General features: G+C 44.4%; 2 protein-coding genes across 5 annotated transcripts in view; one reads left to right on the forward strand and one right to left on the reverse strand.

Moving 5' to 3' along the window:
• Window positions 1-18,134: 18,134 nt before the first annotated feature.
• LOC143817926 (uncharacterized) lies at window positions 18,135-48,286 on the forward strand. 3 transcript variants are annotated; one of them, XM_077299396.1, is made up of 4 exons: window positions 18,135-18,226; window positions 21,293-21,434; window positions 40,420-40,536; window positions 47,416-48,286. In XM_077299396.1, the coding sequence occupies exons 2-4, from the start codon at window positions 21,357-21,359 to the stop codon at window positions 47,521-47,523; spliced, it is 303 nt and encodes a 100-aa protein (XP_077155511.1). In that variant the 5' UTR covers window positions 18,135-18,226; window positions 21,293-21,356; the 3' UTR covers window positions 47,524-48,286. The 3 variants fall into 3 exon arrangements, 2 of the variants coding, with proteins under 2 accessions (XP_077155511.1, XP_077155510.1); XR_013224210.1 differs by lacking the exon at window positions 40,420-40,536; XM_077299395.1 differs by lacking the exon at window positions 18,135-18,226 and having other exon boundaries at window positions 21,220-21,434.
• A 15,538-nt stretch (window positions 48,287-63,824) lies between these two features.
• CFAP298 (cilia and flagella associated protein 298) overlaps window positions 63,825-72,089 on the reverse strand; it is a 14,466-nt gene continuing 6,201 nt past the window's right edge. The window contains exons 3-8 of one of the 2 annotated variants that reach the window (XM_077293978.1): window positions 71,724-71,891; window positions 69,069-69,136; window positions 67,717-67,875; window positions 67,220-67,351; window positions 65,595-65,690; window positions 63,825-64,002 (exon numbers count right to left, since the gene is read on the reverse strand). In XM_077293978.1, coding sequence (XP_077150093.1) covers window positions 63,892-64,002; window positions 65,595-65,690; window positions 67,220-67,351; window positions 67,717-67,875; window positions 69,069-69,136; window positions 71,724-71,891 — 734 coding nt within the window. In that variant the 3' untranslated portion in view covers window positions 63,825-63,891. The remainder of the gene's footprint in view (window positions 64,003-65,594; window positions 65,691-67,219; window positions 67,352-67,716; window positions 67,876-69,068; window positions 69,137-71,723; window positions 71,892-72,089) is intronic. The other variant, XM_077293979.1, reaches the window with a different exon arrangement.

The raw sequence follows: 72,089 nt of genomic DNA on the forward strand, positions 1-72,089 counted from the left end.
AGCCACTACTAATAATGTTTTGTGGTATTCGCTTGTACATACTTTTGTTTTGTTTTTTCCTGTTTTTCCCTATGCTTTTTTATTTATGTTGGTTGTGACATTGTATATATCTGTATGCAATCTTTCAGTTACTGATGAAGGCCCCGTGTAGGGACCGAAACGTCTTAATCACGCATTGGGATCAATAAATTCTATAGTTTCTCACCGCAAAGTTGAGTGCTGGGTTTTGTTGCATTGATTACTACGGTTTGGGAACCTACCCATGCACCTTTTAGTTGCTGTGCACACGCTTTTCTGTTACTTCTCCAAAAATTAGCATATAGTGTTAAATTTCATTATTTACCATAATGTAATGATTACAATTAAACTTTCATATATTATAGATTCATTATCCACCAACTGAAATTTGTCAGGTCTTTTATTGTTTTAATACTGATGATTTTGGCATACAACTCCTGAAAACCCAAAAAACCTGTCTCAATAAATTAGCATATCAAGAAAAGGTTCTCTAAACGACCTATTACCCTAATCTTCTGAATCAACTAATTAACTCTAAACACATGCAAAAGATACCTGAGGCTTTTAAAAACTCCCTGCCTGGTTCATTACTCAAAACCCCCATCATGGGTAAGACTAGCGACCTGACAGATGTCAAGAAGGCCATCATTGACACCCTCAAGCAAGAGGGTAAGACCCAGAAAGAAATTTCTCAACAAATAGGCTGTTCCCAGAGTGCTGTATCAAGGCACCTCAATGGTAAGTCTGTTGGAAGGAAACAATGTGGCAGAAAACGCTGTACAACGAGAAGAGGTGACCGGACCCTGAGGAAGATTGTGGACTGAGTCTGGTGTGGAAACATCCAGAGCCACCGTGCACAGGCGTGTGCAGGAAATGGGCTACAGGTGCCGCATTCCCCAGGTAAAGCCACTTTTGAACCATAAACAGCGGCAGAAGCGCCTGACCTGGGCTACAGAGAAGCAGCACTGGACTGTTGCTAAGTGGTCTCAAGTACTTTTTTCTGATGAAAGCAAATTTTGCATGTCATTCGGAAATCAAGGTGCCAGAGTCTGGAGGAAGACTGGGGAGAAGGAAATGCCAAAATGCCTGAAGTCCAGTGTCAAGTACCCACAGTCAGTGATGGTGTGGGGTGCCATGTCAGCTGCTGGTGTTGGTCCACTGTGTTTCATCAAGGGCAGGGTCAATGCAGCTAGCTATCAGGAGATTTTGGAGCACTTCATGCTTCCATCGGCTGAAATGCTTTATGGAGATGAAGATTTCATTTTCCAGCACGACCTGGCACCTGCTCACAGTGCCAAAACCACTGGTAAATGGTTTACTGACCATGGTATTACTGTGCTCAATTGGCCTGCCAACTCTCCTGACCTGAACCCCATAGAGAATCTGTGGGATATTGTGAAGAGAAAGTTGAGAGACGCAAGACCCAACACTCTGGATGAGCTTAAGGCCGCTATTGAAGCATCCTGGGCCTCCATAACATCTCAGCAGTGTCACAGGCTGATTGCCTCCACGCCACGCCGCATTGAAGCAGTCATTTCTGCCAAAGGATTCCCGACCAAGTATTGAGTGCATAACTGAACATTATTATTTGATGGGTTTTTTGTTTGTTATTAAAAAACACTTTTATTTGATTGGACGGGTGAAATATGCTAATTTATTGAGACAGGTTTTTTGGGTTTTCAGGAGTTGTATGCCAAAATCATCAGTATTAAAACAAGAAAAGACCTGACAAATTTCAGTTGGTGGATAATGAATCTATAATATATGAAAGTTTAATTGTAATCATTACATTATGGTAAATAATGAAATTTAACACTATATGCTAATTTTTTGAGAAGGACCTGTATGCTCTGGTCTATATTTGTCTCTTATTCGTCGCAGTTATTTCTTCTCTGATTGCTGACGTTCTTGGTGACATTTTAAATGAAAGAAAAAAAAATCTGATATTGGAACCCAAGGCAATAAACAGGATTTAACGAGGATTTCTGCGTACCAAGGTCAGCGTAGCTAGTACAGCCTGTAATGTGCTGAGATGCACCTGCTCTGGAGCAAACTGTCCCCAGAACACATCTGCCTGGCAGACGTCAGAGACCACCTAGGTGCATCTAGTCTGTGAATTATGTCTTCTGATATTTATTTCCTTTTTTAAGATGGATAAAAACTGTAAATGAGGTTCGTTTTTTTAACTCTTAGAGTGAAAAAAAAACACACAAAAAACCAGTTACACTTTTGACCACAACCTAGGTTTGGCTCGGCCGCATCCAAGTTAATAAAAGAGATTTCCCATTTCATAAAACCCCGATACCCAGGTACAGTTCATCTGGAAAAAAACAAAAACAAACTGAGCTTCACTCGCCCTCCCTGGGTCCATGCAGGGTCTCCGCCGCTGCTTTCTGTGTGTGATATAGTTTGCAGCGCTGATGTCATGTCTACAGCCTATAACTAAGATCAACTGCTCAGAACAACTTATTTGTTTTTTGTTTCTGCCCTTGGCAATGGGGATTTTCCGAAGAAGGAAAACCCCTTTAAGGCTGCGGTACCAAACACAGCCTGACTAGGTGGATAGATCATTTGATTTGAGTTTTGATAGATTTTTTTGATTCGTTGTTTTTATCTACCCTGGTTTTTAGAGGGCACAAGGCTTTTTTTTAACAATTTCTCTAATGCACCACCTTCTTTGTAGCATGACTTACTCTATTAAAGAGAATCTGTCAGCGGGTTTTTGCTATGCAATCTGAGCACAGCATGAGGTAGGGGTTAAAACACAGATTTCAATGATGTGTCACATGTCAGGCTGCGTGCTGCTGTTTACTTACACTGAAGGTATTATCACCTGGTGATTATCATGGTCTGGACTACAGAATCTGTGCATGCTAGTCCAACTCTGGCCCCTCCTATGATAAACAATTGTCAAGACAATGTACTTACAGACCCTGGCGTGGGTGGTTGCAGCTTTCTCAGCTCTGCTGCAGGCTAACTCTAAGAACTGATTGTGTCAGAACTAGAGGCGGACATATGGCCTGTGCAGCCAGTGCAGCTGCACTTGGACCCGGAGGTAGAGGTGAGGTACCACCTCACCTTGTTTAATAATTTTATAAAGGGCAATCTTGCCAGTCATATTATGACCTTTCACAATTGTCATATAGCACTATTACTTGTTTTAGATTTATCGTCTGATTGTCCATAGGAAAACATTTAGAGGCAATTGTGTCCCAATGATGTCCTAAGTCACAGACAGGGCTCTGTAAGCAGAAGGCAGGGTGCACGGCAAAGATGGCGAGTACATTCAGCCTCCAAGAAGATGGGGTCCTTCTAAGAGGGGCTTCCTGCAGACTGATGAAGATCATTGAGATTAAACATTTTCTTTCTGTAGTGGCACGACCAACCCTTTTAGAATTCTTCAGTGGAGTAGGGGGCTTCACAGTACATCTGAGGTGTCACCAAAGTTGGATTGTAGCAAAACGGCTTCCTCCTGTGCTGCAGTGGGTCTGTGAAAAGGCAGCAATTCTGTGCAGCAACTTGCCCGGCCTGCTCAGATAATGTGGTGAAGTGTCAGAGACTAGTATAGATTTTGACTTATGCTTCCCAGCCACTATGCCACAGAAATGCCACCACCCATAGCTGCAAATGTTCATCATGCAATCCTCTGAGCAACCAAAAAGTGTCCAACACAGTTCTTTCCAGAAACGGGTACATACAGGTCCTTCTCAAAAAATTAGCATATAGTGTTAAATTTCATTATTTACCATAATGTAATGATTACAATTAAACTTTCATATATTATAGATTCATTATCCACCAACTGAAATTTGTCAGGTCTTTTATTGTTTTAATACTGATGATTTTGGCATACAACTCCTGATAACCCAAAAAACCTGTCTCAATAAATTAGCATATTTCACCCGTCCAATCAAATAAAAGTGTTTTTTAATAACAAACAAAAAACCCATCAAATAATAATGTTCAGTTATGCACTCAATACTTGGTCGGGAATCCTTTGGCAGAAATGACTGCTTCAATGCGGCGTGGCATGGAGGCAATCAGCCTGTGACACTGCTGAGATGTTATGGAGGCCCAGGATGCTTCAATAGCGGCCTTAAGCTCATCCAGAGTGTTGGGTCTTGCGTCTCTCAACTTTCTCTTTACAATATCCCACAGATTCTCTATGGGGTTCAGGTCAGGAGAGTTGGCAGGCCAATTGAGCACAGTAATACCATGGTCAGTAAACCATTTACCAGTGGTTTTGGCACTGTGAGCAGGTGCCAGGTCGTGCTGAAAAATGAAATCTTCATCTCCATAAAGCATTTCAGCCGATGGAAGCATGAAGTGCTCCAAAATCTCCTGATAGCTAGCTGCATTGACCCTGCCCTTGATGAAACACAGTGGACCAACACCAGCAGCTGACATGGCACCCCACACCATCACTGACTGTGGGTACTTGACACTGGACTTCAGGCATTTTGGCATTTCCTTCTCCCCAGTCTTCCTCCAGACTCTGGCACCTTGATTTCCGAATGACATGCAAAATTTGCTTTCATCAGAAAAAAGTACTTGGGACCACTTAGCAACAGTCCAGTGCTGCTTCTCTGTAGCCCAGGTCAGGCGCTTCTGCCGCTGTTTATGGTTCAAAAGTGGCTTTACCTGGGGAATGCGGCACCTGTAGCCCATTTCCTGCACACGCCTGTGCACGGTGGCTCTGGATGTTTCCACACCAGACTCAGTCCACTGCTTCCTCAGGTTCCCCAAGGTCTGGAATCGGTCCTTCTCCACAATCTTCCTCAGGGTCCGGTCACCTCTTCTCGTTGTACAGCGTTTTCTGCCACATTGTTTCCTTCCAACAGACTTACCATTGAGGTGCCTTGATACAGCACTCTGGGAACAGCCTATTTGTTGAGAAATTTCTTTCTGGGTCTTACCCTCTTGCTTGAGGGTGTCAATGATGGCCTTCTTGACATCTGTCAGGTCGCTAGTCTTACCCATGATGGGGGTTTTGAGTAATGAACCAGGCAGGGAGTTTTTAAAAGCCTCAGGTATCTTTTGCATGTGTTTAGAGTTAATTAGTTGATTCAGAAGATTAGGGTAATAGGTCATTTAGAGAACCTTTTCTTGATATGCTAATTTATTGAGACAGGTTTTTTGGGTTATCAGGAGTTGTAGGCCAAAATCATCAATATTAAAACAATAAAAGACCTGACAAATTTCAGTTGGTGGATAATGAATCTATAATATATGAAAGTTTAATTGTAATCATTACATTATGGTAAATAATGAAATTTAACACTATATGCTAATTTTTTGAGAAGGACCTGTATATGTCTGACCTTGCTCCTAGTGAGACCTGCATTGCGGATGGCACTGGGTATTGCAAGCACGGTCCTGTTAAACATTAGGATAGCGGTGACTTGGTTCTACTGTTTTTTTCCAGTTTTGACTTCCCATCTCCCTTATGTTTTTGTCTCTGACCTTGTCCTTCTGGAATTCATCTTGACTTACTTCTACCTATGTGCCTGATTTCACATTCTGTCCTGACTGATCCCTCTCCCGGTTCTGACCCCTCTCCCGGTTCTGACCCCTCTCCCGGTTCTGATCCCTCTCCCGGTTCTGACCCAGCAGATCAACATCCTCTGTCAACTACAGGTGCTTCTCACAAAATTAGAATATAATCAAGAAGTTAATTTATTTCAGTTCTTCAATACAATAAGTGAAACTCATATATTATATAGAGTCATTACAAACAGAGTGATCTATTTCAAGTGTTTATTTCTGTTAATGTTGATGATTATGGCTTACAGTGAATGAAAACCCAAAAGTCATTATCTCAGTAAATTAGAATACTTTATAACATCAGCTTGAAAAATAATTTTAAAATCCGAAATGTTGGCCTACTGAAATGTATGTTCAGTTAATGCACTCAATACTTGATCGGGGCTCCTTTTGCATCAATTACTGCATCAATGCGGCGTGGCATGGAGGTGATCAGCCTGTGGCACTGCTGAGGGGTTATGGAAGCCCAGGTTGCTTTGATAGCAGCCTTCAGCTCGTCTGCATTGTTGGGTCTGGTGTCTCATCTTCCTCTTGACAATACCCCTTTGATTCTCTATGGGATTAAGGTCAGGTGAGTTTGCTGCCAATCAAGCACAGTGATACTGCTGTTTTTAAACCAGGTATTGGTACTTTTGGCAGTGTGGACAGGGGCCAAGTCCTGCTGGAGAATTAAATTTCCATCTCCAAAAAGCTTGTGGGCAGAGGGAAGCATGAAGTGCTCCAAAATTTCCTGGTAGACAGCTGTGCTGACTTTGGTCTTGATAAATCATAGTGGACCTACACCAGCAGTTGACATGGATCCCCAAACCATCACTGATTGTGGAAACTTCACACTGGACCTCCAGCAGCTTGGATTGTGGCCTCTCCACTCTTCCTCCAGACTCTGGGACCTTGATTTCCAAATGAAATACAAAATTTACTTTAATCTGAAAACAACAAATTGGACCACTGACAACAGTCCAGTTCTTTTTCTCCTTGGCCCAGGTAAGACGCTTCTGGTGTTGTCTATTGGTCATGGGTGGCTTGACACAAGGAAAGCGACACTTGTAGCCATGTCCTCAATACGTCTGTGTGTGGTGGCTCTTGAAGCAATGACTCCAGCAGCAGTCCACTCCTTGTGGCTTACCCTCCTTGTGGAGTGTGTCAATGACTGACTTTTGAACATCAGTCAAGTCAGCAGTCTTCCCCATGATTGTGGAGCCTACTGAAACAGACTAAGGGACTAGAAAGAGCAAACACACACCAAACTGAGCAGAGCTACAACTGGCAGAAATAAGAGGCAGACAGCTGGCTAAATAGCCTGAGAATCATTCTGAACAGGAGACGACTGTAGGAAACCCAACATGCCCCCGGCCCTGATTGGGTGACTGGACTGTCACTTGCCATACTGACAGCTCAACATGCCCAAGCCTCAGATTGGATGGCTGAGCTGTTTATTATGATGCTGCCAGCTCAGCGCGCCCCTGCCCCAGAATGGACAGCTGAGCCGCCACTCATCTTGCTGAGAAGAGGAATCACAACAGTTCGGGCTTTACCATACAGCTTTATCTTACAGGTACTCCTTTAAAGAACCACTCAACTTAAAGGGGTTAGCTGCCATATATGTAACCACTAGAGGAGAATGTGTATTGTGGAAACGGGCAACTTACTAATATATATTTTTCAGAAGTTCGGTACCATTATCTTTCCTACTAACTGAGGGTAGTATTTCTTTATTGTACAATGATCACTTAATGGAATGGGTAATGTCTCTCTGTCAATCACTACCCCCCATCTGCGGGTGAAACAGCATGCCTATTATTCTGATATTATCTTTCTTTTCAAATGTGGAGAAATATCTTATACCGGACAGTGTAATATTTCCTTATAGACGACTAACAAAGAAACATAATACAATTCTATTCACTGAATTTTTTGCTTTGTTTGCAACAACAAAAGATCTAACACACGATCCGCCGCTGCCAACAATTCCACCTGGTGACACCGTGTGCCCACGCCTGGAGTCTCGCTTATTTCCATCATCAAGACCTTATTATTATCCATGTGCTGGCGGTCCTGTTGGGGCAGGAGCCTTCCACTGAAATATGTTGTGCACGGTGATTGCTTGTACAGGTCTTATTTTCTATGGGAATAAAGAACTACAAAGCAAATTACAAAATATATAAATTACTGGATCAAGGAAATTGTTCAATATCTTCCCTGCCCGAGGCCTGCATACCTTATAACAATTAGGAGCTGTGAGATGGGATTAAATATTCACTTACTGGTGCCTGGTAATTGTCTGTAAATTGCATAAAGTTGTATTGTAGGCTCTTTTCATGTGGGCTGAGGATAAAAATTCTGCACGAAATAGTAAAACGCTGGGTAAAACTGACATTGAAAAAGGGCATATTGCTGGACTGCAAGCTTAACTTTAGTGACCAGTGCCAGGCAGCTGCTGCCAAGGCCAATAAAGTCATAGGTTGTAGCAAGACTTAGAGGCAAAGTTGCTCATAACAAGAACATAGTTTTGCCTTTGTAAAAATCACAATTCCAACCTCACTAGTGTGTACAATTTTGGGCACCTGTGTATAATATGGACAAACTAAGGCAGCACTACTGCATAAAATTACCTTTCTAAGCTGCAGTGCTAATTTTAATGCGGGTGTGTGTGGACCCACTGCACCATGGGCCCGGCTTACCCTGGAGGGGAGCGACTAGGTATCTACATGGTCTTCAATAAAGCCTCTGTTGGTTAAGATAGGCAGGTCAGCTGGTAGACATCCGGAACAACTCCAGGGCAGTCCTCGGGAGTGCAGCAGCTGGCCTGAGGGACGGAAGCGCAGGTATGGGATACCAGAGGGCAAAGACGAAGATGTGGTCAGACAATCTGAGCTCAGGGCAGGCAGCACAGGATCTGAATGCATAGCCGAGGTCAGCAGTGGAGAGATTAGACAGGACAGGTATACAAGCCAGGTCAATAACGGGAGAAACAAAAGCACACATGCACAAAAAAGGTCATTAGCAGGCAAACTGACTAAGAACCAATGTTCAGGCCAGGAGTGGTAGGAGAAGCTGCCTAATAAAGAGTCTGCTGGCTCAGCATAGGCTGTGGAACCTAATCTGTGCAGGACATCCACTCCCTCCCCCGAGAAGGATGCCGACTTATCATCAACCCCATCCACCCATCTTTGTCTCCTGCCTCTGCTCCTCTCCCCTTACAGAGACAGTGCACATTATTGTAAAGTGTCCTCAGCCAATAGCTTGGATACACTTACTACTTAAGGCACTTCCACCTGTTGGGAGGTGCCTGAGCAACATTTGGGCAACGTTAGTTAATACTTTCCTGCCTGCTATTAGGTCCCCTTGTTCGCTTTGTCTGATCCTGATCCTGTTCTGTCTAACCAATGTCCCGCCTTCATACCTGACCTGTGTTCTATTCAGAAGATGCACAGTCTGTACACATACCAGCGGCCATCCTGTCTGCTATAGAGAAGGCACATAGTCTGTACCAGTACTAGTGGCCGTAACGTCTTTTATCCTGAGGCCGCACAGTCTGAATCCTTACTGATGGCTGACCTGTCTACTATCCAGAAGCCGCACAGTCCGAACCCATACCGGTGACCATCCTGAACTACCTGGAACACACTATGGGAGCCAGAGTCTCTGACTCTTGGGGTCAGCTGCTACTTCACCGGACATTGCTCTGGAATGGTACCTGGTAGTTACCTGCCACTCAAGCCTAACCTCACAATCAGACGATCCAGTGAATACCAGGAAGCTGCTTAGTTATGTCTCTCCAGGGAACGTCTGAGCCATAGCGCAGTGGGTCCACGATGCACAGGCGCTTCAGTTACATTCCTTCAGAGACTGTCCACGCTTCCCTAAAGCCACATGAAAACACATTCAGATGCAGCAGTGCTGTGAAATGCTGCCAGGGGCAAAACTCAGCAAGCCGGCCTGCCATGAGGAGAAACCACAAGGTGACAATGGTGAGTAGGGTGGCGCTGAGGAGGCATGCAAATTACCGCTGTGACACTAATCTTCTGCTAAGCATCGCTGCTTTGGTCCCTCTAATGGCAGTGGCAGAGATGCGGGGCAGATCATGGCCAATACTCAGCTTACTCCCTGAGCATTTATCTAGATTAACCCCTAGATGCCCTTTCTATTTTGACTGTGTCCAGTTTCACTATTACTGCCCGTCCACCTGGATCTTGATCTGGGTATCCCTAGCTGCGTTTACGGTTCTTGAAACTGTGGTTCAGGCCATGGCTACTTCATAGGTGCAACCTAGGGGTCCCAGCAGTAAACATTAGATTCCAGTTTTGGGATTAAGGTGGTAGTACTCTGGCATAAAATAACCTTTCTGAGCTGCAATGCTAAATTTCTGCTAATCATCGGTGGGCAGCTCATGGGCAATACCCGGCTTACTCCCTGACCATTCATCTGAATTAACCCCTGGATGCCCACTCTAGTTTGACTTTGGCCACTGCAACCAGGACACCCCTCCAGCAAAGACCAGATTCCTGTATAGAGGAGGTTAAGTGTAATAGTTAGGAAATTCAATAGATTATGCAAAATGGAGCAGACAGGGTAAAACGTGGAAGTGGTTGCCTAAGGGCAGAGTCAGACTGCCATATTTCTCCTGCGAGAATCGCATCGCACTGCACGGACTGGCCCGGCACCTCTCCTGACCTGAGCATGACATTATGATGTATTTCTATGCAGTTGTCAAGCTCAGGTCAGGAGAGCCGACAGCCAGTACGAGGTTTACGATGCGATTCTCGCATGAGAAATACGGCAGTCAGTCTCTGCCCCAAGACCAGTTTCTAAAATCTAACATTCATTGTACAAGGATGTACCATAATGTCCAGATCAGCATCAGGTCTCCTAACCTGAACTCCTCAACAGTCTCTTAGGCACGGGCCGCTCTCAGATCGTGAATGTTGGATGTGTAGATGAGAAGGTGACCAGTGTAATTAAAGGAATGGGTGGATTTAAGGAACCAGACATATTGTCAAATTTGGGATTATTCAGTTTCTTCTAATTACAGTGTAGAAATATGGCCAGAACAGAGATCTTTCTAATGACCTATGGCTGTATAGATGACAATGGAGCATCATCTTCATCTAGAGCAGGGATGTGCAACCCCATATGGGTTTAGGGCCACGTTGTCATATTGTATCACTCTCAAGGACCCGAATAAATTTATGAGGGGGTTTTACCATTTGAGACATTTATGGCTTAAAAAGAAGAGGAGACCATGCATGTATGTGGCCCTCTCCACTATAGAATATAGGCGTTATCAAATGCTAGACCGTTACCCCAACTCCCATAGACCACAATGAAGAATGTCACATTCATAGAAGGTCTCACCTAACTCATAAAGGTCTATCTGGAGCTACAAAAACGGGTCAAAGGGACTCCATTCTCTCGATATATATGGGGGGTCCAGAAATAGCTACACAGTGCATAATAAATACTTTGTCAGCTGTGAAGCATTACACTTCTCACTGACATGGAAACAACTTGTGAGCGGCCACAGACAGACAAGCACTTCTGTGTCCAAGTGACTGATGGATGCACAACATGGCATTATAGGCCACATGTGGTTGTGAAGCCTTGATCTAAAAAACGAGGAAGGTTTAATCATCATCACAGACAGCAATCGGTGACATATTGTACGAGCAGTGAGACTTCTGATTCTTTACTGTACAAACAGTGAGACTATGAATTCTTTACTGTACAAGCAGTGAGACTATGGATTCTTTACTGTACAAGCAGTGAGACTATGGATTCTTTACTGTACAAGCAGTGAGACTATGGATTCTTTACTGTACAAACAGTGAGACTATGGATTCTTTACTGTACAAGCAGTGAGACTATGGATTCTTTACTGTACAAGCAGTGAGACTACTGATTCTTTACTGTACAAGCAGTGAGACTTCTGATTCTTTACTGTACAAACAGTGAGACTATGGATTCTTTACTGTACAAGCAGTGAGACTATGGATTCTTTACTGTACAAGCAGTGAGACTATGGATTCTTTACTCTACAAGCAGTGAGACTATGGATTCTTTACTGTACAAGCAGTGAGACTATGGATTCTTTACTGTACAAACAGTGAGACTATGGATTCTTTACTGTACAAGCAGTGAGACTATGGATTCTTTACTGTACAAGCAGTGAGACTATGGATTCTTTACTGTACAAACAGTGAGACTATGAATTCTTTACTGTACAAGCATTGAGACTATGGATTCTTTACTGTACAAACAGTGAGACTATGGATTCTTTACTGTACAAGCAGTGAGACTATGGATTCTTTACTGTACAAGCAGTGAGACTATGGATTCTTTACTGTACAAACAGTGAGACTATGGATTCTTTACTGTACAAGCAGTGAGACTATGGATTCTTTACTGTACAAACAGTGAGACTATGGATTCTTTACTGTACAAGCAGTGAGACTATGGATTCTTTACTGTACAAGCAGTGAGACTATGGATTCTTTACTGTACAGGCAGTGAGACTATGAATTCTTTACTGTACAAGCAGTGAGACTATGGATTCTTTACTGTACAAACAGTGAGACTATGGATTCTTTACTGTACAAGCAGTGAGACTATGGATTCTTTACTGTACAAGCAGTGAGACTATGGATTCTTTACTGTACAAACAGTGAGACTATGGATTCTTTACTGTACAAGCAGTGAGACTATGGATTCTTTACTGTACAAACAGTGAGACTATGGATTCTTTACTGTACAAGCAGTGAGACTATGGATTCTTTACTGTACAAACAGTGAGACTATGAATTCTTTACTGTACAAGCAGTGAGACTATGGATTCTTTACTGTACAAACAGTGAGACTATGGATTCTTTACTGTACAAGCAGTGAGACTATGGATTATTTACTGTACAAACAGTGAGACTATGAATTCTTTACTGTACAAGCAGTGAGACTATGGATTCTTTACTGTACAAACAGTGAGACTATGGATTCTTTACTGTACAATCAGTGAGACTATGGATTCTTTACTGTACAATCAGTGAGACTATGGATTCTTTACTGTACAAGCAGTGAGACTATGGATTCTTTACTGTACAAACAGTGAGACTATGGATTCTTTACTGTACAAGCAGTGAGACTATGGATTCTTTACTGTACAAACAGTGAGACTATGAATTCTTTACTGTACAAGCAGTGAGACTATGAATTCTTTACTGTACAAGCAGTGAGACTATGGATTATTTACTGTACAAGCAGTGAGACTATGGATTCTTTACTGTACAAGCAGTGAGACTATGGATTCTTTACTGTAAGAGCAGTGAGACTATGGATTCTTTACTGTAAGGGTAGTGAGATTATGGATTCTCTACAGTGCAAGCAGTGAGATTATGAAACTCTCTGCTACAACATGTTTTAACGATCGATTCACTAAACAAGTTCAAGGAGGGCCTGAATTTCTTTCTTGAAAAATACAATATTACAGGTTATGAGTATTATACTCAGGAAATGGGACATTATTCTGGAAATGTATACAGATTTGGAGTTGGGAATTACTTTGGAATAGTTGATATCCGTGTCATTGAAATGTTTGAATTACGGTATGTGTTACTCTAAGGTTTCATCCACATCCCTATGTTTTAGTTCCGAGCTCTCATTTTCACAGATACAAGACCTAGTAGCCATTGTAGTCTATTGGGCTGTTCGTACTGTATGTCCAATTGTCTTAAAAAAAAAAAAAAAAAAAAAAAAAAAAAGAAAAAGAAAGGAGACATCCATCTTTTATCTGATTTGTGGATCCATTTAAGTGGATCTTGGAAATAGATGGATTGTGCATACTGTAGATGCCATCCGTGTATCATCTGAGTGCTGTCTGTTTTTTTTTTTTACAATTTAATAGATTGGAAAAGCTTGGAATATTTTTTTTTTTTTTTAGAAAACGGATTCCATACGGATGGTAAAATGGACATATGGAGCAAAAGTGGATGAAATTTAGACCCAGCACACTGAAGGAAAATTGTGTGATTTTTCTTGCGCACAAATAAATACCGACATCTGAATGAGACCTAGAACAAGGTGCCGACATCATCTGCTATCATGTGGCACTTGCCCCTTCCCTGAACTTATTAGAAAAACAGTAGGAAAAGTGTTTCACGTGTTTTACCTGGTTTTGCCTCTAGAAGGAGAACTGAATGAATCAGGAATCCAAAGAGAACTTTTCCCGAGGACACAGGCGAAGCTCACGTTGTTCCAGGCTCAGTTGGGTCATATATTGTAGTTTATGTTCTCCTAAACGCTTAGTGAATGGCCTCATCTCGGACACTTGTGCTGTGGTCATTCATAGGACCACTATACAATTACTCTGCTAAATGTGCTGCAATAATTATAATGGGGCCACCCAGGATCTCGTTAACTTGCGCCAGTGGCTGGAGAAGATGACGAGAAGCCTTTTTGAAGCAAAGTCCTTTTATCCAAATTCATTCAGCTGTTTCATGTAAACTATTCATCTGACACTGAATCCCAAACCTTCCTGCTGCACCTCAATGATCCTGTGGGAAGCGATTGTGACCCCCGGCATTGTGAAAGATAGGTCTCCACGCACGGCCACGCGGGTGCAGCGCTCATACAGCTTAATTCTGAAGAATCCCTCACACATGGAGGCCCTGGCATATAACATAAGGTAGCATGTAACTACCTGAGCGCTAAATGGCCGTATACAACTACTGATAGTAACAAAATGAGCAAATACCCTGCTGCAAGTAAAACACAATAGTGCATATAAATAAAAAAAAAAAGCCTAAAAGTCATCACCGACAGACGCTACAGTTGGTATACATGCAACACATAGGAGCATGTTCACACAGACCATTAAACAGACGAAACCTAAGATAGAAACAAAATTACCAAATACTCTGCTGTAAGTAATGTAGTGCAGCGGTAGCACCCTATGCAGGGATAAGGCAGTGACCCAGGAAAGTTCAAAGCAAAACGTCTTTTTAATATTCAACTCACAAAAACACAGCACACGATATCCTCCGGATCGCAGCTGGGAACCACATCCTCTGGATTGCAGCCAATAAACACGCCAGCCCACCTCCGTGACCTGTTACCGTGTGCGACAGCACCGCTGTGTTAGGCTGGGATCACACATACGCGAGATACGGCCGAGTCTCGCAGGTGAAAACCCAGCTCTAGCGCCGGCACTCCGGATCAGAGCGTGCAGCAGCACAGCAATACATGGAGCTGCACGCTGCGCTCTGGAGTGCCGGCGCCAGAGCTGGGTTTTCACCTGCGAGACTCGGCTGTATCTCGCGTATGTGTGATCCCGGCCTTAATGTTCAACTCACAGCACTACACAGTACATGATATCCTCCGGATCACAGCTGGGAACCATATCCTTCAGTTTGCAGCCGATAAACACGCCAGCCCACCTCCGAGACCAGTTGCCGTTGACGACTGCACCGCTGTGTACGCTGTGGGTGTCAGACCCTTCAGCTCCCTTGGCTGTTTGGCTCCGCTTGCCTGTGTTGTCTCACACAGCTGGAGCTCTGCAGAGTCTTCTGCTCTGTACTCCTGCCAACACCAGACTGACACTGACACTGAACTTGACACACCCAAACCCTATACTGCAGGGTTTTTAACTGGAATCTGTGGCCTTCAGCCACATGGAAAACCCAGCCAGGAATTAAATGGACTGCACGACTACCATCCTGTAGTCTGTCTGCCTTGGACAAATAGATTGCCCAAGACAAACACTTACTTTTATTCCGCATTGCAATCACAGCAATGCCTGTGACTGCAATGCACTCTCATGGCCTCAATACGCCTCCGTGCGCATCCTGGGGGGAACATAGAGCAATCCTCACATGTAACACCAGCCACTGCCTCACAGTAAGTAAAAAGCAATAGTGCATATACAGTACTGTTGTGAACTCTATTTCTGGGCTCCCTCTAGTGGTCACAAGCGGTACTGTGTAGTGTTGTCTTTCTGCAGGTTGGCTTCATCAGCTGGTTCGTTATCCTTGGTTGGTTTTCTATTTAGCTCACCTGGATACTCAGTTCCTTGCCTGCTATCAATGTATTCAGTGCTCTTCAGATTCCGTGTGTCTACCTTGCTCCCAGTCTCTCCAAGACAAGCTAAGTTTTTGTTTGATCATTTTTTGATTATCAGTGTTCATTATGTTTTTAGTCCAGCTCGCTAAAATGTGATTTCTTCGCTTGCTGGTTGCTCTAGGGGACTGAGTTTCTCCCCCCACACCGTTAGTTGGTGTGGGGGTTCTTGAAATCTCAGTGTGGATATTTTGTAAGGGTTTTTTACTGACCGCATAGATTCCCTTTTCTATTTTCTGCTATCTAGTATTAGTGGGCCTCATTTGCTGAATCTGCTTTCACCCCTGTGTATGTGCCTTCCTCTTACCTCACCGTTATTATTTGTTGGGGGCTTCTATATCTTTGGGGATTATTTCTCTGGAGGCAAGAGATGTCTTTCTTTCTCTCTAGGGGTAGTTAGTTCCTTAGGCTGGCTCGACACGTCTAGGAATTCAGGCACGTTCACCGGCTACTTCTAGTGTGTTTGGTTAGGTTCAGATTTGCGGTCAGTCCAGCTTGCCACCTCCCTAGAGCTTGTCCTATGTTTGTTATTTAGCTGGAGTAATTTGTGATCCTCAACCACTAAGGATCATAATACAGTACATAACATAAGGCACTTAGTAAACACCGTTTTTGATCCCAAAAAGCATTAAAGCCATCCCACCAGCGCCAAGGTGTACCCAGTCTGGACAGTCCTAACCTTTAGTATTAAAACCTTACCAAGCCCATAGTTGGGCCCTGATCCTGCTCAGCCCTTATTCACACTGAGGACATTTTTGACACATGATAAGGTTTTTATACTGGAGATTAGGACCATCCCAATTGGGTAGGGATAGCTTATGCTTTCTTTTTATCAAAAACAGTGTGTACCATTTGCCATTTATATGCACTATTGTTTGTTTGTTTTTTACTTACATTAGGGTGTGTGTTCATTTTGTTTATATTTTTGGTTTTGTCTGTTTAATGGCCAGTGTGAACATAATGTCACGGGGGCACTGGGTAGACCAAGGCTGGTTACCCGGGCCCCTGCGATATCCCTCAGACTAGGGAAAACCCTGTCTGTCCCTCTCCCAGAATTTACACTAATGGTGTGCTTGTCTGGGCCACCAGGCCTGACCCTGACTCCTGTTTCAGCCCTATGCTGAAACCTCCACCCGCCACCCAGTGATTAGACCACACACCAACCTCAACAGAAAGCACAGACAGGGAAAACTAAAAACGCACCACGCCGCAGACACACAGGAAAACACTATAACGTGCACCGGGCAAAACAAATACAAATATAGGAAGGAGAAATATGACAAAGGATAATACACCACCAGATACGATATTTCTACTCCAAGACCACCACTCCAGACCGGAATCACTAGGCACGAGGCACAAGCTATAATCGGCAAAGCCCAAAGTTCAGCAGAACTATTTAAAGGCAGTGGGCGTGACCCAGCCTCCAACCCGAGTACCTGCTAAATTAACCCCGGACAACCTGGATAAAATCTAGTAGGCGCCACTGAGCGAATAGTGGACGAATGCGGAACTACCGCTGTCTGTCAGATGCCCAAGTGTGAATAGCGTCCGACATGACAGTACCCGCCTTCTACGAGGGACCCCAGGGCCCTCACGACTTATAGGACCCGGCTTGTCCGGATGGCGGCTGTGAAACATACTGACCAGCCGGTCCGCATGAATGTCCGAGGCTGGTACCCAAGACCTCTCCTCCGGCCCATAACCATGCCAGTGTACCAGGTACTGTAATGTGCGGCGCAATACACGAGAGTCAACCACCTTGGAGACTTCAAATTCCAAATTGCCATCCACCAAAACTGGAGATAGCGTCGGTGTCGCGTCCACGGAACCCACCACCTTTTTTAATAACGATCTGTGGAACACGTTGTGTATCTTATAAACCGTAGGAAGCTCCAATCGGTAGGCTACCGGGTTAATGATGGCGGCGACCCTAAATGGACCAATAAACCTTGGACCTAATTTCAGGGATGGTATTTTGAGTTGTATGTTTTTTGTGGACAACCACACCCAGTCACCCACACTCAGGTCCAGACCTGGCACCCGTCTACTGTCAGCCACACGTTTGTACCTAGCACACTCAGCAAGCGCTGTTTCACTCTCCTCCAGACAGATGACAGTTGTGCTCCTAACTGGTCCTCCTCCGGGACGCCAGCAGAGCCCCCCTGATGCAGAGTACAAAATTGAGGATGATGCCCGTAAACACAAAAGAACGGGGACTCCCCAGACGATTCCTGGCGGCAGGGGCGTAACTACAGCGGTCGCAGAGGTCGCAGCTGCGACGGGGCCCCGCAGTACTTAGGGGCCCCGGCCCGCCCATCTGTCCATCCGTCTGCCCGTCCAGCAAAGACGCAGAAAAAACAGGTAGCGCAATTGTCAAGGTCCCAATCATGAGACCCGGAGGGAGGCGCGCGTCACAGCAGGTCCCCATTTACATTAGAGGGAAGATGGATTGCATGCAGTCATGTGATCCAACCTTGTGACCAGCAGAGAGGTGTGTCTGCAGGTCCTTCAGCTGCACCAAAGGGAAGGACGGGCCGAAGGCAGCTCCTGCTGCTTGAGTGTGAGTAAAAAGCTGCAAGCTGGTGCTTCGTCCTCCTCCTTCTGCCACAGGATCCCTCTGTCCCTCTGCACACCGGATGGCCGTACAATCCGATAAACCTCTGTGATGTAATTTTCCCAGGCCACATAGCCAGGCTCAGGCGCAAAACAACCCCTGAGTACAGAGGTAGATGGTGTGCACATTACTGAACTGTCAAACCCAGCTCCTCTGTTCCACAATGCATTTAGTTTGGAGAGGAGGGGGGGGGGGGGGGGGCGCATTTACTGTGTGTATGAGGGGGGTGTTTTCTGTGGAGGGGGGTGTTTTCTGTGGAGGGGGGTGTTTTCTGTGTTAGGAGGTATTTACTGTGCGTGTGTGGGGTATTTACTGTGCGTGTGTGGGGTATTTACTGTACGTGTGGGGGGTATTTACTGTACATGTGTGGGGTATTTACTGTGCCTGTGTGGGGTATTTACTGTGCGTGTGTGGGGTATTTACTGTGCGTGTGTGGGGTATTTACTGTGCGTGTGTGGGGTATTTACTGTACGTGTGGGGGGTATTTACTGTGCGTGTGTGGGGTATTTACTGTACGTGTGTGGGGTATTTACTGTGCGTGTGTGGGGTATTTACTGTACGTGTGGGGGGTATTTACTGTACATGTGTGGGGTATTTACTGTGCGTGTGTGGGGTATTTACTGTACATGTGTGGGGTATTTACTGTGCCTGTGTGGGGTATTTACTGTGCGTGTGTGGGGTATTTACTGTGCCTGTGTGGGGTATTTACTGTGCGTGTGTGGGGTATTTACTGTGCGTGTGTGGGGTATTTACTGTGCGTGTGTGGGGTATTTACTGTACGTGTGGGGGGTATTTACTGTACATGTGTGGGGTATTTACTGTGCCTGTGTGGGGTATTTACTGTGCGTGTGTGGGGTATTTACTGTGCGTGTGTGGGGTATTTACTGTGCGTGTGTGGGGTATTTACTGTGCGTGTGTGGGGTATTTACTGTACGTGTGTGGGGTATTTACTGTACATGTGTGGGGTATTTACTGTACGTGTGGGGGGTATTTACTGTACATGTGTGGGGTATTTACTGTGCGTGTGTGGGGTATTTACTGTGCCTGTGTGGGGTATTTACTGTACGTGTGGGGGGTATTTACTGTGCGTGTGTGGGGTATTTACTGTACGTGTGGGGGGTATTTACTGTGCCTGTGTGGGGTATTTACTGTGCCTGTGTGGGGTATTTACTGTGCGTGTGGGGGGTATTTACTGTGCGTGTGTGGGGTATTTACTGTGCCTGTGTGGGGTATTTACTGTGCGTGTGTGGGGTATTTACTGTGCCTGTGTGGGGTATTTACTGTGCGTGTAGGGGGTATTTACTGTGCGTGTGTGGGGTATTTACTGTACGTGTGGGGGGTATTTACTGTACGTGTGTGGGGTATTTACTGTACGTGTGTGGGGTATTTACTGTGCGTGTGGGGTATTTACTGTGCGTGTGTGGGGTATTTACTGTGCGTGTGTGGGGTATTTACTGTGCGTGTGTGGGGTATTTACTGTGCGTGTGTGGGGTATTTACTGTACGTGTGGGGGGTATTTACTGTACGTGTGGGGGGTATTTACTGTACATGTGTGGGGTATTTACTGTGCCTGTGTGGGGTATTTACTGTGCGTGTGGGGGGTATTTACTGTGCGTGTGTGGGGTATTTACTGTGCCTGTGTGGGGTATTTACTGTGCGTGTGTGGGGTATTTACTGTGCCTGTGTGGGGTATTTACTGTGCGTGTAGGGGGTATTTACTGTGCGTGTGTGGGGTATTTACTGTACGTGTGGGGGGTATTTACTGTACGTGTGGGGGGTATTTACTGTGCGTGTGTGGGGTATTTACTGTGCGTGTGTGGGGTATTTACTGTACGTGTGTGGGGTATTTACTGTACGTGTGTGGGGTATTTACTGTACGTGTGTGGGGTATTTACTGTACGTGTGTGGGGTATTTACTGTACGTGTGTGGGGTATTTACTGTGCCTGTGTGGGGTATTTACTGTGCGTGTGGGGTATTTACTGTGCCTGTGTGGGGTATTTACTGTACGTGTGGGGTATTTACTGTGCCTGTGTGGGGTATTTACTGTGCCTGTGTGGGGTATTTACTGTACGTGTGTGGGGTATTTACTGTGCCTGTGTGGGGTATTTACTGTGCGTGTGGGGTATTTACTGTGCCTGTGTGGGGTATTTACTGTACGTGTGGGGTATTTACTGTGCCTGTGTGGGGTATTTACTGTGCGTGTGGGGTATTTACTGTGCGTGTGGGGTATTTACTGTGCCTGTGTGGGGGGTACTTACTGTAACGGGCAGAAGGAGATTTACTGTGATGGGGGTATTTAGTATAGCTGGGTGAGATTTTGTGTAATGGGTATGATTTGAGGGCACAAATTTGGAGAGCAAAGGAAGGGACAGGTGCAGACACAATATGGGGAGCAGGAGAAATTTGAAGACAATATGAGGAGGAAAGGAAGGTATGAGATGGGGGATGGGTGCAGACACAGTATGGTGAGTGGTGGTATGGGTGTGGATACAGTATGAGTAGCGAGGGGAAAAAAGTAAGAGGACACAGTATGGGAAGTGAGGGTGATGGGATGGGTGCGGACACAGTATGGGAAGTCGGAGGAATGTGTGAGGAGGCAGTATGGAAAGTGAGAAGGTAAATGTATGAGGAGGGAGGAGGAAACGTGCAAGGAGATATTATGGTGGCAAAATGTGTGTGTGGGCACAGAATAGACTGAGTAGTGTGGGGGATGTAGCATGGGGGAACAGTGTAAGGCCATAGCCAGGAGGCAATAGTATACCAAGAAGGGGGAGTGTGATAAGGGGGCACAGTATAGAGACTGGGCCCTATAGGGGTGACTGACTCAGTGTGAGAGAACAGTGTGAAGTATGGAAAGGAGGCGGCAGTGTGGAGATCATGTACCATAAGAGGGACAGTGTGGGGTCATACTTTGTGCAGGGCATATAGTGAGGGGCAATTAGTTATTCAGAGGCTCAGGGTAAGACAGATATTTTATTCAGGAGCATTATAATGACACTGCTATCTTTAAGGGCGTCGTGCGGGGATGTGCTGCACAAGACCGGAGAAGATGGAAGTCTGCAGAGACGGCTGTGGATGAGAAAACTCATGGAGTCTGGACAAGATGACGAAGAAAAGAAAGAGAACAACTCCAGAGACGACGTCACCTATAAGGTACCTGGATGTAAATATTTTTTATTATACTCACTAATTCTCATATTTTTATTTATGTTAGGGATATTAAAGGCGTTATCCACGTTTGTGATGAGTCTGCAGTCATTCTATGTGACTGCAGACTTCTGAATTCTCACAGTGCATACTGCACACTCTCTGGTGCTGGTGATTTGCATACATGCGGTCACGTGCTGACTAGACATGTGTGGCCTCACTCAATGAAAATGAATTGAGTGAGGCCAGGCACGTCTAGTCGGAATGTGGTCAGAAGTATACAAATCCGCATACTTGTGCAAAGGAGAATCCTGAATGTGTGCAGTGTGTGCGCTGTGAGAATTCAGAAGCCTGCAGCCACCTATAGTCACTGCAGACTTTCATCTCAAACCTGGACGCACCCTTTAATTATAAATGGAAGCCCTGCAGCCAATCCTAACAGCCTGAAATATACTCACTGTGAGAATTCAGCTCTGCTTGCTGGTTCCAGCAGTCATCACATGGTCGCTTTACTCATATGCGATTTTCATACTGTTGGGTGACAACGAGCTTCTCTTCCTGCTTTTCTCAGTTTTTAACTGAACATTGAATTAGGGAGAGGAGCTCCTCGGCATGTGACTAAGTGTGCAAATCGCATGTGTGCTTAGGGGGTGGGGGCGCCAAACTGAATTTTGCTCCGGGTGCCAGAAAATCTAGATACACCTCTGGCAATAGTTAACAGCCGTCGGCCAATCACAGGCTGGCAGCTGACATCAGCGTGCACGTTGCTGACGTATGACGTCACTGTACTGTCATACGCTGGAACGACGCTGCACACCTCAGCCGAATCGTGAGTGAGGACATCTCTGAAGCTCGGCCAGGTAAGGAAATTTTTATTTTTATTTTGTAAAGCCGCGGTATGGGGCACATTTTACTACTATGGGGGGTAGGGTGAAAGAGGATGCATTATACTGCTATGGGGCTGCTGCATTTTATACTCCTATGGGGCTGCTGCATTATACTATATATGACTATGGGGCGCATAATACTTTATAGGAGGACTATGAGGTGCATTTTACTACTATGAAGTACTATGGGGTGCATTATACTTTATCGAGGACTATGGGCTGTGCATTATGCTTTATGGATGACTATGGAGGTGCATTTAATTATACTACATGGATCACTATGAACTGTGCAGTATATTATAAGGAGGACTATGGGGGTGCATTATAATTCTTAAATGGATCCCCATGACTTCTATGTAAGTCCCTGATGAGTATAATGGTTTATTTTGTTTTATACATTACAGAACAATGGTACAGTACGAGGGACAAATATATACCAGAATGGGGCACCGGATAGTTACGCCACTGAGGTCAGACTATACAACATTGCAATAAAGTTATAGTGTGCGAAATGAATAGGGAAAATGTGAATTTAGGTGGAAAATATTTTGACATGGTGGGGGGGGGGGGGCCCATTTGAAAGTTCGCACCGGGGCCCATAACTTTGTAGTTACGCCACTGCCTGGCGGTGATTATTTATGGCAAACTCTGCCAAAGGAAGGAACGTCGACCACTCCTCCTGATTGTCAGAAACAAAGCAGCATAAATACAGCTCCAAATTCTGGTTCATACGCTCGGTCTGACCATTTGACTGAGGATGAAACGCCGAAGAATGCGTTAACTTGATCCCCAGCCGTGAGCAAAATGCTTTCCAAAATTTTGCCACAAACTGAGTACCTCTATCAGACACGATGTCAGACAGAACCTCGTGAAGTCTGACCACCTCCTGCACAAATACCTGAGCCAGAGTCTTCGCGTTAGGCAACGAAGGCAAGGACACAAAGTGCGACATCTTTGAGAACCGATCAACAACCACCAAGATGGCCATGTTCCCAGCTGAGGAGGGCAGGTCTGTAATAAAATCCATGGAGATCTCCGTCCATGGCCTAATTGGTACCCCTAGAGGATGTAATGTGCCAGCAGGACGGGAGCAAGGCATCTTAGCCCTAGCACACGTGGTACATGCTGATACGTACGAGACCACGTCCTGTCAGATTTTGGGCCACCAAAAGCGACGCGACACCAACTCCAAGGTACCCCTAACACCTGGATGGCCAGCCAGAACAGTATCATGATGCTCACCCAACACCTTTAGGCGAAGATGGAGAGGTACAAATGATTTGTTAATGGGAAGCTCTGGTGGTACCTCCTCCTGAGCCTCGGCAATCTCAGCCTCAACCTCTGTCGTGAGAGCCGAGACCACTACACCCTTTTGGAGGATGGGTACCGGATCTTCCCGAGGTTCTCCCCCCGGGAAACACCTGGATAAAGCATCTGCCTTAGTGTTCTTAGACCCCGGTCGGTAAGTAACAAAAAAGTTGAATCGCGTGAAAAACAACACCCAGCGAGCCTGCCTGGGGGACAGACACTTGGCTGACTCTAAATAAAGCAGATTTTTATGGTCGGTGATAACTGTAACCTGGTGGACCGACCCCTCCAAGAAGTGTCGCCATTCCTCAAAAGCCAACTTGATAGCCAACAACTCCCTGTTGCCGATATCGTAGTTACGTTCGGCGGGCGACAGCTTCTTGGAAAAGAAGGCGCATGGACGCAACTCGCCCAAGGATGAGCCTTGTGACAGCACCGCCCCCACTCCAACCTCAGATGCATCGACTTCCATGGTAAATGGTTTTGATACGTCCGGTTGCACCAGAATGGGGGCTGAAGCAAAACTGTTCTTCAGAAATTCGAATGCGCGCACAGCAGCCTCAGACCAGGCGGAGAAATTGGTTCCCTTTTTCGTCATGTCAGTAAGCGGTTTAGCAATGGTAGAAAAATCTTTGATAAACTTTCTATAATAGTTAGAAAACCCAAGGAACCGCTGAAGCGCTTTTAGGTTATCAGGCTGTTCCCAACGCAGCACCGCTTGCACCTTAGCGGCTTCCATTTTAAACCCTGAAGCAGACACAATATAACCCAAGAAAGGCAACTCCTGAACCGAAAATACCCATTTCTCAAGTTTTGCATAGAGCTTATTCTCTCTGAGTAGCTGCAACACGTTCCTCACATGCTCCAAATGAGTATCACGGTCGCATGAATAAATGAGAATGTCATCTAGGTACACAATAACGAATTTTCCCAGGACATGCGAGAACACATCATTTATGAAATGTTGAAATACTGCAGGCGCATTTGTCAACCCAAATGGTGTCACCAAATTTTCAAAATGACCCTCAGGAGTATTAAAAGCCGTCTTCCACTCATCACCTTGACGGACTCTTATGAGGTTGTACGCCCCCCTTAGGTCAAGCTCGGAGAACCACTTAGCACCAGCCACCTGGTTAAACAAGTCAGGTATCAGTGGCATAGGGTATGGATCACGAACCGTAATCTGGTTTAACTCCCTGAAATCCAGACACGGGCGTAGTCCGCCATCTTTCTTCTTAACGAAGAACCCCGCTGCCACAGGCGAGGACGAAGGCCTGATGTGCCCTTTGCTCAAACTCTCAGCAATGTAGTCTTTTAAAGCTTGCCTCTCAGGACCAGAGATGTTAAACATCCTAGCTTTCGGCAATTTGGCCCCTGGTTTAAACCTAATAGTGCAGTCATAGGGGCGATGTGGTGGCAATTCTGAGCAACCTTTCTCAGAGAACACATCTGCGAAATCCAGCAGTGACTCAGGAATGTTAGGAGTCACAGCGGACACACATGTGGCCAGGCAATTCTACTGGCAGAATCCGCTCCACTGGATTATGTCCTGAGTTTTCCAGTCAATCACCGGGTTGTGCATAGATAACCATGGAAAACCCAAAAACATTTGTGCAGGAAGATTACTGAGTACCCTACATGTAACCTGCTCAAAATGTAGGACCCCAATATGGAGTTTCACCTCAGCCACAAACTCAGTAATTTCCCCCTGTGGGAGAGGAGCAGAATTGATGGTGACCACCCGGATAGGAAGAGGCGGTTTTTCGACTGTTAACTCGGCCGTGCGCGCAAACTCCTCATCAATGAGATTAGTGGCCAAACCACTATCCACAAAAACAGTGATTGGCAGCTCTCTGCCAGTGACCATAACTTTGGCAGGAAGCATACATTGAGAGACCACAATGAAAGATATGCATAAGCTCAGATTAGCCTCTTCCACACCCTCTGAGCTTAGTAGTTTTCCACCGTTGCGCTTTTCTTAGATAACAGAGGACAAGCATTTACATAATGTCCTTTTTTACCACAGCAAAAACAGGCTCCCTGCTTCCTGAGCAAGGGGGCTCGATGATGTGACACCCCTGCGATTTGCATAGGCTCCGAGGGCTCACCTACAGCAACCTCACGTGCACCTACGCCCTCTGTTGTGAATTCTGTTTGTGGGCTCCCCCGGTGGTGTTTTATGGTATTGCCACTTATTTGCCTTCTTCTATCCTTGATCACCTGTTGACACCCATTAGGGGAGTTTCCTATTTAAGGCTGCTTGGCTGCTGGTCCGATGCCGGCCAACAATGTATCAGTAGCATTCTGTTGCATTCTCCTGCCTCAAGATCCTGTTCAGCTAAGTTGTATTTTGTTTCTAGTTAATGCTATTTTTGTCCAGCTATTTGCAATGTGACTCTCTGTAGCTGGAAGCTCTCGTGGACTGAAATTGCCACTCCAGTGGCATGAGTTGTCACTGGAGTTTTAAAGTAATTTCAGGATGGTGTTTTTGAGTAGTGTTTTGAAGTTGACCGTGAAGTGACTCTTTCCTGTACTTCTGCTATCTAGTAAGCGGACCTCACTGTGCTAAATCTGCTGTTCATCCTACGTATGTCTTTTCCTCTTGACTCACCGTCAATATCTGTGGGGGACTGCTATCTCCTTTTGGGGTTCATCTCTGGAGGTAAGGCAGGCCTGTATATTCCTCTGATAGGGGTAGTTAGATCTCCGGCTGGCGCGTGGTGTCTAGGGCATCGTAGGAAACACTCCCCGGCTACTTCCAGTGTCGTGTCAGGTTCAGGTCACGGTCACTTTAGTTCCCATCACCCGAGAGCTAGTCCGTTGTTATTTAGATTTCCCTGCCATTGGGAAAATCATAACAGTTTGGCCGGCCTCATGTGTTAAAACTATGCACTAAAGCAGGAAAGGATATGAAAAGGTTTTTTTTTTCTCTCCTTCTGTGTTTGGAAAGTGCACCTTAGTGCTTATTTGTACTCCTTGCTTAAACTGCAGTCTTCAGCCTTTTTTTTTTTTTCCTTCCTCTCCTCTTAATCTCTGAATGGCTTTGGTTACACCTGTTTGAATCATGGATCCACAGAGTTTGGTTGCAGGTCTGAATAACCTGGCTTCAAAGGTCCAGAACTTACAAGATTTTGTTATTCGTGCTCCAATGTCTGAACCTAAGATCCCTATGCCTGAATTTTTTACCGGAGACAGATCCCGTTTTTTGAATTTCAGAGAGAATTGTAAATTGTTTTTGTCTCTGAAATCTCACTCTGCTGGTGATCCTGCGCAACAGGTTAAAATTGTTATTTCTCTATTGCGGGGTGACCCACAAAGTTGGGCATTTGCATTGTCGCCAGGGGATCCTGCGTTATTAAATGTAGATGCGTTTTTTCTGGCTTTGGGGTTGCTTTATGAAGAACCTAATTTAGAGATTTTGGCTGAGAAAGCCTTGATAGCTCTTTCCCAAGGGCAAGATGAAGCTGAGATATACTGCCAGAAATTTCGTAAATGGTCGGTGCTTACTAAATGGAATGAGTGCGCTCTAGCAGCTAATTTCAGAGAAGGTCTCTCTGATGCCGTGAAGGATGTCATGGTGGGGTTCCCTGTGCCTACAGGTCTGAATGATGCCATGAAATTGGCTATCCAGATTGATCGGCGTTTACGGGAGCGCAAATCTGTGCACCATATGGCGGTATCTTCTGAGCAAAAATCTGTGCACCATATGGCGGTATCTTTTGAGCAAAAACCTGTGCACCATATGGCGGTATCTTCTGAGCAAAAACCTGTGCACCATATGGCGGTATCTTCTGAGCAAAAACCTGTGCATCATTTGGCGGTGACCTCTGAAAAGGCACCAGAGCATATGCAATGCGATAGTGTATTGTCTAGAGGCGAACGACAGAATTACAGGCGCAAAAATGGGTTGTGCTTCTATTGTGGAGATCCAGCTCATGTTATATCAGCATGCTCTAAACGCATAAAGAAGGTTGATAAAAAGGTTGATAAATCTTTTTCTATGGGTACCTTGCAGTCTAAATTCCTTTTGTCCGTGACATTGATTTGTACTTTATCATCTGTTACTGTGGATGCTTATGTGGATTCTGGCGCCGCTCTGAGTCTCATGGATTGGTCCTTTGCCAAGCGTTGTGGGTTTGATTTAGAGCCTCTGGAGGTTTCTATTCCCTTAAAGGGTATTGATTCTACACCTTTGGCTAGCAATAAACCACAATATTGGACACAAGTGACTATGCATCTTTCCCCAGACCATCAGGAGATTATTCGTTTCCTTGTGTTATATAATCTACATGACGTATTAGTACTTGGATTACCATGGTTACAAATTCATAATCCAGTCTTGGACTGGAGATCAATGTCTGTGCTGAGCTGGGGATGTCGGGGGATTCATGGGGATGCACCTTTGGTTCCCATTTCTTCATCTACTCCCTCTGAGATCCCAGCATTTCTGTCAGATTTTTATGATGTCTTTCAGGAGCCTAAAACTGATTCTCTCCCCCCTCACAGAGAGTGTGACTGCGCTATTGAGTTGATTCCCGGTAGTAAATTTCCTAAGGGTCGCTTGTTTAATTTGTCTGTACCTGAACATACTGCTATGCGGGAGTATATCAGAGAATCTTTGGAAAAGGGTCATATTCGCCCCTCTTTGTCTCCATTGGGGGCAGGGTTTTTCTTTGTGGGTAAAAAGGATGGTTCATTGAGACCTTGTATCGACTATCGACTTCTGAATAAGATTACAGTTAAATACCAGTACCCGTTACCTTTACTGACTGATCTTTTTGCTCGCATAAAGGGGGCGAAGTGGTTCACTAAGATCGATCTACGTGGTGCGTATAATTTGGTGCGGATTAAGCAGGGGGATGAGTGGAAGACCGCATTTAATACGCCTGAAGGCCATTTTGAGTATTTGGTAATGCCTTTCGGTCTCGCGAATGCCCCTTCCGTTTTTCAGTCCTTTATGCACGATATTTTCCGTGAATATCTGGATAAATTTATGATTGTGTATTTGGATGATATTTTGATTTTTTCGGAGGACTGGGAATCTCATGTTCAACAGGTCAGGAGAGTTTTTCAGGTTTTACGAGCTAATTCTCTATTTGTGAAGGGCTCAAAGTGTATTTTTGGGGTTCAGAGAATTTCCTTTCTGGGATATATTTTTTCCCCTTCATCTATGGAGATGGACCCTGTTAAGGTTCAGGCTATTTGTGATTGGATACAACCTACTTCTCTAAAGAGTCTTCAGAAATTCTTGGGATTTGCTAATTTCTATCGCCGATTCATAGCGGGTTTTTCTGCCATTGCTAAACCTTTGACTGATTTGACCAAGAAGGGTGCTGATGTTGCTAATTGGTCCTCTGCGGCTGTGGAGGCCTTTCGGGAGCTTAAGCGCCGCTTTTCTTCTGCTCCTGTGTTGCGCCAGCCTGATGTTTCGCTCCCGTTCCAGGTTGAAGTAGATGCTTCCGAGATCGGAGCAGGTGCAGTTTTGTTGCAGAAAGGTCCTGACTGCTCAGTGATGAGACCATGTGCGTTTTTCTCTCGAAAGTTTTCGCCCGCTGAGCAAAATTATGATGTTGGAAATCGGGAGCTCTTGGCCATGAAGTGGGCATTTGAGGAGTGGCGTCATTGGCTTGAGGGTGCTAGACACCAGGTGGTGGTCTTGACTGACCACAAAAATCTAATTTATCTTGAGTCAGCCAGGCGTCTGAATCCTAGACAGGCGCGCTGGTCGTTGTTTTTCTCTCGATTTAACTTTGTGGTCTCATATCTGCCTGGGTCTAAGAATGTGAGGGCGGATGCCCTCTCTAGGAGTTTTGAGCCTGACTCGCCTGGTGATTCCGAACCTACTGGCATCCTGAAGGATGGGGTGATATTGTCAGCTGTCTCCCCAGACCTGCGGCGCTCTTTGCAGGAGTTTCAGGTGGATAGGCCTGATCGCTGTCCGCCTGGTAGACAGTTTGTCCCTGATGACTGGACCAGTAGAGTTATTTCGGAGGTTCACTCTTCCGCGTTGGCAGGTCATCCTGGAATTTTTGGCACCAGGGATCTGGTGTCTAGGTCCTTCTGGTGGCCTTCTTTGTCTCGAGATGTACGTATTTTTGTGCAGTCTTGTGATGTTTGTGCTTGGGCTAAGCCCTGCTGTTCCCGGGCCAGCGGGTTGTTGTTGCCCTTGCCTATTCCTAAGAGGCCTTGGACGCACATCTCTATGGACTTTATTTCTGACCTTCCTGTTTCTCGTAGGATGTCCGTTATCTGGGTGGTGTGTGACCGTTTTTCCAAGATGGTTCACTTGGTACCTTTGCCCAAATTGCCCTCCTCCTCTGAGCTGGTCCCTCTATTTTTTCAGAATGTTGTGCGTTTGCATGGTATTCCTGAGAATATAGTGTCTGACAGGGGTACTCAGTTTGTGTCTAGATTTTGGCGGGCGTTCTGTGCCAGGATGGGCATCGACTTGTCTTTTTCGTCTGCATTCCATCCTCAGACTAATGGCCAGACTGAGCGTACTAATCAGACCTTGGAGACTTACTTGAGGTGTTTTGTGTCCGCTGATCAGGACGATTGGCTTGATTTTTTGCCATTGGCAGAGTTTGCCCTTAACAATCGGGCTAGTTCTGCCACTTTGGTTTCTCCATTTTTTTGTAATTCAGGGTTTCACCCTCGCTTTTCGTCCGGTCAATTGGAGTCTTCGGATTGTCCTGGAGTAGATGCTGTGGTTGATAGAATGCATCAGATTTGGGGACAGGTTGTGGACAATCTGAAGTTGTCCCAGGAGAAGACTCAACAGTTCACTAATCGTCATCGGCGTGTCGGTCCTCGTCTTTGTGTTGGGGACCTGGTTTGGTTGTCTTCTCGATTTGTTCCTATGAAGGTCTCGTCTCCTAAGTTTAAGCCTCGGTTTATCGGCCCTTATAGGATTCTGGAGGTTCTCAATCCTGTGTCCTTTCGTTTGGACCTCCCAGCATCTTTTACTATTCATAATGTTTTTCATCGGTCATTATTGCGGAGGTATGAGATGCCGGTTGTTCCGTCTGCTGATCCTCCTGCTCCTGTGCTGGTTGAGGGTGAGTTGGAGTATGTGGTGGAAAAGATCTTGGACTCCCGTGTTTCCAGACGGAAACTTCAATATCTGGTTAAGTGGAAAGGCTATGGTCAGGAGGATAATTCTTGGGTGACAGCATCTGATGTTCATGCTCCTGATTTGGTTCGTGCATTCCATAGTGCTCATCCAGATCGCCCTGGTGGTTCTGGTGAGGGTTCGGTGCCCCCTCCTTAAGGGGGGGGTACTGTTGTGAATTCTGTTTGTGGGCTCCCCCGGTGGTGTTTTATGGTATTGCCACTTATTTGCCTTCTTCTATCCTTGATCACCTGTTGACACCCATTAGGGGAGTTTCCTATTTAAGGCTGCTTGGCTGCTGGTCCGATGCCGGCCAACAATGTATCAGTAGCATTCTGTTGCATTCTCCTGCCTCAAGATCCTGTTCAGCTAAGTTGTATTTTGTTTCTAGTTAATGCTATTTTTGTCCAGCTATTTGCAATGTGACTCTCTGTAGCTGGAAGCTCTCGTGGACTGAAATTGCCACTCCAGTGGCATGAGTTGTCACTGGAGTTTTAAAGTAATTTCAGGATGGTGTTTTTGAGTAGTGTTTTGAAGTTGACCGTGAAGTGACTCTTTCCTGTACTTCTGCTATCTAGTAAGCGGACCTCACTGTGCTAAATCTGCTGTTCATCCTACGTATGTCTTTTCCTCTTGACTCACCGTCAATATCTGTGGGGGACTGCTATCTCCTTTTGGGGTTCATCTCTGGAGGTAAGGCAGGCCTGTATATTCCTCTGATAGGGGTAGTTAGATCTCCGGCTGGCGCGTGGTGTCTAGGGCATCGTAGGAAACACTCCCCGGCTACTTCCAGTGTCGTGTCAGGTTCAGGTCACGGTCACTTTAGTTCCCATCACCCGAGAGCTAGTCCGTTGTTATTTAGATTTCCCTGCCATTGGGAAAATCATAACAGCCCTCCCCCATAGGCGGCGTCTCTTGCACCCCCTGACGCAAACGGCGATCAATGCGGACAACAAGACTCACAGCTGACTCTAGAGAAGCAGGAGTCTCATACATCAGGAGGGCTTGTTTAACCCTTCTCGAAACCCCATGAACAAACTGACTCCGCAGCGCGGGGTCATTCCATTGTGTGTCCACCGCCCAGTGGCGAAATTCAGAACTGTAATCCTCTGCCATTCACTCCCCTTGGCGGAGAGCGCGAATTTTAGATTCTGCTAGAGCCATTCTGTCAGGATCATCATAAATGAGCCCAAGAGCAGAAAAAAAACTCTCCACTGAGTTAAATGCAGCTGAATCAGATGGTAAAGAAAATGCCCAAGCTTGGGGGTCTCCGTTCAGTAAGGACAATACCAGACCCACACGCTGAGCCTCATTACCTGAGGAAATCGGGCGCATACAAAAATATAATTTGCAAGCTTCACGAAAAACAACAAATTTACTGCGTTCCCCAGCAAACCTCTCAGGTAAAGGGATCTTTGGCTCTGCAACTCTACCTGCAGTTTCAGCTTGCACATTAGATACTACTAGACTCTGTTGCTGAACCGCCCCCTTCAACTCAGTGACCTGTAAGGACAGCGCCTCCAACTGGCGGGTTATGGAAGTCATGGGATCCATGGAATACAAAATTTTGGGGCCGATTATAATGTCACGGGGGTACTGGGTAGACTAAGGCTGGTTACCCGGGCCCCTGCGATATCCCTCAGACTAGGGAAAACCCTGTCTGTCCCTCTCCCAGAATTTACACTAATGGTGTGCTTGTCTGGGCCACCAGGCCTGACCCTGACTCCTGTTTCAGTCCTAAGCTGAAACCTCCACCCGCCACCCAGTGATTAGACCACACACCAACCTCAACAGAAAGCACAGACAGGGAAAACTAAAAACGCACCACGCCGCAAACACACAGGAAAACACTATAACGTGCACCGGGCAAAACAAATACAAATATAGGAAGGAGAAATATGACAAAGGATAATACACCACCAGATACGATATTTCTACTCCAAGACCACCACTCCAGACCGGAATCACTAGGCACGAGGCACAAGCTATAATCGGCGACGCCCAAAGTCCAGCAGAACTATTTAAAGGCAGTGGGCGTGACCCAGCCTCCAACCCGAGTACCTGCTAAATTAACCCCGGACAACCTGGATAAAATCTAGTAGGCGCCACTGAGCGTATAGTGGACGAACGCGGAATTACCGCTGTCTGTCGGACGCCCAAGTGTGAATAGCGTCCGACATGACACATATGCCTACACATTGCCTTTATACCAACTCTTTCGGCTTTACTGATAGTGTAGAGTAGATTTCTCAGGAGGAGTCTGGCAGTGGTGAACTCACCTCTTCCCATACAGACACGTGTATCTGAGAGTTGGAACAGATAGTGGTCAGCAGAACACACAATATCTAGTGTGTAGGCAGGAATGCCAGTCTGCTGCAAAGAAAAAATGTAGTGTTGTCATATTGTGTTAAAATATAGCCTTTATTGAGACATTTCAAAAGACAACTCCAATCCATACATTGGCACAAATACGCATCAGGTTCTAGTAATAAGACCTTGGTCACAATAAGACTTACAGCTTTCATCACTGGATCATACTATCATCGTGTTCTGCTGTGGTTGGTTTGTCCTGATCCGGCTTTGGATAATACTGGGCACCATAAGTCCACGCTGGTGAGCTGACTACCACTTTTTGTTATTATTTTATTACTTTAGCCCTAAAGCTAACCCTATCCCTAATGATAGCACTCTCCTTAATCCTAGTCCTAACCCTAACCTTTGTTTTCACCCAAGTCGTAAACCCCAACACTTGTCCTAACCCTATCCCTATTAATAAGTCAAACCATATTTAGGGTTGAAAAGTATGTAAAAAATGTAAGTCATCATAACATTAGTGCTTTTTTCTTTTTTTTTTAACAGTCAACACTTTTTACAATTTTTACTCTCCCCACCACCACCACCAGGTCTTCTGACTCTTCTTCCACAAAGCTACAATTAAGGCTACTTTCACATTAGCGTCGTGTGACGCACGTTGCAATGCGTCGTTTTGGAGAAAAAACGCATCCCGCAAAGTTGCCCGCAGGATGCGTTTTTTCTCCACACACTTGCATTAGCGACACATTGCGACGAATTGCCACACGTCGCATCCGTCTTACGACGGATGCGTCGTGTTTTGGCGGACCGTCGGCACAAAAAACGTTCCATGTAACTTTTTTTGTGCGTCGTGTCCGCCATTTTCGACCGCGCATGCGCGGCTGAAACTCCGCCCCCTCCTCCCCAGACTGCAGAATGGGCAGCGGATGCGTTGTAAAACTGCATCCGCTGCCCACGTCTTGCAGTAAATTTCACAGGTTCTGTCGGTACGTCGGCCCATACCGACGCAAGTGTGAAAGTAGCCTCAGAGTGGAGATCAGGATCTGCAGGACAGTGCAGAATCGTAGACAAAAGTGAGCGTTTGGAGGCCGTTCTCACGCACTTCTGGGGCTGAACTAAAATGTAACAAATGTCTAAATGTTGGTATCTTGGTCGGAATGCTCCAACAATGGAATAGTCTACTGGTTCCATTGAAATAACTCAATTCAACTACCTTCAAGCTAAAGCTTATAAGGGCCTTCAAGAAGAATACCAAATTGCAAGTAACGATTTTCCATTTTGTGATTGAATTTGTATGTAATCCTCTAAATAAAAAAAACCCTGATTCATAAAGTATAACTCCATGTGAAATCAGAGATGTACCGAGACACAGTAAATTTCACTTGAATAGAAAGAACTGAGCTGCTGTGAACTGTATGAATAGTATTGTTACTGGTAAACAATAATGAGCCCCGCGAACCCTATCGAAAGAATTACAATCCTGGAATACCCCTTTAATAAAGGTATTTATGGTCTATCACGTTGATATAAAATTATTAGAGCCAATATACTCAGCAGATTTTGGCAACTTGGACTTGGACGATGCTGTCAAACACAGCTCCCAATATCCGAGAGGTCTGGGACGTCTTGGCCGCCTGTCTGGATCCCACCAGGGGGTTGTCAGTCAAAAAACAAGTTCTGCCACTTAAGGATGCATTTGGCATAAAGACAAATCGCTGTGACATAATAGACCGTTCTAATCAGATTTTGCCATGCCGTAACTAAAATAACTATCTCCTTTCATACTAACGTGTCCGGGCATTGTCAGCGGTGGGAACGTTCAGAAGATAAAAACACCATCAAATACCCAATAGGTCCATCAGACACGAAGAAAGCAGCACGGATTAAAGGTGAAGTGTTCCATAACTTTCTAATATTCTTCATATTAATGCGGTCTTGCGTTTGGACAGAGTAGAATAAGACTAGACAAATGTAGTCCAGTGGCTCAAGATAGATGATAAATTTGCCCCATCCTTTGACACTTTTTGTCTAAATTTACACCACCCCCTGTCTGACTTTCTTTAAAGCAGCTCTTATGTGTCAAAATTGTAGCACAACGTGTTACATTTTAAACTACACCCCCTCCCTGCTAAACCTCGCCCTCTTGTTAAGCTAGACGCAAAAAGCCAACTACATATAAGGAAGGTGCTAATCCCAGGGAGAAAATGGGTTGGTATGGCCCTGTCATTGCCATCTTGGTCAGCCATGAAACGCAGTAAGGCTGGTAAGTTCAAGATCCCTACGGGGTCTAAAAAATTGATAAGGCAAAATTAAAAAAAAAAGTATATATAAGTATTGAACATGTCACCAATTTTCTAAGTAAATATATTTCTAAAGGTGTTATTGACACGAAATTCTCACCAGATGTCAGTAACAACATATCCAATCCACACAGGCAAAAAAATCAAACTATAGATGTATCCATAAATTAAGTTATGTGTAATTATGAAAAATAACACTGGGAAAAAGTATTGAACACGTGAAGAAAGAAAGGTGCAAAAAGCCACGGAAAGTCACTAGCGGAACTCTATCAGTAATTAGAGAGAAATCCTGCCACTTAGAGAGAAATAAGCTGGATCAACTGATGGCCTATAAAAAGGTGTTTCATTACACAAGAAAAATCTCCTGATGGGTAAAACCAGCGAGCTGTCTCAAAACCTTTGCAACCTTATTGTTGCAAAACTTACTGATAGCATTGGTAACAGAAGAATTTCTAAGTTACTAAAGGTCCCACTGTTGGGGCCATAATCCAGAAGTGGAAAGAACATCATTTCACCATAAACCGGCCATGACCATGTGCTCCCCTCAAGATTTCAGACAGAGGAGCCAAAGACCACCTGTGGAGAGCTACAGAAAGACCTGGAATCAGCAGGTACAATTATTTCAAAGAAAAAAATAAGTAATGCACTCAACCTTCATGACCTGTATGCATACTCACCATGCAAGACTCCATTGCTGAACAAAAAGCACGTGCAAGCACGTTTAAAGTTTGACCAACAACAGTTGGACAATCCTGTGAAATACTGGGAGAATATAGTCTGGTCAGATGAGACCAAAATTGAACTCTTTTGAGGCCATAATACACACCATGTTTGGAGGGCAAAAGGCATTGCATATCAACCCAAATATACCATAAAGTGAAGTTTGGAGGTGGGAACATCAGGGTGTGGATCTGTTGTTCAGCATACGGCACTGTCAAACTTCATATAATTGAAGGAAGGATGAATGCACAACCATACATTAAAAAACCACACAGGAAACCTAGCACTTTTGGATTTTGGTGGCCTCATTTCTCCAAGAGTTGCTATAAACAGTATGCACCCCAAAATGGAATCAATAAAAATGTTGACACAAACTCAATTTTTTCTTTTTTTCACTAAGTTACTATTTTTTTAAATTACAGAAATATATGGAAAAATAGTACTGTATGTTTCGTTTCACCAGAATCATACTAACATTTTTCCCCACTATTTCACCCCACTTGGATTTTTTCCCCCATTTTCCAGTACATTATATTGTAAAATGAATGAAGCCTTTCAAAACTACAACTCATACCCACAAAACAAGCCGTCATATGGCTACGTAGACAGAAGAACAAAAAAATGATGGCTCTTTGGATCGAAAGCGTAAAAAATAAAATTGGTTGCGGCAGGAAGAGGTCAATAGTGTATATTAGTTTGTACTGTGAGATCTGGAGATGAAACTGAATGCTTTATTTCCCTGGAGACAAATATAGATGCATGCTCAATGACTGCAAGCAGAGATCTTGTAAAATTTGCAATAAATTCATGCAGGAATTATATGAAAAATGTTACACAACTTTGCATTGTATTGTGAGTTAGTAATACAAGGAGTAGCGGTGGGTTCATTCTTGCACCTTGGTGATCGTGCAGCATTATCGGCTCACATACAGAATAATATATCTATATTTACTCATTGATACGTGGGAAAAGCATTTTTCCGAAAGCTGCAAGTAAGACGTATTATTGTTCCCAGTTGTTGAAAGACACAAGTAGATACTGAGAAACTCTTGAGTGCTTGAACTTGCTGAGTGCTCTGCTCTTCAGAAAGAGACCCTGACTTGTGGCTGTCCCCCTGCATTCTGCACCGGAGCCCCCCACCCCCCAAGACACTTAAACTTGATCAATGTAACACTGAGTTTTGGGCCCCAGAGGGTCTTTGTGAGTGTGAGCGGCCTGTCTGTATGTCAGAGCGGTTTATGGCCTGTGAAACATGCAGGATACATTGTTACTGAGCTGAATTGCAGCCGATTAATTAGCTCTGAATCACGCTACAAAGTGATTGTTATGTAGATGGACAGGATGATTAATGGGACCCGGCTCTTTAAAAACAAGGGGCGCTACCCTCACATGGGCTCCGGGTATTATTCTGTGTCTTCTCCTGCGTGTTCTCTCAATGTTCACCCTGCTTTCAGACTTCATTGCTTTTCGAGTAGTTTTCGTCAAATTTGACCTTTGAGGGGGAAAAAAAAAACCCAGCTGGAGTTTCTCGGCACAATGATAAAGGAGTAACTGGTGCTTTACCGGCCACACACATCATATCCTCATTTTTCAGGACCAGATCTGAGTCTTGTTTATCAGAACTGCTTGCTGCCGATGGCTGGAAGATTCTTTTTCAAGATCCTGGAGGTCGAGTCTAATTAACACTGGCACAAAAATGTTAGACACAATGTCACGCTTGGAATCCCTGAAAAAGTGCCCGAAAACAAAAGCAAAAGGGTTAATGTACAGCAATGTAAAAATGGCATTGCTGTGCACATGTTCAGTGTTCTGTTACTTCTTATCACAGCTTCAGGGTTCAGAAACTGTGAAGGGTGGTGATGTGCGAGCATGCTCGGCACAACCCGAGGCTCGATCCAGCATCTGCCTGCTCCATGAGTTCGGCACTCGTTCAAGTATCTGATTACTTGCTCGACTCCTCGCCCCGCATGTTTGGCACCTGATGTTAAGCCATTAAACATATGGGGATAGCCTGCAACTGACAATTCAAATATATTCTATTCTCGCCTAATACCCCTCATATCTTAAAATAATTTAGGGTTCGGTGGCAGAGTAGACATTAGCGTATTAGAGACATTTTTCGCGTTTGATTGCCTTACAGATTTTGTTGTGTCATGTACACTAAAAAATCCTTTCAGTGACAATTTAAATAGATGCTTTTCTGTAATAATACTGCTCTTAGCTGGGTAGATAATTTAACCCCTTAACCCGCAGAGCAGTGGCGTAGGAAGGGGGGTGCGGGGGGGGGGGGCGGCACAATGCGGGGGTGAGTCAGTGGCGTATCTAGGGGGGAGCAGCCGGCAGGGGGGCGCAGTCGGGCCGCCTAAAGCGGCGGTCCGCAGTGTCTCCCCCGGCGGCTGCATTCTGTCACCCCCCGCACTGGGAGTCAGCTGTTCTCTGTGCCGACTGTCAAGCTGACAGCCGGCACAGAGAAGCTGCAGCGCGCCGGCTCCCAGTGTTCAATTGTACTCGTATCTGAGATGCGAGTACAATTGAAGCTCTGACTGCCGGGTCAGAGCGACGCCAGCAGCGTGATCAGGTCATGTGATCACGCTGCTGACGTCACTCACCTGCGCGGCAGAGCAGGAGCTGCAGTGCAGATCGACCAGGAGACACAGAGCGGTGGTAAGTGCTCCAGTGGAGCTGAAGACACCGAAGGTGCAGGGGGGGGATTTACTGTGAGTGGGGATGTGGGGCATATATTGGGGGGGGGGATTTACTGTGAGTGGGGATGGGGGCATATATTGTGGGGGGGATTTACTGTGAGTGGAGCTGAAGACACCGAAGGTGCAGGGGGGGATTTACTGTGAGTGGGGATGGGGGGCATATATTGGGGGGGGGGATTTACTGTGAGTGGGGATGGGGGCATATATTGTGGGGGGGATTTACTGTGAGTGGGGATGGGGGCATATATTGTGGGGGGGATTTACTGTGAGTGGGGATGGGGGCATATATTGTGGGGGGGGGATTTACTGTGAGTGGGGATGGGGGCATATATTGTGGGGGGGGATTTACTGTGAGTGGGGATGGGGGCATATATTGTGGGGGGGATTTGCTGTGAGTGGGGATGGGGGCATATATTGTGGGGGGGATTTACTGTGAGTGGGGATGGGGGCATATATTGTGGGGGGGGGATTTACTGTGAGTGGGGATGGGGGCATATATTGTGGGGGGGGATTTACTGTGAGTGGGGATGGGGGCATATATTGTGGGGGGGGATTTACTGTGAGTGGGGATGGGGGCATATATTGTGGGGGGGGATTTACTGTGAGTGGGGATGGGGGCATATATTGTGGGGGGGGATTTACTGTGAGTGGGGATGGGGGCATATATTGTGGGGGGGGGATTTACTGTGAGTGGGGATGGGGGCATATATTGTGGGGGGGGATTTACTGTGAGTGGGGATGGGGGCATATATTGTGGGGGGGGGATTTACTGTGAGTGGGGATGGGGGCATATATTGTGGGGGGGGATTTACTGTGAGTGGGGATGGGGGCATATATTGTGGGGGGGGGATTTACTGTGAGTGGGGATGGGGGCATATATTGGGGGGATTTACTGTGAGTGGGGATGGGGGCATATATTGTGGGGGGGGGATTTACTGTGAGTGGGGATGGGGGCATATATTTTGGGGGGATTTACTGTGAGTGGGGATGGGGGCATATATTGTGGGGGGGATTTCATGTGAGTGGGGATAGTGGGATATATTATTGGATTGGGGATATTTAATATGAGTGGAGATGGGGGGATTTATTGTGGGGGGAGATTTAATGTGAGTGGAGATGGGGTATTTATTGTGTGTGGGGGGAGATTTGTCATGGGGATGGGGGGATTTAATGTGTGGGGGAGATCTGAGGACACAAAATGAAGAGCAAAGGGGGAGATGGGGGGGCATATATGAGGAAACAGTATGGGGGATGGGTGCAGACAGCTTGGGGTCAAACGGGGGAATGTATGTGGACACAGTATGAGTAGCGATGTGAAAAACGTATGTGGACAGAGTACGGGGAGTGAGGGTGTTGGGATGTGTGCATGCGTAGCATGGGGGACAGTGTAAGGGCACAGCCAGGAGGGGACAGTATACAAAGGAGGGGGAGTGTGATGAGAGAGTACAGTATAAATACTGGGCCCTATAGGGGGGGGGACACAGTATGAGAGGACAGTGTGAAGAGGGGTCCGGTATAGAAAGAGGAGGTCAGTGTGAAGAGCATGTACCATAAGACAGACAGTGTGGGGGTCATATTTTATGCAGACAATATAGTGAGGGGAAATTTTTTATTCAGGAGCATTATAATGACACTTGTATCTTTAAGGGCGTCATGTGGAGATTTTCTGCAAAAGAGCGGAGAAGATGGAAGTCTGCAGAGACAGCTGTGGATGAGAAAACTCAACATGGGGAGAACGACTCCAGAGGAGACGTCATCTATCAGGTACCTGGATGTAAATGTTATTTGTGATACTGACTAACTCTCATGTTTTTATTTATGTTAGGAGCATTAAAGGGGATGTCCAGGTTTGTAATGAGTCTGCAGTCATTCTTTGTGACTGCAGACTTCTGACTTCTCACAGTGCGCCCTGCACACTGTCAGGATTCTTTGGTGCTGGCGATTTACATACATGCGGTCACGTGCTGACTAGACATGTGTGGCCTCACTCTATGAAAATGAGCTGAGCGAGGCTGGGCACGTCTAGTCGGAATGTGGTCAGAAGTATACAAATCACATGCTTGTGCTGACATGACTGTCCACCGGCAATGGAGAATCCTAAAAGTGTGCAGTGCATGCGTTGTGAGAATTCAGAAGCGTGCAATGTCATGATTCAGCTCTGCAGGTTCCAGTCGTCGACACATGGACACGTCACTCATATGCGATTTTCATACTCATGGTCCTGTAACAACGAGCTTCTCTTCTGCTTCTCTCAGTTTTTCACTGAACATTGGGAGCTTAAGGGAGAGGAGCTCGTCGGTACATGACTAAGTGTGAAAATCGCATACGTTCTGGAGGGGGGGGGGGGGGGGGGCGCCAAACTCGGGAACAGCCCCGGGCGGCAAAAGCTCTAGCTACGCCCCTGCCGCAGAGGTATTTTCGTTTTTGCATTTTTGTTTTTTGCTCCTCGTCTTCCCAGAGCCATAACTTTTTTTTATTTTTTGGTCAATATGGCCATGTCAGGGCTTGTTTTTTGCAGGACAAGTTGTACTTTTGAACAACTCCATTGGTTTTACTTTATCATGTACTGGAAAACGGAACAAAAATTACAAGTGTGGTGAAATAGCAAAAAAACTGACCTTCTATTATGATTCTACAGGTCATTACGAGTTCATAGATACCAAACTTGTCTAGGTTCTTTTTTTATCTACAGTAAGTGGTGAAAAAAAATTCCAAAGTTTGTAAAAAAAACTGTGGTGCACATAAGATCTTTTGATCGCCCATTATTGCAATTTAATGCAATGTAGCTGTAACCAAAAAAAATCGTAATTCTGGCATTTTCACTTTTTTTCTTGTTACACCTATTAGCGATTGGATTAATTATTTTTTTATACTGCTAGATCAGGCGATTCTGAAAGCTGTGATACCAAATATGTATATATTTGATTTTTTTTAATTGTTTTATTTTGAATGGGGTGAAAGGGGAGTGATTTGAACATTTATATTTTTTTAATATTCTTAAAAACTTTTTCTTTACTTTTGGCATGCTTCAATAGTCTCCATGGGAGACTAGAAGCTGCCATAATCCGATCGGCTCTGCTACATACAGACGATGATCAGATCGCCTGTATGTAGCAGAATACCTCCCTTGCTATAAGCGCCGACCAGCAGGTGGCGCTCATAGCAATTCGGCAGTGACAACCATAGAGGTTTGCTGGAGACCTCTGGTTGTCATGCCAACCCATCGTCAACCCCTGGTCATGTGACACGGTGCCAATGGGCGGGATTTCCCGCGCGTCGCTGGAAGCGCAAGTTAAATGCCGCTGTCAGAGTTTGTATAAGAGCATTTAGCTAGTTAACAGTGGTTTATTCTATGCGTTTCAAAGTGCACATGACTCCTTCTTCAGGAAAATACCACAAGTCACAACCACAAGACTTGTGGTATTTTCCTGAAGGAGTCATATGCACTCCGAAACGCATAGAATAAACCACTGTTCAATTGTACATTTTGTCTGTTCTGAATGAGCTGGCAGCGTGGATCATAACCCACAAATTCTTCTATTCAGCGAACAAGTCATGTTAAGAAAACAAGTCAGGAGGAGGAACAGAGTGAGGAAGTGGAAGAGGAGGTGGTGGATGATGAAGTCTCTGACCTAACCGGGCAATGTAGCATGCAGAGCGAGCTGCGCAGAGGAAGAGAGATCCACAGTGCTGCAAAAGGCAGGAAGAGGCAGTGAGGCTGACAGTGGAAGAAGGGGGTCAACTTTTCCCTAGAGTACCCCCACAAGGCCAGATCCTAGGCCTAGGGTCTGGTGTTCCCCAGTTTGACTTTTTTTTACAGAAAATGCATAAGATAAAAAACGATCATGTGTAACCATACCGAGATCAGCAGGGGCCAGACCACTACCAGTCTGAACACCACCAGAATGCTCAGGCGCATGTCATTAAAGCACCAGACTAGGTGGGCCAAACGCCTGGGTCCACAATCAGTGTGGTGGATGTCATACGAGCGCAGTCCAGTTTTTTCACGGTCATTGGCTTGCATGGCCCAGTGTGCTCCAAATATTGGATGCAAATCATGCATACTGCGATTTTGGACTCTGTCCAAGAAAAAAAAAAATCAGACACGTGCATGGCCTCATAGACTAACATTGATCTGGGTGCGTGCCGATGTTTGGTCAGATCGCATTCACACCAGAAATACGGTAGCCTGCACGAGCACTTATACTTTTCCTCTGATTGTTTCATTCCCGATTTAGGCTTACAAATATTGATGTCAAATATTGAACATGTGAACGTGGCCAAACTCTCCAAATCCTCATTAAGAACTTTGGAAAATAGAATCCAAAAACTCAGCAAAAATTTGGTGTAAAACACTTTAAAAAGCTGCAATATTTTAGCAAGACGTGAGGTTTGCTAATTTTGATGTTTTCATGCCATCAGCTCTGTACGGCGACACCACCGCTCATCTAATTCATTACAGGTTGTGGCGCACCTTACACCACAAACCTTACTCCAGTTTCCTAATCGGGAAAATTTGTAGCGTGGCACACGCAACTTTTAAGACATGTCTGACTTATTAAGAGGCATGCGCCTGCTAATGAATCAGACTCCTCTGACTTCTCCAGGCCCCTTCATCCCCTTTATACGATGTTCACACAAGGGGATTCAAGAAACACAAGTTTTTCAAGCAGGAACTGCTTCAGGAAAAATACTTCTTTTTGAAGAGTTTTGGAAGCATTTTTTTTCCTGAAGTTTCTTTGCAGCCTTCCGATTGGACAGTGCCTAATTTGGAGAGGTTTCCTTTAGGATCTGTTTCAAAGAAGTAAAAAGCATTAATTTTTATGAGGCATTTTCAAAACCTCTTTAGAAGAAAAAGCTGATATGAACGGCAAAGGGACTTCTCACAGAAATTAATAGGAATAAGTTTCTATCGACACTATTGTTAGTGATTTGTATTAAACTAATAATTTAATAGTAATGACAAAATTCATAATTTCTTATCTATTAAACCTAATTAGTTATTTTGGCCTTAAATTAAAAGACAAGTAATAAGAGGTTCAATAGACAAATGAACAGACCAGTATTATCTGCAGAGAAGGGAATGATTGAGGATGGATAATGTCCAGCTGGTTTAATGCCAAGTGGAATGATAGAAGAATTATTAAAATAATCTTTTGGCTGATTTCCTTTTTTAAAACTTGTTTAACCCCTTAGTGACAGAGCCCATTTGGTGCTTAATGACCAAGCCAATTTTTACAATGACCACTGTCACTTTATGTTATTATAGCTCCGGAACGCTTCAACAGATCCCACTGATTTTGAGACTGTTTTCTCGTGACATATTGTACTTCATGATAGTGGTAAAATTTCTTTCGATATGACTTGCGTTTATATATGAAAAAAAAATGAAATATGGTGAAAATTTTGCAATTTTCAAACTTTGAATTTTTATGCCCTTAAAACAGAAAGTGGTGTCACCCAAAATACTTAATAAATATCATTTTCCACATGTCAACTTACATCAGCACAATTTTGGAACCAAAATTTTTTTTTTGTTAGGAAGTTAAAAGGGTTAAAAGTTGACCAGCGATTTCTCATTTTTCCCAAAAAATTTAAAGTGACTTTGGGGGGGGGGTCAATATAACAGAAAATACCCAAAAGTGACAACATTCTAAAAGCTGCACCCCTCAAGGAGCGCAAATCCACATTCAAGAAGTTTATTAACCCTTCAGGTGCTTTACGAGAACTAAAACAATGTGGTAGGAAAAAATAAACATCTTACTTTTTTTCACAAAAAACTACTTTGGAACCATTTTTTTTTATTTTCACAAGGGAATCAGGAGAAAATGGACCACAAAATTTGTTGTGCAAGTTCTCCTGAGTACTCCGATACCCACTGTTTGGGTGCATGGCAGGGCTCAGAAAGGAGGGAGCACCATTTGACTTTTTGAACGCAAAATTGGCTGGAATCAATGGTGGCGCCATGTCACATTTTGAGACCCACTGATGTACCTAAACAGTGGAAACCCCCCAATTCTAACTCCAACTCTAACCCCAACACACCCCTAACCCAAACCCTAACCATAACCCTAACCACAACCCTAACCTCAACACACCCCAAACCCTAATCCCAACCCTAACCGTAACCCTGATCACAACCCTAACCCCAACACACCCCTAACCCCAATCCCAACCTTAACCATAACCCTAATCCCAACCCTAACCTTAAATCATGCATGGTGTATAGACTCTGGGGCAACTAGTAATATGGCTAATGACAGAAACTTCTTCTCTAACTTGACCAAAGTAAGTCAGAGAAAGTGATCTTGGCTAATGGTCAATATATGGATTCAGAGGGAATAGGAGATTATTATATTAATTGTCAAGTCTTCCCAACACAAAGCATAAAGATCTCAGTAAAGGACATGTTCTATTGTTAGTCTTGAAAGCAGTCTGTTATCTGTGAAGAAACTCACAAAACAAGGAAATGAAATTGCATTTAAAGTTGACAGCTGCATCATCTCACAAGAAGATCCCACAATAGCAGAAAAAAATCAAAGATGAGTTGAACCAGCTAAAATGCAAGGAAAGTGTACACCCTGCTAAATATGAACAGCACAATGAGAAAGTTAGTAAAAAAAACAACTTACTGATGGTATTACAGTCGATCTGTGTAATCAGACAATGAAACATACTAGCTATCTTAAAGGAAAATGTCAAGAAAATGCTTTCCCAAGGATAGTACTACAAAATCAGAGCAGTTTCTGGACTTAATACATACATATGTTTGTGGTCTAATGAGTACTCAAACTCCTGGAAAGAAGAGATATTTTCTCACATTTATCGATGGTTATTCAAGATAGAGTAATCTATCTGCTTCATAGCAAAAATGAAGTTCCAGAGAAATTTGGAATATATCTTGCTGAAGTATATAACAAATTTGGGAGATTGACAACATTTCTGCATGCAGATAATGGAACTGAATACACAAGTAATGAAGCACAAAGCATTTCAAGGAAAAATGGAATCATGTTTCAGACCACTTATACCATACAACCCTGAACAAAATGGTGTAGCGGAAAAAAGGAACCGGACACTATGTGAAAGTGGAAGAAGTATGCTATTTGACACAGATCTGCCAACAACATATTGGGGTGAAGCAGTCATGACAGTTTGCTATGGTCAAAACGTTTTTTCACTACCAGGTAAAGCTACTGAGAAAACACCATTTGAGCAATGGAAAAGAAAGATGCCTGAACTACAACACATAAGCATATTGGGAAGTAAAGTATTTGTATGTATTTCCAAAAAAAAAATTATTTTGATCAGGGTCATTTGGATGTTTTGGGTTGTCATTATGATTTAAAAAGAGAAAACACAGTAGTTTGACAATAAATGGCTTCACCCAACCTCTAACCATGAGTGGAGAAAAGGTTTTGGTGTTATCATTGATATTCTCTGAAAAAAGGCCAAGAAAGCAAAAATTCTGCCAGGGTATGTAAACTTTTGAGCACAACTGTATATAGCAATACTGGTGTAAAATGTAAATGTAATAAATCACAAGAGCTGATGGCGTGATAAAAACTGCTCAATATCAATAATTACATTTACATCCAAGTGCCATAAGTGCTTGTACCAATACTGAGCCTTATTAATGCACAGAACTCATAACAAAAACTCATGTCAATCCCTCACTGGCTCCCCATTGCCCAGAGACTCCAGTACAAAACCCTAACCATGACGTACAAAGCCATCCACAACCTGTCTCCTCCTTACATCTGTGACCTCATCTCCCGGTACTTTCCTACACGCAACCTCCGATCCTCACAAGATCTCCTTCTCTACTCCCCTCTTATCTCCTCTTCCCACAATCGTATACAAGATTTCTCTCGCGTATCACCCCTACTGTGGAACCCTCTACCACAACACATCAGACTCTCGCCCACCATCAAAACCTTCAAAAAGAATCTGAAGACCCACCTCTTCCGACAAGCCTACAACCTGCAGTAACCACCAATCAACCAACCAACCGCTGCACGATCAGCTCTACCCTCACCTACTGTATTCTCACCCATCTCTTGTAGATTGTGAGCCTTCGCGGGCAGGGTCCTCTCTCCTACTGTACCAGTTATGACTTGTATTGTTCAAGATTATTGTACTTGTTTTTATTATGTATACCCCTCCTCACTTGTAAAGCGCCATGGAATAAATGGCGCTATAACAATAAATAATAATAATAATAATGTCAGTGCCAAGTACGTTTAGACATGATATAGTACCAGAAATGGCAGCCTTCACATCAACCCTGACAGTTGTTTCACCATCACAGCTTTTTCAAGGAGTTATAGGAAACGGGGTGGAGCGCTGTATATGTACCATTTGTACCATGAGGGAGGGATTCCTAGTAAATTGTAATCTAATAGCACAAGAACCAAAAATCATAGTCAGGGTACTATTCCTATCACAGGAATGATAAGGTGTGGGACATACCTGAACATTGAGATTAAATAATGCCACTATATATTACATAGAACTGTATTATTATCTAATGATAATGGACGACATGTAAACTTCTTCTGTTGCCCCACTCATTATAATCTGCCACCATGTATATATATTAATCTTTACTGTTTTGCTGATTTTGTAACATATATATTCCAGGTGAAGAAGAGCGGGGTCTCGCTGTGTTCCCACATTGAATATGGGATCCAGCTGGAGATGACAACTTCACATCAACACAAAGAGGCAGATTTTGGGCTGAGTCTCTGATCTCAACCACTGGATGCAACATTTTCTGGACTTTCCGCAGCTAGACGCACTCACAGAACAAGGGAGTTTCCTTCTGCACGATGAGACAGATTCCAGGCTCGGTCTCTGATCTCAACCACTGGATAAGACATTTTCTGGACTTTCCGCAGCTAGATGCACTCACAGATAAAGTGAGATGCCTACTGCACATGAGACAGATTCTGAGCTCGTTCTCTGACCTCAACCACTGGATTCGACATTTTCTGGACTTTCCGCAGCTAGATGCACTCAGAACAAGTGAGATATCTACCGAACATGAGACAGATTCTGGGTTCGGCCTCTGATCTCAACCACTGGATACAACATTTTCTGGACTTACCGCAGCTAGACGCACTCACAGATAAAGTGAGATGCCTACTGCACACGAGACAGATTCTGGCCTCGGACTCTGACCTCATCAGTGGATACAACATTTGATGGACTTTATGCAGCTAGATGTAATCACGAATCGAGTTACCAGCTGCACCATGACACAGACTCCGGGCTCGATCTCTGTTATCAATGATCATCTACAGCCCAAGGGAAGGGCAGTCCTTCAGCCAAGGTTCCCTAGAGGTTTCCTCCACTGAGGGTTTTTCCTCTCCTGAGTGCTGAAGGTCGACTCTCCATGAGTCAATGGGCCTTTGTCATCAGTATTTTTGGGGCACTTTTTAAGACTATTGCCCTGACTCCTAATGGGAACTTCTACATGACCTACCTTGAAAGAAGTTAATAAAGTCAGTGAACCATATGTAGCAGCGTATCTGAGCCTCTATCGATCCTTGCAATACAGCAGAATATACACTACACTGTGAGGGGGAATATTTTATATATTATTAAACACATGGCGGCTTATATGTGTTTTATCACAATCAAACTTACGGTATTTGTCACAAATGTAATGTTCCTCATTAATTGTGCCCATCTTCTTTGGCCTGTTTCACAATGGGGCTGGGACCTCCAGTTCGACCAGGACTTTAATGTCCATACCATACAGTTATGGCGCACATCATGACATCAGAATATTACGAGGCGAGTCACCCGAGGACTAGTTACTGCCTCTGGGGACGGTCGTCTGTGTCAATGCACACCGCGATGGCATGGCTCGAAATGTCACAGGCCTGTTTGAGCTGGAAGTTCCAACTCATGGTGAACAAGACAGAAGATGCTTGCATCTGGAGAAGGCAAAAAACTTTTGCCGGCTTTCCATGGTTCAGCAAAATGGTTGCTGCAGTTGGCAGCCATAATGCTCAATTCGAGGGGAGCAAATTGCAAAAAATCTGTATTCTGGAGAATATGAATTTTTGTACAGTACAAGTTGAATTCTCTAATTTTCATTAAATAGTCTTTAGGATCTCAACCAAAGCACATCACTACAGCGGTAAGTATGGGAGCTGAAAAGCAATAGAAATGAGCACGTTCTTGGAATAATATACAGTACATGCAATCTCTTAAATGCTGAGAAAGTCATTTGTGGTTTATGACCCAAATTAGAAATACTACGAGTATTCTAAGGCTACTTTCACACATCAGGTTTTTTGTTTCAGGCATAATACAGCAAATTTTTTAAAAAACGGGTCCGTCGCAAATAGTGGGAGAGAGAGAGAGAGGGGGGAGAGAGAGAGACAGAGAGAAAGATTTTCCAGAATGGCAAAATTAATGATTTGTGTAAAAAAAACTGGATACGGTCGCCGGATTAGGCCATTTCACCTTACGTTTCATACATTTTTTGCCGGATCAGTCGCTGTGCGGTTTTCCGCCGGACAGAAAAAACGTTCCTCTGGACATTTTCTTCGTCCGCTGGAAAACTAATTCTTGACGGATCCGGCAAAAAATGGATGAAACGTGTGGCCATCAGGTGCAATCCGGCACTAATACAACTCTATGAGAAAACAGATCCCTTTTTTGAAAAATTTGCCGGATTGTGCCTGATGCCAAAAACCTGATGTGTGAAAGTAGCCTAAGCTGCTATAATTTATTGTTGGCAAATTATACCTTGTGTTCTTCAAATTAAGTAAGTGTCCTACTGTAGGATAGAAGAAATGACTTCTAAATAAACACATTACAAGTGTTGAGCATGTTTTGTAACATGTCAGTACAGCTTCTTAAATTCATACATCTAAATCCTCACAGAGTGCACGGTCAGGATTCTCCAGCGCCAGGAGCAGGCGATCATGAGACTGCAAGTATGGGATTTCCACACCTCCTGCCACATTCCCACTAGACGTGATCAGCTTTGCTCAATTCTCTCACTTGTATTGAGCATGTTTAGTTGTCAGGTGACCATATGTATGCAAATCACATGCCTGCAGTCACATGACTGCCCATTCCCAGCATAGCCCTCTATGCACACACTGAGGATTCAGAAAGTCAGACATCAAATAGAGTGACTGCAAAGTAACGTTAAGCTTAGACAACACCTTTAACCAAAACCACTCTACTAGGACTGATATTACCAGAATACAGTGGCCATATAATGGCTATATCAGTTCTACACCAGTACTTTGCAGACCATGTACATGTATACTGTACAAGGTCTCACCAGTGGTGCGCTTGCTGACTGTTGTCATTCATTTTGCTTTTTCCTTTCCATTCGGCCCAGACCTCTTCCATCCATGATTCGTCCCTTCAAAATTTAACAAAGAGACCACTTTTGGTATACTGCTTTTCCAGGACCCTTAAAAGATATAATGCTAGTAAAAGAGATAGATAGATAGATAGATAGATAATAAATAGATAGAGATAGATTTATAGCCCAAGAGAGACATGTTTAGGATGATAGGATCCATCAGAGAAGTTTTTTTCTCATTAGTGTACACTCTGCACCCCATCTTGACTGTTAAAAAAACAGTAATGTAGACATTTTTGCAAATTTATTAAACAAGAAAAACTGAAATATCACATGGTCATAAGTCTTCAGACCCTTTGCTCAGTATTGAGTAGAAGCACCTTTTGAGCTAGTACAGCCTTGAGTCTTCTTGGGAATGATGCAACAAGTTTTTCACACCTGGATTTGGGGATCCTCTGCCATTCTTCCTTACAGATCTTTGACTGTTTTTTTTCAGTCACGATGGGGTGCAGACTGTACATTAATGAGAAAAAAATGAGCTTTCTTGAATTTACCAAATGGCTGCAATGAAACATAAAGAGTGAAAAATGTAAACGGGTCTGAATACTTTCCGTACCCACTGCAGATAATTGATAAATAATGGATAGATAGACAGACAGACAGATAGAGTTGTGCTCCAAAGTTCACATACCCCGGCAGAATTTTTGCTTTCTTTGCCTTTTTTTCAGAAAATATGAATGATAACACCAAAACTTTTTCTCCACTCATGGTTAGTGGTTGGGTGAAGCCATTTATTGTCAAACTACTGTGTTTTCTCTTTTTAAATCATAATGACAACCCAAAAAATCCAAATGACCCTGATCAAACGTTCACATACCCCATTTCTTAATACTGTGTATTGCCCCATCTAACATCAATGACAGGTTGAAGTCTTTTGTGGTAGTTGTGGATGAGGTTCTTTATTTTCTTAGATGGTAAAGCTGCCCATTCTTCTTCGCAAGAAGCCTCCAGTTCCTGTAAATTCCTGGGCTGTCTAGCATGAACTGCGTGCTTGAGATCTCCCCAGAGTGGCTCAATGATATTGAGGTCAGGAGACTGAGATGGCCACTACAGAACTATCACTTTTGAAGAGTAATTACACACACTATGGCGCTCGCCGCAAGGAGGAAAGGGGGAAGGAAATGGCAGTAGATGGCAGGGGGAATGGGCGGTGGGATGATGAGAGGAATGAGCACCCCTAGCTGCTGGACCACACAGGATCTATGCCTATCCTGGGAGGAAATATGTACGCTAGAATATCACAATATGGATATAAGGGACCGCGCTCGGGGGTGCGTGTTCAGTAATAGTGGGCAGTAGGGGTTAACACCAATATGTAATAGGAAGTGTCCAGATCACTATCCACTATAGACCTGCTGTGTGTAACATGCGGGCTTGATACCTTGCATATATATGTCTATACGGGCTGTATAGACGGTGCTTACCTAATTGTACTTGCTAAGCCGCTCCAGCGTCCTGACTGGCGTCCGCTGTGGAGTGAGGTGCGGCGTTCATGAAGGACGGGGGATGATAGCAGCGGGTATTGCAGCAGTAGCGGTACCTGGGAGCCCCGGCCGAAGGCGTCCCTGGTAACCGCGAGGAGAAGAAAAAATGGCCGCTAACGCCGGCTCGTGGGTGCCTGAACAGTGACGTCACTACGGTACAGAGCGGCGTTGGAGCCAAAAAGGGGGTGGCGTCTAACCAACGCGTTTCGAAGGTGCTCGGCCTTCTTCAGGACGCTGGAGCGGCTTAGCAAGTACAATTAGGTAAGCACCGTCTATACAGCCCGTATAGACATATATATGCAAGGTATCAAGCCCGCATGTTACACACAGCAGGTCTATAGTGGATAGTGATCTGGACACTTCCTATTACATATTGGTGTTAACCCCTACTGCCCACTATTACTGAACACGCACCCCCGAGCGCGGTCCCTTATATCCATATTGTGATATTCTAGAGAACTATCACTTTGTTCTGCTGTAGCCAATGACAGGTCATCTTGGCCTTGTATTTTGGATCGTTGTCATGTTGAAACGTCCAAGTACGTCCCATGCTCAGCTTCTGGGCTGATGAATGCAAATTTGCCTCCAGTATTTGCCGATAACGTGCTGCATTCAGGTTTCCTTCAACTTTGACCAAGCTTCCTGTGCCTTTGTAGCTCACACATCCCCAAAACATCAGCGATCCACCTCTGTGCTTTACAGTAGGAATGGTGTTCCTTTCATCATAGACCTTGTTGATCTCTCTCCAAATGTAACGCTTATGGTTGTGGCCAAAAAGTTCAATTTTGGTCTCATGACTCCAAATTACCTTGTTCCAGAAGTTTTGAGGCTTGTCTCTGTGCTGTTTTGCGTATTGTAGGCGAGATACTTTGTGGCATTTGTGCAGTAATGGATCATGCAGCCCATTTTTCTTCAAGTGCCTCCTTATTGTGCATCTTGAAACAGCCACACCACTAGTTTTCAGAGAGTCCTGTATTTCAGCTGATGTTATTTGTTTTTTTCTTTGCATCCCAAACAATTTTCCTGGCAGTTTTGAAGGACATTTTTGTTGGTCTACCTGACCACGGTTTTGTTTTTACAGTGCCCTTGATTTTCCATTTGTTAATCACAGTTTGAACGCTGCTGATGGGCATTATCAATTCCTTGGATATCTTTTTGTATCCCTTTCCTGTTTTATACAGTTTAACTACCTTTTCCCATAGATCTGTTGACAATTCTTTTGCTTTCCCCATGACTCACAATCCAGAAACCTCAGTGGCTAGATGAAAGATGCAAGAGTCTGTCTGGATCCCAGAAACTCACTCAGCTTTTATGCACACACACTGATTACAAGCAAACAGGTTACAGGTGAGGATGTTACCTTTAGTAGTCATAAAAACCCATTCGTGTCAGCTTCTGTGCATGTTATCAGGCCAAAATCACCAGGGTATGTAAACTTTTGATTAGGGTCATTTGGATGTTTTGGGTTGTCATTAGGATTTAAGAGAGAAAACACAGAGAAAATTGGTTTTGGTGTTAACATTCATATTCTCTGAAAAAAGGCCAAGAAAGCAAAAATTCTGCCGGGGTATGTAAACTTTTGAGCACAACGATAGATAGATTGATAGATAGATGCTATTTTACAGGCAAAGTATCACTGACTATCAGTTGGATATACTGTTTATAATTTACCATTTCTTGGATGCCGGCTCTTCCCACACCCGCATTGTTAGTTGTCCTCACATGGAGGAATACAATTATGTAAGTTTCAGTAACGTTCTTGTTCTCACATTTCCACTCCACAATACATTAGATGCCACAGGATTTTTTCACAGTAGAACAAGCTCGTTCTGGGGGAAAACGTCTTCAAATAATAGTTTTATTGTGTTTCCCCACACAATGGAAATGTCACTGTATAAAACTAAGTAGTCGGACTATTATTTATCCAGCTGGTTGCCGGCCAGGTCTTCAGTAACAGGTTAATAACATCAGTGCCGTGTGATCTGGCAATGTACAATTACAAATGACCTGTTTTACTACAGACTGCCCAAAATCCGACTCATACACTGACAAAGCCTTAATATAAATTCACATCGGAATCACAGATATATTTGATGGAAGGTGCTCCGGATCATAAGTGCACAGCCAGGAATGATGAGTCTGCAGAAAGGGCAGCTGAATACAGCAGGGTAAAAACAAGGGCAAGGGTAAGGCTAAGGGCATGATAACTATTTAAAGTGATTTAATACCACATTATACGGTCTGTTATCCGGCAATTTAATTGATCGCTACTGGAGTAGATGGAAATGTGGTTTATGGAAGGAATGCATGAATTTACAAGGGTTAATGGTATCATTTCTTGGGGACTAGGAAATGAAGAAGTGATTTGATACTCAATTCTCCAGTCTATTACATGAGATCTGCCTAGAAGGTTAAATATTGAGGAAACAGGTCTTTGTCTTTCTACAGCAATTGGGGCTGGACCTCTGTATCTTTACAAGAAGGGGAGGTGGGTCTCTGCATTGCTACTGGAAGCGAGGGTGGATCTCTGCGTCGCTACTGGAAGTGAGGGCGGGTCTCTGCGTCACTACTGGAAGCGAGGGTGGGTCTCTGCGTCGCTACTGGAAGTGAGGGCGGGTCTCTGCGTCACTACTGGAAGCGAGGGTGGGTCTCTGCGTCGCTACTGGAAGTGAGGGCGGGTCTCTGCGTCACTACTGGAAGTGAGGGCGGGCCTCGGCGTCGCTACTGGAAGTGAGGGCGGGTCTCTGCGTCGCTACTGGAAGCGAGGGTGGGTCTCTGCGTCACTACTGGAAGTGAGGGCGGGTCTCTGCGTCACTACTGGAAGCGAGGGTGGGTCTCTGCGTCGCTACTGGAAGTGAGGGCGGGTCTCTGCGTCACTACTGGAAGTGAGGGCGGGCCTCTGCGTCGCTACTGGAAGTGAGAGCGGGTCTCTGCTTCGCTACTGGAAGCAAGGGCGGGTCTCTGCGTCGCTACTGGAAGCGAGGGTGGGTCTCTGCGTCGCTACTGGAAGCGAGGGCGGGTCTCTGCATCACTACTGGAAGTGAGGTCGGGTTTCTGCATCGCTACTGGAAGCGGGGGGCGGCTCTCTGCATTGCATTGTTACTGGAAGCGGGGGTGGGTCTCTGCATCGCTATTGGAAGCGGGGGTGGGTCTCTGAATCGCTACTGGAAGCGAGGGCGGATCTCTGCATCGCTACTGGAAGCAGGGGCGGGTCTCTGTATCTCTACTAGAAGTGAGGCAAAGTAAATACATCTCTACAGGAAGTGGGGGTGGGTCTATCTCTGCAGGAAGTGGGGGATCCTTACAGCTCTACAGGAAGGGGGACTGGGTGTATCTCAGCAGATTCCTCATCAGTGACACCGGGTGACACCGCCCCTGTGAATCTCCCTGGTGGCGACCTGCCAGATGTAGGCCACCTGTCTGTGCCCCAGTTAGAGTTGTCCTCGGTGCTCTTTTGAAAAGGAAGCTACAGTACCCATTGACTATGGCACAGGCAGATACAATATCCAAGACAGTGAAGGAATTCTTTGAAAAAGGGGTTATTGTTGACATTACATCACCATGCAATACCCCACTGTTCCCAGTCAAGAAAAAAGGTAGAGAAAGGTCAGCCTGCCCAGTATTGCATAGTCCTTGACTTGCAGACTGTTGAGGCCACTATCTTCAATACGCTAATTGTGCCTAACCCACATACCCTATTGTCACAGATCCCTCACATGGCCATGGTCATTCATCTGGCCAATGCTTTTTTTCTAAGCACCACTGCACAATAATTCTTGGTATTTGTTTGCCTTCACACACCAGAGCAAACAGTAAGTGTGTCATGGTGCCCAAAATTCGCCCAAACAATACATGGCTACTATGTCTTCAGTCCTAAATGACTGGCACAGACCATCTGACTGGGCAGTCCTTCTGCAGTAGGTTGATGACTTATTCCTCTGCTGCTCCAGTAGAGAAAACTATATCAAAAACACTCTGTCCCTCCTACAGTTCTTGCAGACAGTGGCTGCAAAGTTTCTCTTGTACGGAGTATGGTTTAATTTAGAATCATTAAAGGAGTCTGTGTCATTATTTAACCCCTTCACCCCCAAGGGTGATTTGCACGTTAATGACCGGGCCAATTTTTACAATTCTGACCACTGTCCCTTTATGAGGTTATAACTCTGGAACGCTTCAACGGATCTTGGCGATTCTGACATTGTTTTCTCGTGACATATTGTACTTCATGATAGTGGTAAAATTTCTTTGATATTACCTGCGTTTATTTGCAAAAAAAATGGAAATTTGGCGAAAATTTTGAAAATTTTGCAATTTTCCAACTTTGAATTTTTATGCCCTTAAATCACAGAGATATGTCACACAAAATACTTAATAAGTAACATTTCCCACATGTCTACTTTACATCAGCACAATTTTGGAACCAACATTTTCTTTTGTTAGGGAGTTATAAGGGTTAAAAGTTGACCAGCAATTTCTCATTTTTACAACACCATTTTTTTTTAGGGACCACATCTCATTTGAAGTCATTTTGAGGAGTCTATATGATAGAAAATACCCAAGTGTGACACCATTCTAAAAACTGCACCCCTCAAGGTGCTCAAAACCACATTCAAGAAGTTTATTAACCCTTCTGGTGCTTCACAGGAATTTTTGGAATGTTTAAATAAAAATGAACATTTAACTTTTTTTCACAAAAAATTTACTTCAGCTCCAATTTGTTTTATTTTCCCAAGGGTAACAGGAGAAAATGGACCCCAAAAGTTGTTGTACAATTTGTCCTGAGTACGCTGATACCCCATATGTGGGGGTAAACCACTGTTTGGGCGCATGGGAGAGCTCGGAAGGGAAGTAGCACCGTTTGACTTTTCAATGCAAAATTGACAGGAATTGAGATGGGACGCCATGTTGCGTTTGGAGAGCCACTGATGTGCCTAAACATTGAAACCCCCCACAAGTGACACCATTTTGGAAAGTAGACCCCCTAAGGAACTTATCTAGATGTGTTTTGAGCGCTTTGACCTACCAAGGGCTTCACAGAAGTTTATAATGCAGAGCCGTAAAAATAAAACAAAAATTTTTTCCCACAAAAATTATTTTTCAGCCCCCAGTTTTGTATTTTCCCGAGGGTAACAGGAGAAATTGGACCCCAAAAGTTGTTGTCCAATTTGTCCTGAGTGCGCTGATACCCCATATGTGGGGGGAACCACCGTTTGGATGCATGGGAGGGCTCGGAAGGGAAGGAGCGCCATTTGGAATGCAGACTTAGATGGAATGGTCTGCAGGCGTCACATTGCGTTTGCAGAGCCCCTAATGTACCTAAACAGTAGAAGCCCCGCACAAGTGACCCCATTTTGGAAACTAGACCCCACAAGGAACTTATCTAGATGTGTTGTAAGAACTTTGAACCCCCAAGTGTTTCACTACAGTTTATAACGCAGAGCCGTGAAAATAAAAAATCTTTTTTTTTCCCACAAAAATTATTTTTTAGCCCCCAGTTTTGTATTTTCCCAGGGGTAACAGGAGAAATTGGACCCCAAAGGTTGTTGTCCTATTTGTCCTGAGTACGCTGATACCCCATATGTTGGGGTAAACCCCTGTTTGGGCACACGGGAGAGCTCGGAAGGGAAGGAGCACTGTTTTACTTTTTCAACGCAGAATTGGCTGGAATTGAGATCGGACGCCATGTCGCGTTTGGAGAGCCCCTGATGTGCCGAAACAGTGGAAACCCCCAATTATAACTGAAACCCTAATCCAAACACACCCCTAACCCTAATCCCAACAGTAACCCTAACCACACCTCTAACCCTGACACACCCCTAACCCTAATCCCAACCGTAAATGTAATCTAAACCCTAACCGTAACTTTAGCCCCAACCCTAACCCTAACTTTAGCCGCAACCCTAACTGTAGCCTTAACCCTAGCCCCAACCCTAGCCCTAACCCTAACCCTAATGGGAAAATGGAAATAAATACATTTTTTTTATTTTTCCCTAACTAAGGGGGTGATGAAGGGGGGCTTGATTTACTTTTATAGCGAGTTTTTTAGCGGATTTTTAAGATTGGCAGCCGTCACACACTGAAAGACGCTTTTTATTGCAAAAAATATTTTTTGCGTTACCACATTTTGAGAGCTTTAAATTTTCCATATTTTGGTCCACAGAGTCATGTGAGGTCTTGTTTTTTGTGGGACGAGTTGACGTTTTTATTGGTAACTTTTTGGGCACGTCACATTTTTTGATCGCTTTTTATTCCGATTTTTGTGAGGCAGAATGACCAAAAACCAGCTATTCATGAATTTCTTTTGGGAGAGGCGTTTATACTGTTCCGCGTTTGATAAAATTGATAAAGCAGTTTTATTCTTCGGGTCAGTACGATTACAGCGATACCTCATTTATATTATTTTTTTATGTTTTGGCGCTTTTATACGATAAAAACTATTTTATGGAAAAAATAATTATTTTTGCATCGCTTTATTCTCAGGACTATAACTTTTTTATTTTTTTGCTGATCATGCTGTATGGCGGCTCGTTATTTGCGGAACAAGATGACGCTTTCAGCGGTACCATGGTTATTTATATCTGTATTTTTGATCGCGTGTTATTCCACTTTTTGTTCGGCGGTATGATAATAAAGCGTTGTTTTTTGCCTCGTTTTTTTTTTTTTTTTCTTACGGTGTTTACTGAAGGGGTTAACTAGTGGGCCAGTTTTATAGGTCGGGTCGTTACGGACGCGGCGATACTAAATATGTGTACTTTTATTGTTTTGTTTTTTTTATTTAGATAAAGAAATGTATTTATGGGAATATATATTTTTTTTTTCAATATTTTGGAATATTTTTTTTTATTTTTTTTTTACACATTTGGAAATTTTTTTTTAAACTTTTTTACTTTGCCCCAGGGGGGGACAATACAGATCGGTGATCTGCCAGTTTGCATAGCACTCTGACAGATCACCGATCTGCGAGAAGTGCAGGCTGCTTCACAGTGCCTGCTCTGAGCAGGCTTCTGTGAAGCCACCTCCCTCCCTGCAGGACCCGGATCCGCGGCCATCTTGGATCCGGGTCTGGAGCAGGCAGGGAGGGAGGTAAGACCCTCGCAGCAACGCGATCACATCGCGTTGCTGCGGGGGGCTCAGGGAAGCCCGCAGGGAGCCCCCTCCCTGCGCGATGCTTCCCTGCACCGCCGGCACATCGCGATCATGTTTGATTGCGGTGTGCCGGGGGTTAATGTGCCGGGAGCGGTCCGTGACCGCTCCTGGCACATAGTGCCGGATGTCAGCTGCGATAGGCAGCTGACACCCGGCCGCGATCGGCCGCGCTCCCCCCGTGAGCGCCGCCGATCGCGCTGGAAGTACTATCCCGTCGGCGGTCATACGGGCCCACCCCACCTCGACGGGATAGTACGTCGGATGTCAGGAAGGGGTTAAATTAAAACACTTTATTCTGGCTGTGTGTTTATTTACCATACAACTATAGGATTAGTAATGGATAGGTGTCTTATAGACGCCTCTCCATTACTAATCGATGGGCTTGATGTCACCAAACAATACAAAGGTGACATTAACCCCACAAATATGAACTCCACTTGCCACCACTACAGGGAAAGTTGGAAGAGCTGAGCAAAGCTCCAGAATTGGTGCATCTAATAGATGCGCCTGTTCTGGGTAGCTGCGGGCTGCTATTTTTAGGCTGGGAGGGGCCCCTTACCAGCCTGAGAATACCAGCCCCCAGCTGTGTTCTTTAGCAAGGCTGGTTGTCAAAAATTGAGACCTCACACAGGTTTTTAAAAATTATTTAAATAATTAAAAAAAAATCAGAGTGGGGACTCCTCTATTCTTGATTACCAGCTTTGCTGAAGCTGACAGCTGAGGGTTGCAGCCCCCAGCTGTGAATTTTGCCTAGCTGGCTATCAAAAATACAGGGAAACCCATGCCATTTTTCTAAAAAAATAATTTATTTACAGCACAGGCGCCAGCTGATGAATACTTCCACCAGCCACCGCTTGCTCTCACGGTTATTAGTGGCAGCAGGTATAGCCTGATGGGAGCAGTAGTCTCATCAATTGACATCAGTGACCGGAGGCAAACTTCTTACCTCCGATCACAGTTGTGGACTCACGCTGTCATTTGACAGCATGGGAACCGCGGCTGTCTGTCTGGCAGCAATGATACTACCGCCGATCAGAAGCAGTGTTTGACATGCTATCATGTTCGGGTTCGCCCATCTCTTGTCATGTTACAAATGTCCCTATTTATAACCCTGACCATAAGCTCTTTGTGGATGGATTGCGGTATGGCGTGGATTGCCGATTCTACACTGGATATGCTGTTGTCTCCCTCGACGAAACCGTAAAAGCAGAACCGCTGCCCCCACATATTTTCGCCCTGGAAGCTGAACTCCGTGCCCTTGAAAAAGCCTGCAGACATGCTTAAGACTAAACTACCACCATTCATACAGACAGCCGCTATGCTTTTGGCATAGCTCATGACTATGGACCTATATGGAGAGCTCAACCTTTCCTCACAGCAGCAGGCAAGCCTATCAAGAATCATAAATCCGTCCCACGCCTGATGGAGGCCCTACTTTTACCTGAGAAAGTTGTCATAGTGAAAGCCAAAGGCCATGTAAAGGAAGACTAAACCACAGCAAAAGGCAACCACCTGGCTGACCAGGCTGCAAAATCTGCAACTTACAAATCAAGAGACAACCCTGCTATGATGGCAACCACACAGGTGGATTCCATCACAGACCCACATGTGACGTATGACCTTCTCCAGAAGCAACAGCAGGCTGGTGTTGAAAAATTCGCCAGATGGAAAGAGAAAGGAGCTCTGCAGTAAACAGAAGGACTATGGCACGTGGGGGACAAAGTTCGTCTTCCCCGGATTCTGTATCCCATGATGGCTCAAGCCACTACCCACAGCAATACCCAGCAATCTAAGACTGCCATGGCAGACCTTGTCCACTGTCACTGGTATGCTACTGGGTTCAGGGTCCAGAACGCACTTGTGTGTGCCGACATCTCGTCAGGATGACCGTGAAGAAACTAATATTGGAAGTCTTCTGGGGTGCCAGAGACCATAGAGAGTGACAGAGGCAACCACTTTACCAGAGAAGTGATGCAGGAAATAATGTCCACCCAGGGAGTGGAACAGGCCTTTCATACTGAGTAGCATCCACAAAAATAGCAGTAGAATAGAGACTGAATGGGACCCTGAAACTGAAAATTCGAAAAGCTATGGCTGAAACGGGCAGACAATGGCCAGGATGCTTGCCCCCTTGCACTCTTCTCAACAAAAAGATAGGCCTCAGCCCATATGAGGTGTTATTTGGGTCAGCCCCTATGGTTGTATTTTCCGCAGCAGCTCTCGATGCAACATGATAAGTTGTCTCCTTAAGTTATAGCGATCACAAAACGCTTGTCTGACATATACTCTCGTGTGTACTCCTCTATTCCAGATAAGTCTGTGGAAGGGAGCCACCTCCTGCACCCTGGAGGCTGGGTGGTGGTCAAAAGACACATCAGAAAAGCCCTTGAGCCTCGATTTGAAGGTCCCTTCCAAGTTCTGCTGACAACTGAGATGGCCTAACTGGATCCATACCTCACACTGCAAAAAGATAGCCGAGCCCAGCAAAGGCACCGCATGATGTGGACGCACATACCCTGTGCCTTATCCTTTTTGCCTTTACAAATGTGTGCTCATCGAGGTCTATGTCCCAAGAGAGAAAGAATGGGGAGCTAGTTACCACTTTCTGGTTTAATACCTCAGACCCTATAGTCAGTTATAAATTTCACCTGAGTAACATGGTCTCCTGTCCAAGGGTGCAGTGGCAGCGTGGAGACACCTATGGACTGACCCAAAATTATAAATGTGTCACCACCGCCAATACTGGCTATGGGTCTGATTACGAGTTTTGGTGTATGGTGGGATGGAACACTGGGGAAGACTGGGCCTACAAACCTTCCGTAGCCTGAAAAGATAGACAGCAAGTGTAGGAGCCTCCTTACTAGAATGACCGTTACAAGGAGAATACGTGTCCTAACGCTGCATAGTAAGGTCCGGCCTTACTTGTAAATCTGGCATCTGTTTTCCCCTATACTTGATGATCGGGAACCCCTCTGTTAGGGACGCTGGCCTATATGTGATGGGCATAAATATCCGGGGAACACTGACTGCTTAGAACACTTATCTTTAGGATATTAGAGACTGACCTATTCTAAATAAAACATAGACCCTGCAACCCAATACCTCCACAGACTTAATTCCTGGTGCCCCTTACATCGGAGGATGTAACGGGATACTCAGACCAATTATTGGTTAGGTAAAATACTCTGCTCCTGCCATGAATAAGAGTAATTGTATAGTCTGTATGATATCACTGCTCCTTTCCTGCCAAGATCAGGTTTTGCTGCAGAAAAAAAAACAGCAAAAATGCCCTGTGTGAACTTACCCTTACTGTGTTTTTTTTTTATTTTTTACATAAATGTGTAAAACAGGATCTTGAGATTTATTTCAAATAAAGGATTTTATTCTTGCTATGTGTTTATTTCAATATTCACTCTGGGGTGAGTAATGGGGGCATCTTATAGACGCCTCTACATTACTAACACCTGGGCTTGATGTCCCCTGACAATACAAAGGTGACATCAACCCCAACCCTATTACTTCACTTGCCACCTTCACAGGGCAAATTGGGAAGAGCAAGGCTAAGCGCCAGGTTTCGCACATCTTATGGATGCAACATTTCTTCACACCTTCAGCAGCCGGCATCTGGGAACAGCCTGAACTGTACTGCTTCTTCCCAGGCGCCGGTACGTCACGCTGATGATAAACGGATTTCATCCATGTGTCATCAGTGTACGGCACACATTTTGAGCGTGCTGCTGACAAAAACCTGATATGTGCGCACCATCATTGAATACAATGGATGTGAAAGTGTCCGTATTTGGGGCTCTAAAAAAATGGACTGCATACGGACACAAAAACCGGACTTGTGAAGGGGGCCTATGAGGAACCGGTCACCATTTTTTTTCATGTCTTAAATGGAGTAGGACCTTTATCAGCACCTAAAGAAGTATGTAACCCCGTGACTATGCCACCCCCTGTATGCCACCGAAACACCTTGTGAAATTCTGTCGCTCTCTATGTAAATCCTGCCAGTCCGACAGGCGTCCTTGCTGAGGCATCTATCCCTCCTCCCGGCTTCTGATCAATGTCTTCCTGCTCTGATTGAAGTGGATGACGCCTCCTGCTCAATCCACATAGCCGGGTGAAATATCACGCCTGGGCAGAGACATCACTGACACGCGCCTGCACACTTTGCTCTGCCCTACTACGGCCAGAGTTGAAAACATAAGGGCGCATGCCTGCAGTAGGGCAGAGCAAAGCGTGTAGGCGCAAGTCGGCAGTGTCTCTGCGCAGGCTGCGCAGCTATGTGGATGACGCAGGAGGCGTCATCCCCGTCAATATGAGGACGATGATCAGTAGCCAGGAGGAGGGATAGACGCCTCAGCAAGGACGCTTACCGGACAGGCAGGATTTACATAGAGCAAGGGAGAGTTTCAAAAGGTTTTTGGGGTATACAGAGGGAAATTTACCCCTTTATGGAATTCAGCACAGGCACTGATCAGATATGAAAAAACTGTTGACAGGTTCCCTTTAAATGCTGTGGTTGCTATTAACCATGGCATTTAGAGAGTTAAACTGCTGCAATCAGAGGTCGATCCGATCACAGCGGAGCAGGCGCACAACTTCATGCTGTTTCTCCCACATATCTGTTGTGTCGATGAAGTCTAAAAAATTGAAAGAAAAAAAGCAATCATGTTTTTCGAATTCTGGACAACTCCTAGAATTGCACAGAGTCCTTGTGACACCGGGATATCGGTAATGTGGAGAAACAGACACAAAGCAACTTTCCTACCCAGTTAGTGTCTGGAGGACGCTATAGGGAGCTTCTCACCTTACTGTAAGTGATTAGTGAAAGTTTTGAGAACCCGGCGCTAAACAGCAGCACAATATGGAGCAGCAGACGTTGTGTCGCAGTACGGACAGTGTGTGACGTCTGTAGAATTCCCCAGGGCACATGACGGAGTGACACCTAGTGGCCAACGACCGCAAATACAGAATAAAGAGGAAAATGTCAGCGCGGCAAAGATCACCGGACACAACGGTAACAAGATAAAGAGAATTTATTCACATAACATAGGAGGACAAATACTGGGAATTATACAGAAATCTTCATTTTAGTCTCCATTTAATGTCTTTTACACCTTGGAATTGTCTTTTCAAGGAGCTGCTGTCCGCCCATTCTGCATTTAAGTACGATATATCCTCATCCTCTTCCAGTTTCTGCAATAAATGGAGGTTTCTTAGATTACATTATGTCCACAGCAAAAGGCAGAAAAGAAAATAACAGTGTTCACTTTCCTATAAGGGGTAAATCCCATCTCAGACGTTGCAAACTGGCTCAGCCATCTTTGAACTCCCATAGAAGTGTATAGAAACAGGAAAGGTAATTAATGTATGATTGGTGGGGGTCCCACAGTCTGTTATGAAGGGAGTAGTGCACGTACCTCACCACTGCTCCATTCACTTCTATAGTGACCGTAATGAACTTGTGGTCACCGTTCCCATGGACAGTGAATAAAGCGGTCAGCACTGCCACTCCGTCCACATCACCATGGGGGTCCGTGCTCTTTGGGGGGTTCCCAGTAGTCATTCTCCACCTATCTATTCGTTCCCTTCGCGCACCCTGCCGTACATGTACGTTACGACCAGGGTCCGCCTGCTCAGGAGCTGTGCCCACTCCCTACAGGGCTATGCCGGCCGTAATACCGACATCTGCGATCACTGCTGTTTATTTAAATGCTGGCGCCAATTAGTCACATGACATGTAAACAGTGCGATCGCCTGGGCGGGCGCTCACAGGCCCCCGCAACGTGCTCTCGGGACAGATCTGTTACCATCGAAGCCAGGGGCCATCTTGGTAGTCTGAGCGTCAAAGGACTCCACAATGTATATGATATATCAAAATACTGTGAAATTGCAGCATATACTATAAGCAATCACAGGTTAAAGTCCTGGGGGGGGGGGAATTAAAAAAAAAATATAGTAAATAAGTAAATAAAAAAAACCTATGTCACGTCTACCGGAAACACGTACATGTCAAAGGGGGTCCTTACACATATCCATTAGCGGAAAAATAATAAATAAAATCTAAAGTAAACGCCATGAGTCTCAGAAAATGGCAATATAAAAAAAAAAATACACAAATTTGGTATTGGTGTAAAACAGGTTGGTAGAATTGCAGGCAGTTTGTTTTCTTTTTTCAGAACTTCGCCGCACTTTGATCACTTGGGAATTTTTTCCCATTTTTCAGTACAAGAGCCGGTGAAATGAATGGGATTGTTCAAAACTGCAACACTTCTCCTGCAAAAGACAAGTCCTCATACGGCCATACAGACAGAAAAGTTTGATAGTAGGAAGTGAGGGAATGGGGGGGGCGATAAAAGCGCAAAAATGAAAAATCATCCGGTCCCGATAGAGCTTAAAAAATAAAGTAACATTTGCATTTTGAGTACATTTCTTTCAGCCCCTTTCTAAGCCATTTTATATTTTGCACTTATCTCCTGTCTATTTTTCTAAAACCCATACTTTTTTTTATTTTTTCATCAACGTAGCCATATGAAGATGTAAGTAATTTTATAATGTGACAGTTCAGACTTTTAAGGATAAAGCGATACCAAGTATGCATAATTATTGGAAAGGGAAAACCTTCAGTTTGTTTTTTTTCCAGGACCTATTTTATATGTTATTTTATAGGTTATAGGGAACTCCATGGACCCGCAGCACACAGATATCACACGTGTACGTCACATGCCGGGAAGGGATTAAAGAGCGGCCCACGACCTTTTCATATGGAGGGAAGAGAATAGCGTCACCTTAAGTTCTTCCTGGCGTCGGTGGTAATACATCATCATGTTCTTCTGCTCCTCCTCGGATATCACCGGCTCCCTCGCTGGAGCTCCGTGTCCTTTCTAGTAGGATTCAGAAGACACCACCGTGATTATAGACCGAATTCACCGTGACCAACGAAAATACATGGAAATAAAATAGAACTCTCCTTTATGGGGTCATCCACTTCCACCGTCAATTGCAAAAAATAAACTGTGGTTTACTCACCCTCCCGGGGTCCAGCACAGTCACTGACCTGCTGCTTCGGTCCCTGTCTTCACTGGCAGAGCCGCAGAGCCCAGTAACGTAACATCATCACTGCATCCAAATAGCAAAGACCAGGGCAGCGGCTGAGACACTGTGCTAAATCCCAGGCACGTAAACCAATTTATTTACCGTATTTTTCGGACTATAAGACACACTTTTTCCCAATTTTTTTTTTTGGGGAAAACGGGGGTGCGTCTTATAGTTAGAATATACCGTACTTACAATTAGTGAGGTGGCCGCAGGAGTCAGGCGATTCTTCCTATGGTCCGACACTGCAGGGCACTGATCTCACTCCCATCCCGATGCGGCAGGTTCGGCGGTGCTCGGTGGTACAGGGGCTCCGGTGATATTTTGCTGACATCTCAATCTGCGCATGCACCACCTCCGGCGGCCATAGCATTGAGGCAATGGAAGTGCAGGGGCTCTGGGCTTTCACAAAATGTCGCCGGAGCCCCTGCACCACTGAGTACCACTGAACCTGCCCCACCAGTCTGGGTCATATCATCGCCAGACCACCAAACACCCCCTGTGACTCTGCTCCACAAGCGCTGCTGATCCTCCCCAGGGTAAGCTGAATTCAGGACTGTAAAATGAACCCCTATTTGACACCTTAATTCTTTTCCCCATTTTCCTTCTGAAAATTTGGGGTGCGTCTTATGGTCCGGTGCGTCTTATATTCCGAAAAATACGGTATTTTATTTTTTTTACACAATGAACTAAGGGGAATAAGAAAAAGTTTTCTAAAAAGTGAATGACCCCTATAAGTCAGCCACTAGATCACTTAATACCATCGATCCCTATTGTATACCCAATCATGCTTATTACAGAAAGCTTGTCTCTAGATCTGGAGGACTTATTTAATGAATGGTGTAATTCTTCATTTCTCCTGCGGTTGCGCTGCGCTGATATTAAACACTCGCTGTCAGGATCACTTACAGGTAACAGTTGACCGCTAGGGGTCCATATTGTAGTAAACACCCTATAATAAGTTTCTAGCTCTAAGGAAAAGCATTCCAGCTCTGATGAGTGAAATAAATAAAAATCGGCCCCATAAATTCAAGAACAGGGTACAATTTCCACCCCCAATATTAGGGCAGCCCCAAAGACTTTGCAAATAGTCAGCATTGATTGGGAAAATATACAGAAATTAGCAGTGGATGGGGGACTTTTCCCTTCTGGAGGGGACCCTGGTTAAGTTATATATCCAAAATCACGTGGCAAGGCTTATTAAAGGGTCAGACATTGCGTTATAAGGTCACTACCTCCAATAGGTGGCGATATATAGAGATTTCTTCTGGGAGGAAATGTGCCCTGGATTAAGGACGGTTTGTCAGATTTTCCTTACCTTTTGTATCTTCACAATAATTTTAGTTTTCTCATTTTTGCCCACGTAGTCGGCGAGTTTCTGCTCCCTCAGCAGCTCCTTTCCAGCCCACCACAACTGGGCAGCGTCTTCCTCAATGACCATCTGTCCAGCCTGGAATAAGATGCATGAACTACATTTACTACATCTTTGTATACATCAAATATCTGTCCTAAAAAAATCTGGGAAAAATTATTATTTTCTGATCTGGTATGTGATCTTCTGAAAATATGAAGAATCAAACCTCTAATTACAGGATTGTGCAGAACTACAGAAAATAATACCCGGACTTTATGTGATCAGACGGAGATTCCACCACGTGAATTGCAACAACTCAAAAGTGGAGGTGTGAACAGGAGCCTAAGTGACATTGCTGGCTTTGGAGATCCCACCATGCATTCCTCCATCAGTGTTTTATGAAGATCAGACTTTTTAAAGAATCTGAGCCGCTCACAGAGGGTTAATTATACCCCATCTACCTGAGTTCCAGAGAGATCTTCATTATTTTCAAACTCCATGCGGATAGGGTCGTGCGGAGGTAACCCCATGGGATATACGATCATGACAGCCCCCCGGAGCTGATCCAAGGCATCTTTTACCACGTCCATTGTGACACAAATATTAGCTTCTGCTTGTTTCTAGATTAACAAAAGGAGACAAAGAACAGCACTTGTTAGATTCTCATCATAAGAAGCCAATAGAGCTGCAGTTTACAAGAAAAAAACTATTTATATATATATATATATATATATATATATATATATATATATATATATATATATATATATATATTGTCATTCATTCATTCATTCATTCAATCTATGAAGCACCTTTTAAGTTCAATAATAACTATATTATAGTAGCTCCCCCTGGAGGTGAGTGTTAGCAGTGCATGGCTAGGTCCAGCAGCCCCACGGACCACGGTCATGCATGAGCACCACTATTAAAAAAAACAGGGGACATGAGATGCCCATTATGGGGATTGGATGGAGCCCGGCAATCAGACATTATTCTTCCATTTGCATTTGTTACTCATTCTGCTTCATGGATCCGTTTTTTCCCTTTTGTAACTAGAAGTGAATGCATCCTTTAAAAACCGGTAAGAAACGCTGAACTGAACAGAGCTCCGTATATAGTATAAAGCAGAGGAAGGTATCCAGCCGCTTGGATATAAAACTTTACAGATTAAAAAGGGTCCAGGTATATAAAAAATATCGCATCACGGCAAAAACTGATGCGTTTGAGAAATAGAACAGTCCTTAGTTACGGTCAGCACATAGGATAATATGTAAAAAAAATAAAAGAGCAATCAGCTCACCTGCCCGGGAGCACGGTAAAATACTCCAACAGTCCAAATGATAGCCGGCACTCACATCTTTTTAAAAAATTGATTCATTGATCCAGTGGAATAAAAAGGCATCAAAAATGGCTGAACACAACAGCAAAAAAATGAAAAAAGGCAGAAAATAAACCTCCGCTGCGCTCCCAGGGAACATGTTTCACACCTGCATGGAGCTCAAGCCTGACAAAGGACGACGCAGGTGTGAAAACATGTCCCCTGGGAGCGCAGCGGAGGTTTATTTCAGTATATATGTGTGTATATATATATATATATATATATATATATATATATATATATATATATATATATATATATATATATATATTTTTTTTTTTTTTTTTTTCTGTCGTGTTCAGCCATTTTTTATGCTTTTATACCATTGGATCAATAAAGCAATTTTTCTAAGAAGGTGTAAGTGCCGGCTGTCGTTTAGACTACGAATATGATAGACACACATTGTAAGACATGATGACAAAGTACAGAAGTTACTTTTGATATTAAAGCTTTGGCTTCTTCTATCGTTTTCTGCAAAACCTTCTTCATATTCTCATTTGGTGCTGAAAAAAAAAAAAAAAAAAACAAGAAAAATAAGAAATCCTATACACTGTACATATATGTAATAATATTCCTTCTGTACTTATAGAGGAGGCTAATAATAAGACCCCCTAGGACGGTCCCAAGTGATCCGTTTTTTCTTTTACAGGTACGAGCGGTTATTATAACACAGCAGAAAAAAAAAAAATCTAAAAAAAAATAATAATTCTTAATTCTGCACCAAGAACAACCTCTACGGACGCCATTATGTCATACTGACCACCAAAAATGGCAATTATTATACCAAGAGCATCTGCTGGAAATATGGTTTCCTCACCGCCGCCCGTTTAATGGCGCAACTCTAATGTGTAAAATGGGCAGATCGGATTAGAGGATTACACTAAGGATTTGCCCTAATAAAATAAGTGGTCTCAATCCACGGCTTTAGATTAATAGAGGCCTATGAGGAAAAAACTGATACAAGGCCTTTATTGCTAATTAACCACTTACAGAAGCACTGCCATTATGTTTTTTATTCATTAAATTAGTGCGTGTGTGCGCGCATGTAAAGTACCGTAGTGTGAGTGTATTCATATACTCGCCTACCGCTGCTCTCTCCGGTGTCCTTCTCTTCTATGTAAGTCTATGGAGCGTCAGAACGAGGCCCCTATAGACATACATTGTAAAAGAGACTCCTTGCTCACACAGAGTGAGACGGCTGGTTGAAATTGTGGAGCCGTCACTGAGAAGAGTAGAAGAACGGCGCTGGACACCAGAGAAAGAAGCGGTAGGCGAGTACACTCACATTACGAACATATACACACACTGAACTACTTCACGACATATGACGTATATGTACGTCATGGCGTGTCCCAGCCTTTGATATCAGTTTGCGCGCCGAGCTTGCATCTTTCCCGGAAGATGATGGGTGATGTAATCAGCCATCATGTGCCTTTAACAGATGCGGGTGGAGAGAACCTTCATAAAAGTCCAATCTATCAAAATATAAAATAAATTAATCTTGGTAAAAGGTGTTACATGGAAAAAAACAGAATTATGTTTTATTGACTGCCACCACATTGCAATAAAATGCGATCAAAACATCAGATCTACCCCAAAATGGTAATGACAAAACATCAGCTCAGGGCGCAAACAATAAACCATCGCACAGCCCAGATCCCGAAAATAAAAAGCGTTAGGGGTCTCTAAAAATAGCTGCACAAGCAAAGTTTTGCTTTTTTTTTTTTTTTTTTTTAACTCAAAATTTCAGAAATTTTTCACCGCTTAAATAAATCATTCAAAAACTAAAGAAAAAAAAAAAAACACTATACATGTCTGATATCTGTGTACGCGTACGGGCTTGTAGAATTATATTACCAGGTCAGTTTTACAGTATAGTGAAAAAAAAAAAATTGTAATATTACATTTTTTTTTTTTTTTTTTTGCAATTTCAACACACTGGATATTTTTTTCCCCACTTTCCAGTGTATCATATGAGAAAATGAAAGGTCTCATTCAAAAGTACAACTCGTCGTCATGCAAAAAAATACTAGCCCCCACACTGCTAGGTGGACAGGAAAATAATAATAAAAAAATAAGTTATTGCTATTGGAAGAAGGTGGGGGGGGGGGGGGGGGAAGGAAAATCGTTGGGTGTTGAAGGGGTTAATGAATAGAAAACTTAATGGCAGTGCTTCCTTTATAACGAAACCAATCTTAACGTTAGGACAAAGATAATTTCTGCATTTTTCCTTCCCCCGCAGTCAGTCAGCTTTTTTATTTTGCAACATTCACCATTGAAATTAACATAGCACATAACCCTTAGAAGGGATGTATTTTTCGGATATTTTTGCTTTGCACAGAGATTTTTTTTTTCTAACAGTTTATTTTATTAAAAAAATTTTTTAAGTTTTTTTTTTTTAGATTTATTTAAAATAATGACCCCTGACGAGAGCCGTCAGCTGGTGTATCAAGGAATACCGCATCCATGTTATACATCATGTCACTACTGTGGTGGGAGTGGGGCAGGAGCTGGATGTCACTACATGGGGGGCTTCGGATGTGGCTGAATGTAGCTCTCTATGTAAGAAAGGTTGCGGACCACTGTACTGGGGTCTTCCCAGGATATACCCTGACTGGCGCTCTGACTGGACCGCCCTGGGGGACTAGATTAGGCCCCCCATGAAGGAATGGAGCCGTCAATCACAGCCACACTCCCACTCCTGATCGGTGAGAACATGCCGCTCTAAAGGGTGAAGACTTTTTAGTATATGTTATCACTTGAGAGCGAATCCCATGACAACACTTCCTGTTCGGATTACTGTTAGGTGCAGCCTGGTAAGTCTGAGATCACACAGGGCTCCTAACAGAAACCAAAGACGTGAGGTAATTGACGTGTCTCAGTAGTGCAGCCTCAGGATTTAGGCCTAGTCAAAACAATGCTCTCTCGACTCCTCCAGTTTACGACCCTCATTGCTTTTACAAAATAGGATTCCATTAAAGATCCAATCTCCTGCCCCCAAAAAATGTACCCCTCACTAAGGCTCATCCAGCTCCCTAGAAGCAGTGGGAGGAGCGGTCCCCCGGAGCGCTCAGCCGGCGCCATCATTACCATGTCCGTTCCGCCTTCCGATCTCGTCCTTCTTGAGCGCACTTCCTCCGCTGGGGACACATTTCGTTTCCCATTCATCCTTCAGCTTCAGCTCCTCGATCTGCTCGTCCGTTAACCCCTGCATGTTGGGGGGCAGTGTGATGCCGTGTTCAGCCAACTCTTCCATCTCTGTGAACGGCAAGCACTGTATAAGATGCCTTCAGTTCTGCCCTAGATTTCCCTCCTCGCTCCTGTCTGAGGGACCGGAATGTGCCCGTTCCCAAAGCTGCTCTGCCAGTCTGCCGCTGCAGCAGTGGTCGTGACTAACAGCTATGGCAAGTATGGCTGCCACCGTCTCCCTCACAGCTGGACTGAGGGAGGGGAGCT

The sequence above is a fragment of the Ranitomeya variabilis genome, chromosome 3 (assembly GCF_051348905.1).
Source record: "Ranitomeya variabilis isolate aRanVar5 chromosome 3, aRanVar5.hap1, whole genome shotgun sequence".
Lineage (NCBI taxonomy): Eukaryota > Metazoa > Chordata > Amphibia > Anura > Dendrobatidae > Ranitomeya > Ranitomeya variabilis.

Bases quoted from the DNA above. Each gene is read 5' to 3' on its own strand.
- LOC143817926 (XM_077299395.1), top strand. From the start codon at position 21,273: ATGACACTGCTATCTTTAAGGGCGTCGTGCGGGGATGTGCTGCACAAG. The intron at 21,435-40,419 runs GTACCTGGATGT...TGTATCTTTAAG, and splicing joins GAGACGACGTCACCTATAAG to GGCGTCATGTGGAGATTTTC. The intron at 40,537-47,415 runs GTACCTGGATGT...TATATATTCCAG, and splicing joins GAGGAGACGTCATCTATCAG to GTGAAGAAGAGCGGGGTCTC.